The sequence below is a fragment of the Lolium perenne genome, chromosome 4 (assembly GCF_019359855.2).
Source record: "Lolium perenne isolate Kyuss_39 chromosome 4, Kyuss_2.0, whole genome shotgun sequence".
NCBI classification, from domain to species: Eukaryota; Viridiplantae; Streptophyta; class Magnoliopsida; order Poales; family Poaceae; genus Lolium; species Lolium perenne.
The window spans coordinates 231,564,935-231,637,023 of NC_067247.2; the positions used below are offsets into that span (position 1 = coordinate 231,564,935).

The 72,089-nt window shown below is 42.9% G+C and overlaps 4 protein-coding genes and 1 long non-coding RNA gene across 5 annotated transcripts in view; 2 read left to right on the top strand and 3 right to left on the bottom strand.

Annotated features, from left to right (window-relative positions):
• The window catches only part of LOC127326136 (uncharacterized), a 3,175-nt gene extending 2,709 nt beyond the window's left edge, over positions 1 to 466 (bottom strand). Inside the window, exon 1 of the mRNA XM_051353007.2 lies at positions 1 to 466. This exon is cut by the window's left edge and continues 341 nt beyond it. Within this exon, the coding sequence (XP_051208967.1) occupies positions 1 to 390 (390 nt within the window). The 5' untranslated portion in view covers positions 391 to 466.
• Positions 467 to 24,703: 24,237 nt separating this feature from the next.
• Positions 24,704 to 25,736, top strand: LOC127326174 (auxin-repressed 12.5 kDa protein). Its single transcript, XM_051353038.1, has 3 exons — positions 24,704 to 24,914; positions 25,102 to 25,297; positions 25,388 to 25,736. Exons 1-3 carry the CDS (start codon positions 24,809 to 24,811, stop codon positions 25,428 to 25,430), a joined length of 345 nt encoding a protein of 114 aa, XP_051208998.1. The 5' UTR covers positions 24,704 to 24,808; the 3' UTR covers positions 25,431 to 25,736.
• Positions 25,737 to 33,974: 8,238 nt separating this feature from the next.
• On the bottom strand, positions 33,975 to 38,627 carry LOC127326122 (uncharacterized). The gene is made up of 2 exons (XR_007867625.1): positions 37,969 to 38,627; positions 33,975 to 36,832 (listed from the first exon to the last, which is right to left on the bottom strand). It is a non-coding gene; the product is annotated as an uncharacterized lncRNA (long non-coding RNA).
• A 382-nt stretch (positions 38,628 to 39,009) lies between these two features.
• On the top strand, positions 39,010 to 42,857 carry LOC127326104 (probable sodium/metabolite cotransporter BASS1, chloroplastic). Its single transcript, XM_051352961.2, has 8 exons — positions 39,010 to 39,486; positions 39,729 to 39,817; positions 40,172 to 40,265; positions 40,340 to 40,373; positions 40,736 to 40,790; positions 40,858 to 40,941; positions 41,012 to 41,299; positions 42,464 to 42,857. The coding sequence occupies exons 1-8, from the start codon at positions 39,108 to 39,110 to the stop codon at positions 42,614 to 42,616; spliced, it is 1,176 nt and encodes a 391-aa protein (XP_051208921.1). The 5' UTR covers positions 39,010 to 39,107; the 3' UTR covers positions 42,617 to 42,857.
• A 5,530-nt stretch (positions 42,858 to 48,387) lies between these two features.
• Positions 48,388 to 56,674, bottom strand: LOC127326168 (putative E3 ubiquitin-protein ligase RING1b). Its single transcript, XM_051353032.2, has 10 exons — positions 56,367 to 56,674; positions 56,205 to 56,283; positions 54,629 to 54,687; positions 53,973 to 54,054; positions 53,506 to 53,626; positions 53,377 to 53,418; positions 49,428 to 49,952; positions 49,239 to 49,346; positions 48,984 to 49,148; positions 48,388 to 48,884 (listed from the first exon to the last, which is right to left on the bottom strand). Exons 1-10 carry the CDS (start codon positions 56,524 to 56,526, stop codon positions 48,852 to 48,854), a joined length of 1,374 nt encoding a protein of 457 aa, XP_051208992.1. The 5' UTR covers positions 56,527 to 56,674; the 3' UTR covers positions 48,388 to 48,851.
• Positions 56,675 to 72,089: the final 15,415 nt, after the last annotated feature.

Below are 72,089 nucleotides of genomic sequence, written 5' to 3' on the forward strand. Positions count from 1 at the left end.
GGCCGCCGCCACGTCCTCCGGTGATTCAGGCGGAAGCTCGTCGAACGGAGCCGGCTCAATGTAGCCCTCCGGTGGTGCCGCGAACTGGAACCCTGAGGAGGACACCGCCTCCGGCTGCGGCTTCTCGTCGTCCTCGTCCCCCTCCACGTCCTCCCCGGATTCGGCTTCCGCGGAATCCTCCGCGTCCCCTTCTACATCTTCTTGCTCGGAGGCGGAGCCGTCCCAAGATGAGGACTTGGGGACAGGAAGCACAAGACGGCGGGAGGTGGTGGAGAGGAGTGGTTTGGGGCAGAGGCGGATGCGCTGTGGAAGGGTGGAGAACAGTGCGGGGACAACGGGGGCCGAGGGGGAGGTTGTGGCCATGGCCATGGCTGTGGCGGTGGTGGCCATTTTGGGAGGCTCTCGGGGTGATGCTCCGGCGAGGGAGAGAGAGTGCGGGGGTCACCGTGGGAGCTGCTCGGCTTATCCCCTTTTGTTATCCATCCTCGCTGCATCCGGGCTGGGCTGGGCTGGGCTGCAGTCATAGCTCGGCCGCTCTTGCTTTCTCAGGCAACCTGATGCAGGCTCTGGCCCCAACCGGCCTGGCCCAGTTACTAATTTCAGACGCAACCGGTGGTACTTTTTGGCGACCTCGGTCTCAAGCCGGACGACGCATTTGGCAGCGGACACAAAATGGTTATTTTTTTACCGCGCGTCCGTTTACGATCTGGGGTGTCTTCAGTGGGGCGATGTATTTGCGCGCCGACATGAATTGGTATGTTTTAAACAACAAAATTAAAAGGTTTAAAGTAGTCTCAGTTATTACATCCAAATTCTTAAATGTCTATAAAATAGATGATATTGACCTTTACGCATTGTCTTCGTGGCCAGCCAATGCTCAGTGATGCTCAATTAGATCCGTCTGTAGTGACTTCAACATTTAGATGCAGATATTGCTGCCACGATGATGCCCCAGGGATTGGCACAACCAGCTTACCTTGGAAATCTCACTGGTGCTCATTGGGGTCATCAGGACGCTCGTTCTCAACGATCATGTCATGCATGATCACGCAACAGGTCATCACCTCATGCATGGTCTTCAGCGACCATGTTCTTACCGTGTGACGGACAATTGCCCATCGAGCTTGGAGTACACCAAATCCCCGCTCCATATCTTTCCTGCAAGCCTCTTGCATCTTGGCAAACATCTTCATCTTCTCCGTGTTTGGATTACGAACAGTCTTTACCAATGTGGCTCAGTTAGGGTGATGCCATCAGCAAGATAATATGGCTTGTCATATTCATTTTCATTGATCTTGTAGCTCACCCGGAGAGCTTTGCCTTGCATAAGCCCGTTGAAAACCGGTGATCGATGCAATATATTGATGTCATTATTGGAATCGGCTATGCCAAAGAATGAATGTCAAATCCATAAATCTTGAGATATCACTGCTTCAAGAATTACAGTGCATCCCTCTGCATTGCCGATGTACTGGCCCTACCATCCAAATGGACAGTTCTTCCACTGCCAATGCATGCAATCTATTTTGTCGATCATTCCTAGGAACCCTCTATAATCGTTAATAGACAACAACCTCCTTGTATCATCAACTGTTGGCTCCCTACAGTAATGTTCTCTGAACACGGCAATCACAACTTGCCAAAACTGGTACATGGACTCAAGGCAGGTGCTCTCACCCATTCAAAGATACTCGTCGAATATATCAGCAACCATTCCATAGGATAGCATGCGAATAGCTGCGGAACATTTTTGGTATGAGGTGAAACCTAGCGCACCTGTTGCATCGGGCCTGCATTGGAAGTACGAGTCGTAGTCTTTGACGCCCCGTAGAATGACCATGAACATGTCCCTTGACATCTTGTACCGGCGCCGGAACATTTTTTTCCGGGAACACCGGATTTGTGTGGTCGAAGTAGTCCTTGTGGAGACGGAGGTGCCCTTCCACTCTGTTGCGCGACAGGTTTTTTGAGCGGGCCTTCACAGAGCTCTACTGCACCGGCATCTGGCTGGAATTGTGCTCGTGGAGGATGGAGGCTGCAACACTAGCCATGGTCTGCGTCGTGTGATCGGACTCTTCGCCGGAAGAGGAGTCGATGACCTTAGCGCGGAACTTGTCTAGCATCTTCCACATGTACATCTACGTGGGTAGCAACTGCAGATCAATGGTCGCCCACAACAGCGCCCAAAAGATGAGTAAGAAAACCTACCGGCGCAATTGACCGGATAGGTCGTGGGCGGCGAGGCCGGGCGGCGCAACCGGAAGATGTTTGGCCCCCGAACACGCGACAGGTGCGCCCCAGAACCTACCCCGACTAAGATCCTATTCTCCGGCGTGGCGAGGTCCGAGCAGACGGTGTGTACTGCGGCGGTGCGACGGTGGTGAGGTTCGGGTGGTGGTGTCGCACTAGGGCAGCAAAGAAGGGGAAGAGGAAGCAAATACGCGCGGTCGATTTCGTTGTCCCTGACATGCGGGACCGGGTAAGAAAAGGAGGACGCTCGGTGCGACCGCGCAACATCCGCAGAGACGCAAATGTGTCGCATATTTGGGCCGCGTTTGCGTCTCCGCGGACGTCCCGGTCACTCGGCGTCGCCCCGCTGGAACAAGGTGTGGGCGCATTTCTCGACCGCGCGGACACAAACAGACGATGTTTGTGTCGCCCCGTTGGAGATGCTCTTAGGGCGTGTTTGGTAGCCTGGGCCCGATTCATGGTTCACTGGCGTTGTGGTGCGAGAGCACCTGCGCGTTCGGAACGAGCCACGGGCCAGAATTAGCCTGATATTTGGTAGGTCGGGCTGCATGGTTTGGGCCAAAAAAACCTTTTTGCCAACCCCAAATCTCGATGGAGATGATATTACGCCTATTTGGTACCATCCAGGCAAGCCTAAGGTCACCTCTTCTCTACAACGGGTAGCCTTACCATACTATCACCTCCCATCACAAGAAATCACGGTTCACGACAGTTGCAGACTTATGAAGCTAGCAGTTCACGAAATCAGCCCTAACTAGTACAAATGGTAGTTCATAACGATGCTCCCTAGCTACTGCGAATGGCAGTTTATCATCACGTGGTAGTTGAACATACGGGAATCAAAGGGGTTCGAGAAACAGGGGATCAAAGGGGGGTTCTTCTTATTCTTCACTTGTTCTTCTCCTTCTCAAATGGTGGTGTTGCCTCTGCCTTCCCATATTGTGTCTGCCCACTCTTGCCTCTTCTCCTTCTAGGCTTCATTGTCGCCTACCTCCACGCCATGTTGATGCATGTAAAATGCATACATGAACTTTGTCCTTTATCATATTGAATTCCAACATATTTGCAACATATATGATGATAATACCATGCTTTACACTGATTTATGGGGATTTACCAATGATACCCTTTATTTGGTTTATAACCCTGCAAAACAGGAAAACTCTGTTTTGTGTATTTTTCACTTTCAGAGACCTCTCCGGAGTCAAATTGACCTGAGATTTTTAGAGCATCACTTTTTCATCGGGAGAAGCACCCTGGGCCCTGAAACCACGCCTGAAGAGGCCTGAGGCCGAAAGAGTACAGTGGCGCGCCCTACCTTACTAGGTGTGTGATACGTCTCCAACGTACCTATAATTTCTGATGTTCCATGCTTGTTTTATGACAATACTTACATGTTTTGCTTGCACTTTATAATGTTTTTATGCATTTTCCGGAACTAACCTATTAACGAGATGCCGAAGGGCCAGTTGCTGTTTTCTGTTGTTTTTGGTTCCAGAAAGGCTGTTCGGGCAATATTCTCGGAATTCGACGAAATCAACGCCCAGAACCTTATTTTTCCCGGAACCTTCCAGAAAGTCAGAGGGGGACCAGAGGGGAGCCCTGGGGGCCCCACACAACAGGGCCACGCGGGCTCCACCCTGGCCGCGCCGGCCTAGTGTGGGGAGGCCCCGTGGCCCCTCCGACTCCGACTCTTCGCCTATTTAAGCCCTTTCGACCTAAAAACGCGATACCGATTGACGAAACTCCAGAAAGACTCCAGGGGCGCCGCCACCATCGCGAAACTCCAATTCGGGGGACAGAAGTCTTTGTTCCGGCACCCTGCCGGGACGGGGAAGTGCCCCCGGAAGCCATCTCCATCGACGCCACTGTTGGAGATATGCCCAAGAGGCAATAATAAAATGGTTATTATAATATATCTTTGAGTTTATGATAATGTTTACATACCATGCTATAATTGTATTAACCGAAACATTAGTACATGTGTGATATGTAGACAACAAAGAAGTCTCTAGTATGCCTCTTAAAACTAGCTTGTTGATTAATGGATGATTAGTTTCATAATCATGAACATTGGATGTTATTAATAACAAGGTTATATCATTATATGAATGATGTAATGGACACACCCAATTAAGCGTAGCATAAGATCTCGTCATTAAGTTTTTTGCTATAAGCTTTCGATACATAGTTACCTAGTCCTTATAACCATGAGATCATGTAAATCACTTATACTGGAAAGGTACTTTGATTACACCAAACGCCACTGCGTAAATGGGTGGTTATAAAGGTGGGATTAAGTATCCGGAAAGTATGAGTTGAGGCATATGGATCAACAGTGGGATTTGTCCATCCCGATGACGGATAGATATACTCTGGGCCCTCTCGGTGGAATGTCGTCTAATGTCTTGCAAGCATATGAATAAGTTCATAAGAGACCACATACCACGGTACGAGTAAAGAGTACTTGTCAGGAGACGAGGTTGAACAAGGTATAGAGTGATACCGAAGATCAAACCTCGGACAAGTAAAATATCGCGTGACAAAGGGAATTGGTATCGTATGTGAATGGTTCATTCGATCACTAAAGTCATCGTTGAATATGTGGGAGCCATTATGGATCTCCAGATCCCGCTATTGGTTATTGGTCGGAGTGAGTACTCAACCATGTCCGCATAGTTCACGAACCGTAGGGTGACACACTTAAAGTTGGATGTTGAAATGGTAGTACTTGAATATGGAATGGAGTTCGAATATTTGTTCGAGTCCGGATGAGATCCCGGACATCACGAGGAGTTCCGAATGGTCCTAGAATAAGATTCATATATAGGATGTCATTGTCTGTGCCATAAAAGGTCGCGGACGGTTCTAGGGACGGGTCTAGATGGGTCTAGAACTGTCCGGATGCAACCACCCCGGAAGGTGGAGTCCACTTGGGCCTCCCCCGCCCGGGCAGGCCAACCCTAGATGGGGAGGTGTCCCAAGTGGACTCCTCCATAGGGGGGCGGCCACCACCCACCTGGGAGGTGGAAATCCCACCTTTTGGTGGGAGTCCTAGTTGGGCTAGGTTTCCCCTCTTATGGAAGGTTTTGGTTCGGGTCTTATTCGAAGACTTGGACACCAACACTTGGGGATCCACCTATATAATGAGGGGCCAAGGGAGGGGGCCGGCCACCCCAAAAAGACCACAAGCTGGCCGCCCCATTGAAGTGGCCGGCCACCCCCTCCCAAACCCTAGCCGCCCCCCTCTCCTCCATATCTCCCGCGTAGCTTAGCGAAGCTCCGCCGGACTTCTTCACCGCCACCGACACCACGCCGTCGTCTTGTCGGATTCAAGAGGAGCTACTACTTCCGCTGCCTTTGGAACGGGGAGGTGGACGTCGTCTTCATCAACAACCGAACGTGTGACCGAGCACGGAGGTGCTGCCTGCTCGTGGCGCCGGAACCGATCGTGATCAAGATCTTCTACGCGCTTTTGCAAGCGGCAAGTGATCGTCTACCGCAGCAACAAGAGCCTCATCTTGTAGGCTTTGGAATCTCTTCAAGGGTGAGACTCGATACCCCCTCGTTGCTACCGTCTTCTAGATTGCATCTTGGCTTGGATTGCGTGTTCGCGGTAGGAAAATTTTTGTTTTCTATGCAACGTTATCCTACAGTGGTATCAGAGCCGTGTCTATGCATAGATGGTTGCACGAGTAGAACACAATGGTTTGTGGGCGTTGATGCTTATGTTGTCTTTAGTTTGAGTACTTTGCATCTTTGTGGCATAGTGGGATGAAGCGGCTCGGACTAACTTTACATGACCGCGTTCATGAGACTTGTTCCTCGTTCGACATGCAACTTGTATTGCATAAGAGGCTTTGCGGGTGTCTGTCTCTCCTACTATAGTGAAGATTCAATTTACTCTTCTATTGACAACACTAGTATCACCGTTGTGGTTCATGTTCGTAGGTAGATTAGATCTCTCTCGAAAACCCTAAACCACGTAAAATATGCAAACCAAATTAGAGACGTCTAACTTGTTTTTGCAGGGTTTGGTGATGTGATATGGCCATAATGTGATGATGAATATGTATGAGATGATCATTATTGTATTGTGGCAACCGGCAGGAGCCTTATGGTTGTCTTTAAATTTCATGTTGAGTAGTATTTCAAAGTAGTTGTAATAGTTGCTACATGAGGTGAACAACCATGAAGACGGCGCCATGAACCTTGACGCTACGCCGACGATGATGGAGATCATGCCCGTTGATGATGGAGATCATGTCCGTGCTTTGAAGATGAAGATCGAAGGCACAAAGACTAAAGGGCCATATCATATCACATATGAATTGCATGTGATGTTAATCCTTTATGCATCTTATTTTGCTTAGATCGCGACGGTAGCATTATAAGATGATCCCTCACATTAATATCAAGATAATAAAGTGTTCTCCCCTCGTATGCACCGTTGTACAGTTAAATCGTTTGAAGCATCTCGTGATGATCGGATGTGATAGACTCAACGTTCACATACAACGGTGTAAGCAATGTTGCACACGCAGAATACTTGGGTTTGCTTGACGAGCCTAGCATGTACAGACATGGCCTCGGGACAACGGAAACCGAAAGGTTGAACACGAGTCATATGGATGATATGATCAACATGTTGATGTTCACCATTGAAGCTACATCATCTCACGTGATGATCGGTTTTGGTGTAGTGGATTTGGATCGTGTACCACTTAACAACTATGAGGGATGTTGTATTAAGTGGGAGTTCATTAGTAATTAGATTAAAACATGAACTAATTATCATAAACATAGTCTGAGTAGTATTTTGTATTAATTTTGTAGTATTGGCATCCGTTTACTACTATGCGCTAGTCTTGTTATTGAGATAGAAATACTGTTAAATCTGATAAGAAACTTTACGGATTAGTACCGTATTGTTAAAGAATCAAGAATTGATTAAGTCCTATTGCAAACTTTTAGTAAACCTCACATTGTTGATTCAAAGAGCTATGGTTTCAATTAGTACCCAAAGTTATCTTGTCTCCGTGAAACTTGAAGTTCAAATCTGTTTGAAAAGTAAGGAGCTGAAAATTTAGTTTTCAGAAATAATCAAGGTATGAGATATATGTGATATCTAAGACCTTATTGCAAGATGATAGAATATAAATTTGGTGAGACTACATAAACTCATAAGTTTTATGGGAATGTATGAAGGTTGAAGACGCCAGGCGTCACAATCCTCCAACTATTGGGGCACTAATAATATTCGCATATCCATGAAGTTATCATCCTTAGTATGCACCGTTGCTAAGACTCGTCGTTTCGAAGCATCACATGATGATCGGGTGTGATAGATTCTACGTGTGCATACAACGGGTGCAAGCCAGATTTGTACATGCGAATACTAAGGTTGAACTTTATGAGCCTAGCATGTACAGACATGGTCTCAAAAAGTTGTCATGAATTGATGGATAAAATTATGAGTGAAACTGTTCATCATAGTTACTAATAAGTGAAATCTAGAACACTTGTCATATGATGATCAACTTCAAAGTAAGAACCTCAAGGGTATTGGTATTTGACCAACAAACCTAGAAGTTATTGATGTTGAAGTGTTTTTCTGAATAATGAGGAAAGCTAAAAGAGAAACTGCAAAAGATATTCTGGCAGAAAGAAAAGAAAAGACTAGAAAGTCTAGCTCAGGTGTATATCAATGATCGGATGAAGCTCGGTGATCACATGGGTAGGTGAGCATGCGTTTTCTATTCAACACGTGTCTCACGCCGTTTGTTGTGCCGTTTGGCTGTGTACGTCTGCTTCTTCCGCGACCGCCCCGAGAAACAACCAGGTCACCCCCTTCCCATCAGTGCCTGCTCTGTATAGCGGGACCCACCTAGTACTGTAGATCGTCTTCAAGCTCTACATGACATTTACTAGTACTTTCATCCGGGGAAGATAAATCACCCGATGCTCAAATTTGCAAGCAGTTTGTCGATAGGCCGCAGTAGCTTCGAGGCAAAATCTATCTCTAGCAGAAAGCTTGGGAAATGGGAAACAACCACCATAGAGAAAGCCATGTCGAGCTCACCATGGCAGCTAAAAATAAGAAATGGAAGAAGACCCTAATCCATACAAATTTGTTCTGGAAACGAAAGATCCATACAAGTATAAGATAAATTAATGCACGTTTGTACAGTTTCTTCACAAATCCAATCATAATTAATACAGGGTACAAAACAGATCTGGGAAAGAATCTTTGCAGAAAATAAGTAACTTTTTTGAAGGCAACCCACGGTAATCCAAGAAGAAAATCGTGTGAGGTAGAGGCGCAAGAAATGAAAAAAGCAACCGATTTATGAACTTGGAAAGGAACAAGGGGCAAAATGACCATCCAAGATTCGTTGTGGAGCTCGCCTGAGGCTCAGACCGCGCAACGCCTGAGCAGCCAGATTCGACTGCGCCGCTGCAGGACGCCGCGGCCTCGGCTTGCGTGCACGGGTTGCGGGCCGGCGTTATCGCCATGGTGACTGTTGAGGGACGGGGAGAGAAAGGTTGGGCTCTGCGGTCTGGGAAGCCGCCCAAGCTCCATGACGAGACGAGGAGCTCTTCAGGAGCGGCCGAGTTAGGCGATGTGGATCAGGGAGCGGGGTAGGATTCCCGCCTCGAGCTCCAGCATGCAGCATCTCCAGCGCCACCTCGAGCTCCTCCGCAGCTGCTCCACGCCGCCCCTCCGTTGATACGACCATGGTGGAGTCTGCTACCTCGAGGTATTCCGCGCCGCCATCGGCTGCATCGCGCTCCCAATGCCACGCCCCCTACCTCGCTGGCCGAATCAGGTCAACGGAGTTGAGGGGCGGCCATGGCAGACACTATGAGCTCGGAAACGACGGGCTGCTAGTGGGGAAGATGGGGTTGGGGGCTCTTATTTATTCTTTTTGGGTTCTCTTTTTGCCTTGTACTGGCCGACAATAGCTGCCGTCGGGTCCACAAGTGAACAACAGCGAAAAAAGTGATTCAACGCCGTGTGTTGGCCGTGAGCATTGAATACAATCTGAAAGCAGATCCAACGACAGACACTGCGTGCGTACGTACACACGTGGTCACCAAATCCACTCTCTATCAATGATATACATGTTATGGATGCATTCCTCGTTTGGTCACACAATGGAATTCTTGGGTATTTGTACCATATTGGTTGGTATGAAGTGTCATACAAAACAACGCAATACAAGAATACAATGACCTAAGTGACTGACAAGGAATATGATAGGAATGCACGTCTGGAACAAAAAATAAAGTGTTATTATGTTCATCGTTGGCATTCTATCTAGCCCTTAGAATTTATAATAAAGAACTTAATAATTGTTATTTTGCTCTTGTCAAATAAAAACAATGAGTTGTTCAAATTATGACATTACTCCATGAACGATGGATAAGTTATTATAAATTTTAATGGTGAAACACACATACATAACACTGATGCTAAAAATGCCATAAGGCAAATGATTTGAATTCCACTTATTTGTGGAACCGCCATTTAGGTCATGTTAGAAAGGAACGCATGAAGGAACTCTATGCAAATGGATTTTTGGAGTCATTTGATTTTTGAATCATTTGGCGCTTGCAAATCTTTTCTAAAGAGAATGATTAAAATACCGTTCATAGGCCAAAAGTTGAACGGGCAACTAACTTAGTGGAAAAATACATGATGATGTATGTGGTTCACTGGGCATAGTTGTGTGCGGGAGATTCTTCTACTTCATGAAAACTTTCAACAATGAATTGAGTATATATATGTGGATATATTCAATAAGGAAGAAGTTTGAAACATTTGAATGGATTCAAATAAATTTCAGCATGAAGTGGAAATCATCGTAAAAGAAAAGTCAAATATCTATGATTGGATCATAGTGGAAATATTTGAATTACGAGTTTTAGCGAACATCTAAGAGAGTTATGAAATTGTTCTACAACTCACATTTCTTGGAGTATCATAATGATGATATAGTATCCAAGATATGTATCCAAACCTTGTTGGATTAATGATGAGATAAAAATATTATGACGCCATTATATTTTTGTGGATTATGCTTTAGTGACTACCGCTTTTACACTAAATAGAGCATCATCATGATCCGTTGAAATGACACCATACGAGTTATGGCATAGGTAAGAAACCTGATAGTCTTTTCTTAAATTTTGGTATGCATAGCATAAGTAAATAAGTTTACAACCAAAATCGGATGAATGTCTTTGTTGGTTATCCCAGAGATTTGATTGGGAATTCTTCCCACGAGACAAAGACAAAAGTGTTTGTCAATGTTTCTTATTTCCGAGAAATTGTTTCTAGTGAAGTATTTGAGTGGGAGGATAATATAATTTGATAAGGTTTATGAACCTGAGCATAATGATCAGAGTTGCGCAGCATCGGAATTGGTTTCGGAAGCGGCCACAACGATCATGGCTCCCATGACTACAAAGTGTTTTAGTCATGGAGATCGAAGCACATATTGAACCTTGTAGGTATGGTTTACTTTGTGATCAAATAAATGATTTGTGGACAAAGGATTGATTTTGAACAATGATAAACCAACTACAAACAAAGAAGTTATGATGGGCCCTGACTCCGTTAAAATGGCTATACACCATGAAATCCAAGATAGATGAATACTTTTTGAAAGTAAATGGATCTATGAAAAGATATGGACTCGGATGAAATATCCTTGAAGAAGCTCAACTTGTCGAAAAGTTGTTTACGACAAAGTTCAAAGAGTTTACTACGATAAGATTAGATCTTCCGTAGCAATGCTTATAGTCTATGTGGATTATTCTAGTAATCACTACATATTTCTTTTATAAGATATGTTAGTAGGATGGCAAAATACATTACTTATCAGAAGTGTGTATTAAAGGTGTATACAAGATACAACCAAGAATTTTGCTGGTCTGTGGAATACTAGATAGGTATACGACTTCAAATTGGATGAAGTAAGTATCACGGAGTTGGAATCTTCACCAGATGAAATAGTCAAAGAGTTTTTGATTTCATCAGAGACGATGAAGAGGCTTGCATTTGCAAGAAATTAAGTGGGAGCGCTAAGACACATTTATTACACTTTATGTAGGTGACATATAGTTGGTTATAAATAATGTAATTATATACTTGATTAAAAAGGTTTCATTGAGAAATTAACTTCAATGAAAAGATATGGACTGAAACAAATTTAGTGTCAAGATCTATGAAGATAGATTGAAACACAAAATAAGTTTAAGTCAAAGTACATAGAATGGATATTGAAATAGTTCAATATAGAAATACTAAGAAGATGTTCTTGTCATGTGAAGTTTTAACAAGACTTGAGTGTATCAGACACTCAATGAGTAAAAACACATGAGTGATTATAGATCACGAATAATATGTACACAATCAGATATCCTATGCTCTAAGAGTGTTATGAGCATGATTCATGTGATGATCACTGAAAAACAGTAAGAATATTCTTGAGTACTTAAGAAGAACCAAGTATATATATATATAGTTTTATATGGAGAAATGACAAACAAATCGCTGTAAGGTGTTACACCGATATTTGTTTTGTCACATATAAAATATAATTTCAATCCCAAATTAGACTAAATGTTGTTTAAAAAAGTAGCACAATGAGCTAGAAGTTGTCTATGCTAGATTTAGAAGAGTTCTAAATATTGTGACGGATTCTACAAAAGAAGGCAGAGTATGTCATTGTTTTGACAATGACAAAGGATGTTAAGTCAAGAGGTTCTTTAACTTGGTGTAGTTCCGACAGAGTCAGAACTTTGAAGCTATATTGTGTGTGACAAAATTAGTGACATATTTCAGACCGCGGAATTAAGGTTCCACCAGAAGACCAAACATATTTAATGCCGACTCATTTGGAAATGAGTGATGCGTTGAGACGCAAATGAATTGCAAAATACATACGGTTCTGAGCATGTCAGGTCCGTTGACTAAAACCTCTCTCATGAGCAAAACATGATAAAGCACCGGAAGGCCAAGGTGTTATATCTTTACAAATGTAAACTAGATTATTGACTCTAGTGCAAGTGGGAGACTGTTGGAGATATGCCCAAGAGGCAATAATAAAATGGTTATTATAATATATCTTTGAGTTTATGATAATGTTTACATACCATGCTATAATTGTATTAACCGAAACATTAGTACATGTGTGATATGTAGGCAACAAAGAAGTCTCTAGTATGCCTCTTAAAACTAGCTTGTTGATTAATGGATGATTAGTTTCATAATCATGAACATTGGATGTTATTAATAACAAGGTTATATCATTATATGAATGATGTAATGGACACACCCAATTAAGCGTAGCATAAGATCTCGTCATTAAGTTTTTTGCTATAAGCTTTCGATACATAGTTACCTAGTCCTTATAACCATGAGATCATGTAAATCACTTATACTGGAAAGGTACTTTGATTACACCAAACGCCACTGCGTAAATGGGTGGTTATAAAGGTGGGATTAAGTATCCTAAAGTATGAGTTGAGGCATATGGATCAACAAAGGGATTTGTCCATCCCGATGACGGATAGATATACTCGGGCCCTCTCGGTGGAATGTCGTCTAATGTCTTGCAAGCATATGAATAAGTTCATAAGAGACCACATACCACGGTACGAGTAAAGAGTACTTGTCAGGAGACGAGGTTGAACAAGGTATAGAGTGATACCGAAGATCAAACCTCGGACAAGTAAAATATCGCGTGACAAAGGGAATTGGTATCGTATGTGAATGGTTCATTCGATCACTAAAGTCATCGTTGAATATGTGGGAGCCATTATGGATCTCCAGATCCCGCTATTGGTTATTGGTCGGAGTGAGTACTCAACCATGTCCGCATAGTTCACGAACCGTAGGGTGACACACTTAAAGTTGGATGTTGAAATGGTAGTACTTGAATATGGAATGGAGTTCGAATATTTGTTCGGAGTCCCGGATGAGATCCCGGACATCACGAGGAGTTCCGGAATGGTCCGGAGAATAAGATTCATATATAGGATGTCATTTTATGTGAAATAAAATGTCGCGGAAGGTTCTATGGAAGGTTCTAGAAGGTTCTAGAAAAGTCCGGAAGAAACCACCAAGGAAGGTGGAGTCCACATGGGACTCCACCTCCATGGCCGGCCAACCCTAGATGGGGAGGAGTCCCAAGTGGACTCCTCCATAGGGGGCCGGCCACCCCCCACATGGGAGGTGGAAATCCCACCTTTTGGTGGGAGTCCTAGTTGGGCTAGGTTTCCCCTCTTATGGAAGGTTTTGGTTCGGGTCTTATTCGAAGACTTGGACACCAACACTTGGGGATCCACCTATATAATGAGGGGCCAAGGGAGGGGGCCGGCCACCCCAAAAAGACCACAAGCTGGCCGCCCCATTGAAGTGGCCGGCCACCCCCTCCCAAACCCTAGCCGCCCCCCTCTCCTCCATATCTCCCGCGTAGCTTAGCGAAGCTCCGCCGGACTTCTTCACCGCCACCGACACCACGCCGTCGTGCTGTCGGATTCAAGAGGAGCTACTACTTCCGCTGCCCGCTGGAACGGGGAGGTGGACGTCGTCTTCATCAACAACCGAACGTGTGACCGAGTACGGAGGTGCTGCCCGTTCGTGGCGCCGGAACCGATCGTGATCAAGATCTTCTACGCGCTTTTGCAAGCGGCAAGTGATCGTCTACCGCAGCAACAAGAGCCTCATCTTGTAGGCTTTGGAATCTCTTCAAGGGTGAGACTCGATACCCCCTCGTTGCTACCGTCTTCTAGATTGCATCTTGGCTTGGATTGCGTGTTCGCGGTAGGAAAATTTTTGTTTTCTATGCAACGTTATCCTACAGCCACCGCCTCCATCATGCTCCGTGAGTAGTTCCCCCATGGACTACGGGTTCTAGCTGTAGCTAATTGGTATTCTCTCCCCCATGTACTTCAATACAATGATCTCATGAGCTGCCTTACATGATTGAGATTCATCTGATGTAATCGGTGTTGTGTTTGTTGGGATCCGATGGATTGTTACATTATGATTAGTCTATCTATAAAGTTTGTGAAGTTATTGTTGCTGCAATCTTGTTGTGTTTAATGCTTGTCACTAGGGCCCGAGTGGCATGATCTTAGATTTAAGCTCTATACTTATTGCTTAGATTGTATCTACAAGTTGTATGCACATGTCTATGTCCGGAACCAAAGGCCCCAAAGTGACAGAAATTGGGACAACTGGAGGGGAAGGCTTAGATATGAGGATCACATGTTTTCACGGAGTGTTAATGCTTTGCTCCGGTGCTCTATTAAAAGGAGTGCCTTAATTTCCAGTAGATTCCCTAGAGGCGGCCGCCACCTATTGGTAGGACAAAAGATGTTGTACAAGTTTCTCATTGCGAGCACGTATGACTATATATGGGAAACATGCCTACATGATTAATAATCTTGATGTTCTGTCTTAATGCTATTTCAATCCTATCAATTGCCCAACTGTAATTTGTTCACCCAACACTTGTTATTGGAGAGTTACCACTAGTGTAGATAGCTGGGAACCCCGGTCCATCTCTCATCATCATATACTCGTTATACATGACATTGGAAGTAGTATCAACTATTTTCTGGTGTCATTGCCTCTGTGTTACTATTACTGCTGCTGTGTTACTGTTACTACTGCTCTCATATTACTGCTGCTTTCACATCACCCCTGTTACCAGTGCTTTTCCAGTGCGATTGAATTGACAACTCAGTTGTTAAGGCTTATAAGTATTCTTTACCTCCCCTTGTGTCGAAGCAATAAATTTGGGTTTTACTTCCCTCAAAGACTGTTGCGATCCCCTATACTTGTGGGTTATCAAGACTATTTTCTGGCGCCGTTGCCGGGGAGGCATAGCTCTACTCATAAGTTCACCTGGGGAGTACACTCCACCTCTCTCTCTGTTTTATTTTATTTTGTTTTGCCTAGTTTACTTTTGTCTAGTTTATTTGTGCTTAGTTTATTTCTGTCTAGTATTATTTTGCCTAGTTTACTTTTGCTTAGTTTGTTTTTGTTTTGTTTTACTTTTCTCATATATCCAAAAATCCATAAAAATTTGAAAAAACTAAAAATTAAAAACTGTTGTTATGGAAGAATGCATAACTATGTTGGATCTTATTGAATTATATAATAATTATAGAGGATCAAGAACGGGAAAAGTTATGAGTGCTGTGATAGAAAAACTGAATACAATTGCTAAAAATCTTGCTTAAACGCCATGATATAAGCTGTTGCTCTAAACAGGATACTAAACATCTTAAATTTCAATGTGGCTTTAGTGAGGAAGTTTTAATTAAGAACTATAATTGGAATAGCTATCTTCATTTTGGGTTCGAAGAGGTAGAACAATTTGTCATATTTATGGGAGCCTCTGAGATAGAATCCTTCATTGCTAAAAATTATGAAACTTATGTTGTTTGTAAGGACCTTAAAGATTATGTCTCTTCTATCCTTAATTTTTGCATAGAAAGTTACAGCGATAATCCTTATATCATTGATTATAAAGAGAGACTCATTAATGCACAAGAATGCACTCACAATTTGCAGGAACCTGTGGAAGAAGAAATTGATGAACCTGAAAGCTCATTGGATGAAAAAGAGAAGGAAATTGATGAACCTGAAAGCTCATTGGATGAAAAATAAGAGGAGAGTGATAAACAAAAGGAGGAAGAATGGATTAGCTACCCATGCCAACCTTCTAATGACAGTAACTCTTTATCTCTTGCACTATTTGATTGTCCTCCATGCTTACCAAAGGAGGTTGAATGTTATGTTCCTGTGGATTCTCTTGAAATATTTCCTATTAGTAAAACTTGTGAAAATGAATATGCTACTATTATTTATGATAATCCATGCTATTTTGATAAATCTTATGATAATGCTTTGTTTGTGCCTGATGTCGAAATGCATGGTACTAAAGAGTTTTGCTTGGCAAATGTTTATGATAAATCTCTAGATGATGGTCCTATGTTACTTGATACTATTAATTGCACTACTAATGAAAATGGGATTGGAGAGTTCTTAACTTTATCTATGAGTCCCATATCTTTTGAGATTGATCAATCATCTTGTTATATTATTGATAAAAGTGGGTTTGAAAGTTTTAATCCTACTATTTTTGAGCTTGATAAAAATTATGTGTTTGTGAATCATGAAAAGCATGCTGTATGTGATAGTTATGTTGTTGAGTTTGTTCATGAAGCTACTGAAAATTATTATGAGAGAGGAAAATATGGTTGTAGAAATTTGCATGGTACTAAAACACCTCTCTATATGCTTAAAATTTTGAAGTTACTCTTGTTTTATCTTTCTATGCTTGTCATTTGGTTCTTCATGAATTTATTTGTGTACAAGATTCATATGCATAGGAAGTGGGTTAGACTTAAATGTGTTTTGAATTTGCTTCTTGATGCTCTCTTTTGCTTCAACTCTTATTTCTTGCGAGTGCATCATTAAAATTGCTGAGCCCATCTTAATGGCTATAAAGAAAGCACTTCTTGGGAGATAACCCATGTGTTTATTTTGCTACTGTTTTGTTGTGTTTTGGAAGTTGTTACTACTGTAGCAACCTCTACTTATCTTTATTTTATTGCAATGTTGTGCCAAGTGAAGTCTCTAATAGAAGATTGATACTAGATTTGGATTACTGCGCAGAAACAGATTTCTTGCTGTCATGAATCTGGGTATGATTCTCTGTAGGTAACTCAGAAAAATCTGCCAATTTACGTGAGTGATCCTCAGATATGTATGCAACTTTCATTAGTTTTGAGTTTTCTGATTTGAGCAACGGAAGTACCTCTTACAAATTCGTGTTTACTGGCTGTTCTGTTTTGACAGATTCTGTCTCTGTTTTTTGCATTGTCTCTTGTGGACTTTAAGCAAGGCTTTCTAGACGTGGAGAGCTGTAGCTAATGTTTTATTGAGTTCTTGCAATGTGTCACTACAGGACTAAAGTGGATTAAAGTTTTTTTTGAGTACTAACCCCTCTAATGAAGTTTATGAGAAGTTTGGTGTGAAGGAAGTTTTCAAGGGTCAAGAGAGGAGGATGATATATGATCAAGAAGAGTGAAAAGTCAAAGCTTGGGGATGCCCCCGTGGTTCATCCCTGCATATTTCAAGAAGACTCAAGCGTCTAAGTTTGGGGATGCCCAAGGCATCCCCTTCTTCATCAACTTATCAGGTTTCTTCTATTGAAACTATATTTTTATTCGGTCACATCTTATGTGCTTTACTTGGAGCGTCTGTGTGTTTTTATTTTTGTTTATGTTTGAATAAATTCGGATCCTAGCAATCCTTGTGTGGGAGAGATACACGCTCCGCTTTTTCATATGAACACTTGTGTTCTTCGTTTTACTTTTAATGTTCAATGACAAAAGTTGGAAGCTATTGCACTTATTGTTATTTGGTTGGAAACAGAAAATGCCTCATATTGTCTTGGATAATTTGATACTTGGCAATTGTTTTGAGCTCTCAAGTAGATCATGATTAAGCTCTTGCATCATGTAGTTTAAACCTATTAGTGGAGAAATACCGTAGAGCTTGTTGAAACTGGTTTGCATGATTGGTCTCTCTAAGGTCTAGATATTTTCTGGTAAAAGTGTTTGAGCAACAAGGAAGACAGTGTAGAGTTTTATAATGCTTGCAATATGTTCTTATGTAAGTTTTGCTGTACTGGTTCATACTTGTGTTTGCTTCAAACAACCTTGCTAGCCAAAGCCTTGTACTGAGAGGAAATGCTTCTCGTGCATCCAAAACCTTGAGCCAAAACCTATGCCATTTGTGTCCACCATATCTACCTACTATGTGGTATTTCCTACCATTCCAAGTAAATACTTCATGTGCTACCTTTAAACCTTCAAAATGCTTCTCAATTTGTGTTGATGTTTTATAGCTCATGAGGAAGTATGTGGTGTTAATCTTTCAATCTTGTCATTTACTTTGGACAGACTTTCACCAATGGACTAGTGGCTTCATCCGCTTATCCAATAACTTTGCAAAAAGAGCTGGCAAAGGGGTTCCCAGCCCCAATTAATTAACTTTCATTAATAATTCTCTTCACATGCTTTGCCCTGATCTATCAGTAAGCAACTTAATTTTGCAAATAGACACTCCTTCATGGTATGTGAATGTTGGAAGGCACCCGAGGATTCGGTTAGCCATGGCTTGTGTAAGCAAAAGGTTGGGAGGAGTGTCATCCATAAATAATGAAACTAAAATACATGTGTAAACAAAAGAGAAGAGGGATGATCTACCTTGCTGGTAGAGATAACGTCCTTCATGGGAGCCGCTCTTGAGAGTCTGGTTGATGAGGTAGTTAGAGTGCCCACTATCATTCGTTGACAACAACAAACACCTCTCAAAACTTTACTTTTATACTCTCTATATGATTTCAAAACTTAAAAAGCTCTAGCACATGATTTAATCCCTGCTTCCCTCTGCGAAGGGCCATTCTTTTACTTTATGTTGAGTCAGTTTACCTACTCCTTTCCATCTTAGAAGCAAACACTTGTGTCAACTGTGCATTGATTCTTACATACTTGCTTATTTGCATTCATCATATTACTTTGTGTTGACAATTATCCATGAGATATGCATGTTGAAAGTTGAAAGCAACTGCTGAAACTTATATCTTCCTCTGTGTTGCTTCAATGCCTTTACTTTGAATTATTGCTTTATGAGTTAACTCTTATGCAAGACTTTTGATGCTTGTCTTGAAAGTACTATTTATGAAAAGTTTTGCTATATGTTATCTATTTGTTAGCAACTATAGATCATTGCCTTGAGTCACTGCATTCATCTCATATGCTTTATAATAGGATGATCAAGATTATGTAAGTAGCATGTCACTACAGAAATTACTCTTTTTATCGTTTACCTACTCGAGGGCGAGCAGGAACTAAGCTTGGGGATGCTGATACGTCTCCAACGTACCTATAATTTCTGATGTTCCATGCTTGTTTTATGACAATACTTACATGTTTTGCTTGCACTTTATAATGTTTTTATGCATTTTCTAGAACTAACCTATTAACGAGATGCCGAAGGGCCAGTTGCTGTTTTCTGTTGTTTTTGGTTCCAGAAAGGCTGTTCGGGCAATATTCTCGGAATTCGACGAAATCAACGCCCAAAACCTTATTTTTCCCGGAACCTTCCAGAAAGTCAGAGGGGGACCAGAGGGGAGCCCTGGGGGCCCCACACAACAGGGCCACGCGGGCTCCACCCTGGCCGCGCCGGCCTAGTGTGGGGAGGCCTCGTGGCCCCTCCGACTCCGACTCTTCGCCTATTTAAGCCCTTTCGACCTAAAAACGCGATACCGATTGACGAAACTCCAGAAAGACTCCAGGGCGCCGCCACCATCGCGAAACTCCAATTCGGGGGACAGAAGTCTTTGTTCCGGCACTCTGCCGGGACAGGGAAGTGCCCCCGGAAGCCATCTCCATCGACGCCACCGCCTCCATCATGCTCCGTGAGTAGTTCCCCCATGGACTACGGGTTCTAGCTGTAGCTAGTTGGTATTCTCTCCCCCATGTACTTCAATACAATGATCTCATGAGCTGCCTTACATGATTGAGATTCATCTGATGTAATCGGTGTTGTGTTTGTTGGGATCCGATGGATTGTTACATTATGATTAGTCTATCTATAAAGTTTGTGAAGTTATTGTTGCTGCAATCTTGTTGTGTTTAATGCTTGTCACTAGGGCCCGAGTGGCATGATCTTAGATTTAAGCTCTATACTTATTGCTTAGATTGTATCTACAAGTTGTATGCACATGTCTATGTCCGGAACCAAAGGCCCCAAAGTGACAGAAATTGGGACAACTGGAGGGGAAGGCTTAGATATGAGGATCACATGTTTTCACGGAGTGTTAATGCTTTGCTCCGGTGCTCTATTAAAAGGAGTGCCTTAATTTCCAGTAGATTCCCTAGAGGCCCGGCTGCCACCGGCTGGTAGGACAAAAGATGTTGTACAAGTTTCTCATTGCGAGCACGTATGACTATATATGGGAAACATGCCTACATGATTAATAATCTTGATGTTCTGTCTTAATGCTATTTCAATCCTATCAATTGCCCAACTGTAATTTGTTCACCCAACACTTGTTATTGGAGAGTTACCACTAGTGTAGATAGCTGGGAACCCCGGTCCATCTCTCATCATCATATACTCGTTATACATGACATTGGAAGTAGTATCAACTATTTTCTGGTGCCATTGCCTCTGTGTTACTATTACTGCTGCTGTGTTATCACATTATCGCTCTCATATTATCGCTGCTTTCACATCACCCCCTACTGCTTTTCCAGGTGCAGCTGAATTGACAACTCAGTTGTTAAGGCTTATAAGTATTCTTTACCTCCCCTTGTGTCGAATCAGTAAATTTGGGTTTTACTTCCCTCGAAGACTGTTGCGATCCCCTATACTTGTGGGTTATCAGTGTGCCACCCACCCTCTTTCGGTCGTCGATCGTCTGATTGCCCTAATTCTTTCGCCCACTGACGTATTATGACCTAAAATCACTACATATATGGCCCCGAAGAGTTCTCGGGAGGAGAGTGCCGCACAAACATAGAAACACGAAAATGGAGGCTGCTGCAGAGAAGATTGGAGGGGGGAACTCCACCGGGATCACCGCCGAAGAGATCTCCACCTTCTCCAACGTCTTTATCATCACCATGATCCAGGGAGAGTAGTCCACCTCTGGACTGCGGGTTTGTGGCAGTAGATTGATCTATTTATCTCATGTTCTTCATAGTTCTTAGTGCCATATGAGCTGCCTCACATGATTATGGTCATATTTGTAATACATATGTGGTGGATTCTTATTCTATGATATTGTGCTATGAGATCTGATCATATTATGTGTAAGATGTATTGATAGATGCATATTATGTACCCCGTTCTTAAGTATTTGTTCTGATCCAACATCTATGCAAGAGCGTGTGTGGGGTGATGTGTGTATTAGATGGAGTAGCATGGTTTTTGTGATTAGATAGTGACAATATTTTCAAGATGTATTATGGCATTGGCCTTTTATTTTTCTACCTCACTAGGGATAAAGTGAATGCATGTGCTATGTTCATCACGTGATAGTAGTGATGATCTTGTTTGTTCAAGGTAGCATATTTGAAAACTTCATGTCAAAGTACTTATGGCTATGCTCTGTTAATTCTTAATACAAGATTGCATGGAGTTTTCCCTTTCTTGTGGATTATAAGAGAGATCTGTTGCATCATCTCTATGTTAGGACGTGATGCCCATATTAATTCTGATCCCACGCATACTATTATTTGCACATTCATATCTCATTGATGAATTACTATTTGTCCACTACAACTTAAAGAGAGAACAGTCAAGTAAACCCATGAACTCCGGTCCACTTTTTATCATAAGAAACACTTTTATATTGCTTTTATCTTGTTTCCTATTTGTTGCACTATTTTAATCCGAAATACAAAAAATATTTACTTTTCTTATTTGCATCCAAAACACCAAAAAGATCAACCCCTTTACATTTTTACTTAGTTATTTTATCTTGTCTAGGTTTACTTGTTTTATTTTTACTTGTGTTTTACTCCCTCCGTTCCTTTCTATAGTGCCTATAGATTTTTTACATTTGTTTCAAAATATAAGGTTGTAGCTTGGCTTTTTTTCAATTACTCCCTCCCCCGTTCAGCTCCCACACAACATGCGTGAGAAAAAATCCATACAAAATTGGAGATATGGATTTCCCAAATTTTACGTTGATCTCAAATCGTTCAGCTAGGGGGTCTTGTGTAAAAAATACTCTTGCGATAATTTCCGTGCCAAAAAACTATAGGCACTATAGAATGGAACAGAGGGAGTATTACTTACACAAAACCTTGTGCTTGACAACCACACAGTGGAGTTGGGGACACAAGACTTTTATTTTACTTGCAGGATTCCTAGAAGAAGGGAGAAGAGAATACACTTTGTCCAGTTCCCCGAGAGTTTGATATAAACCCTCGAGTTACCCTTGTAGGGAAAATACTCTGTTGACACAACACTCTGCAGTTGGAGTCCCAGCGTCATCAAGACATTCTCTGGCGCTGTTGCCGGGGAACTGAAGAGAGTGCATTACATTGTTTGGCAACTTCCACAACAAGTGCAAGATATTTTCTTGCACCGTAAGAATCTTCTCGTCTCACCAAAGGTTGGGGAGGTAACATCATTGTGAGCTCTCTTATCTCTTTTAGATTCTGCATAGTATTTTATTTGTCTTGTCTTTAGTCTTTCTTTGCTTATTTTTAGCTTTTTGCTTGTTAGTTCTTTTTCTTAAAAAATGAAAAACACATAAAAATTAGTAGTAATTATCGTATGAAATCATGGAAAGAAGGACTCGTTGGCCTTTTAGTGTGAAGAATTTTCCTCAAGATAATGATATACCTATTGAGTCTTTTGAATTTTACCCTAAAGTAGTAAAATCCAATTATGAACATCACTTTTACGGAAGACCTGATGATTGCCCTATGAAGCATTTAAAAAGATTCAATGAAAAGTGCAAAACCCTTGATGTGAGGAACACGAATAATAATATAATCAAAGTTAAACTTTTCCTTACGCTCTTCGTGGTAAAGCTTTAGATTGGATTTTAAAATGGCCACCTGTAAACTTTAGATCTTTGTTTAATTTTAAAGCTGCCTTTGTTGAAAGATCCGGATCTTCTGAAATAGTAAGCCATATAAGAGAAATCATTACTTCCTTTAAGCAAAATAAATTACTAGTAAATGCTTGGGAAAGATTTAGAGGGCTTGCATATGGAACAGAAAGCGGTCTTAAGGATTGGATGCTAATATACTTATTCTATAATGGTTTGGGAAGCACCTGTAAAATGTATCGTGATAATCAAAGTGGTGGTAGCTTCATGAATTTAACATCCCAAAATGCTTTTGTGATGCTAGATGGTTTCCTCATAGAAGTAAAAATTGTAGGAAGTCTTAAAAAAGTCAAAGTTCTTGAAGACGATTTTGATGATAGGCATGAAACTTTTGAGCTATACAATAGGGAAAAGAAAATTGAAGAAGTTAAAATGCTTAGTGAAGCGAGGCAACCACTCTTGGATCTTGATAAATGTAGCTTGCATGAATTGATTACTATACTTGAGATATTTGCTAAAGATCTCACTATTAATGTTAATCAAGCTGGTTTTGGTTCTTATATTGCCAACTATGTCATTAAAGAAGAGATTTAGAGGTACAATAATGAGGCCATGATACCACCTAAGCTTGGGGATGCGTGTATCCCCAAGATTTTAATATCTATTGACAAAGAAATACGTCATGCCATTCTAGATTTATGATCTAGTGTTATTGTCATATCAAAAGAGTTATATGAATTACTGATACCCACAAGTACAGGGGATCACTGAAATCTTCGATGGGAAGTATTACCCAAATTTATAGTTCAACTCAAGGGGAACACAAGAATACCAATAAGACTTTAGAAATTGAGACGTCACTCTCAACCACACCTGTATATCAATAAGCGCACAAAGCAAGTGGTGATTTTATAGCAGTTGATTCAAAGCAGTAAAAGAAAACACCTCATTTTTATGAAAATTTATCTTTAGACCTATAATTTCTCAAACTCTGAAAGTATCAACTTGAGGTTTTTTGTTTTTTCAATGTCATGTTCCATACGGAAGAATTATACCATCACCATACCGAAGAATAGATAGTACACCATCAATCAAATGAGGAATCACACATTTAATTTGGCCATCAGATTTCGCACATTCAATCATGACATCGAGCATATCAGCCACTATGTTAAATAGCATTGACGATAACCATTCAATTATCTTTACGGTGTCTATGTCGATTGATTGATTGTCTCACGCCTTTTTTACATTTAGTTTGCTTCAAACTTTTGTGGTTGTATGCATCTCGTTGTGCATAAGTTAGGTGCTTAAACTTCTTAAATTATAAAGGCCCCTGTTAAAAAAATTACACTACTAGACATGTTATACGAGCATGTACATTGAGCCCTCGGTAGTAAATTAGGACAAAGTGGTACGAGCGTGGAGACTTGCTTTGTCCGCTTTCCATCATGTCAATCAGAAGGAAAATATCAGGCCAGGATATTTTCGCTCTAATCCTAACTATCCGTGGGGCCTGAGCCATTTTTCTTCATCCTTATCCGCCACGACTGTCCAAACTCTGGACTCGTCACCCAGCCTTATCGCCGGGCGTTGGTTCCGAGCACAGGCGGTCAAATTAAGCTATCATAACCGGAGCTAAGATCTGTAGAGGCGACGCCACGTTATTAGTTTTTCAGCGTATTTTAGTATAGGTTGTACAGGTGGCTCTCTGTCTAGGACGGTAACACCACCAGCAGGTAACGGCACCGACGTCCCTGCATGATTTAAGAGAGGCTCCCAGCTGCCAACTCTACTCGGACAGTGTGTGTCTGATCTTCTCGGCGGTAGCAGCTAGCTAGTAACATAAACAGTTCTTGGATCGATCAGATCTAGTACGTGTGCACAAGATGCTGGATAAGCTGTGGGACGACGTGGTGGCCGGGCCTCGGCCGGAGACTGGCCTCGACAAGCTCCGCAGGGCCGCCGCCACCCAGCCTCTGGCCATCAACACAGGTAGTTTACATATGTTAGTTCATGTAAGCAGAGGCTGCAGAAGCAGCGAAATAACCTGAAACTAATAAGAAGAGCGTAAGAACTAGACTTAGCGTAAGAGTAGTGTTTCCAAGAATTCATACGGTGTTATGTTCTGCTCTGTTCTGTTCAACTGACGGCTGATTTTCATGGATCTTTCCTGGAGTAGCACTAGCTACAGGCGAGGGAAGTAAGTCGATTCCGACGACCCCGACCACCCCGGTGACGCCGTCCTCAGCGACGCCGCCGCGCGGTGGCAACGTATGGAGGGGCGTCTTCCACCCCGGGAGCAACCTGGCCACCAAGAGCCTCGGCGCCAACCTCTTCGACAGGCCGAAGCCCAACTCGCCCACCGTCTATGACTGGTAATTAAGCAAAGCCAGCTCCTCATCTTAAGAAGCATCTTGTCACGTGGCATGTTCAGTTTTGACGTTGGCAAGTTTATTACTGTCCAGGCTTTACAGCGACGAGACCAGGACCAGGAGCAACCACCGCTAAATCAGAGCCGTGGACGGAGAAGAAGAGCTCTCTGACGCCATGTTTGCTGCTCCTTTTGGTTATCTAATCCTTCCTAGTTCCTGCTCCTGCGTTGCAGTCCGAGGCTGCGTGTTGTTTGTTTGTCCTAAGCTTCAGTACTACTTCCGCTACTCCTCTGTACTACTTTGATGCGTGTATGTGTGTGCACGTTCCATCTGTAAATACTACCCGTGCCGGTGCGTGCGTGTGTGATCTCTTCAATGTTTAGATAGATAGTTACCTATCGCAAAACAATTAATAACAGGCTGAGAGCAAGTTTCCGCTTTCTTTTCATTGGTAATAATGTATGAAACGAGCAACATAAGGGCGGGCGGTAACAAAACTTGTTGAACAATATCGAGGTATATACAAATTTATGTGCCAATCGTTCATAGATAAGGTATCAACAAGCGGGGTACTTCCAAAGTCTCACATCTACTCATTTTGTGATTTTTAGTTCAAAATTTAGTCAACAAATTTATACTAGAAATCATACTACCTCCGTTTCAAGGAATTAGCCGCCGCGTATTCTAAGACGAACTTTGATCATAAAAATTGAGCAAGAAATTTTTAATTATATTAGTATTGTTGGATTCGTATTGAAAAGCATTTTTTAATGAAATGATGATACTAATTTTATACAGACAATTTTTATCTATTTATAGTAATTTTTAGTCAAATAAAAAGCACGTAAAACAAGAGCGCTTTATTCTTTGAAACAGGGCTAGTAAAATGAACTAGAAGTAAAGATTTCGAAGTGAGATTTCGACGGATCCTGAAATTATAGAAGATTCTAACGGAATCTCGTTTGCATCTCTATGAATATATAAATAGGTGCGGTGTCATAATCAGGCTTCACCGTGTAGGCCTTGGGAATAAGGCGATCGACCGTGACGCGTGACCGCATCCAGGAATTGGGATACGTTTTCAAGGGAGCAGCCAATGGGATTATATGTTAATACTTTGATTGTGAAGTGGGACTTGCGTGTTGCTTTATTTCTTTTTACCCTACTAGTAGAAGATCAAGTCTCCTGACCTTTGCAACCAAACACAAAGCTTACATATGTCTAGATGCACTTGATTGAGCAAATTATAGTTAAAACCCTAAGACTAAACTAAACAAACCAATCGATCACTCAAAATAAGAATGCGACAGCCAGAGAGAAGGGGATGGAAAAGAGGGCGCCCTTGCATCAACAACAAACGTGCTGATAAGTCTTCGACATCGAATAACAACTATGGGGCAAAAACCTACGGGCAAAAACCTGGTAATACTCAAACTTAACTAGAGTAGTTTCAAACATTACAGCTTAACTGACAGAAGTATCAACAGTTACGAGAGCCCAACCACTTTCTCTCTCATGTTATCTCTTGTTAACACAGTTAACATCTTGATGAAGTTGCCAAAGAATGATTTTAATTTTTAAAGGCAATTTGGATTTCCAAATTCCCTTATTATGTGCCCTAGAAATATTTCTTTCCAGCATCTGATAGACCGATAGAGTGGTAAATCTTATGTTTGCAGTAAGAGACCAGTTGATGACACGAGGTTCATGAGAACTCTTTAACTGAGCAATAGCTACTTTAATGTTACTCCATTGATTTAAAACATCCAGATCGAGACATTGGCCTTCTAAATGGGATATTGAAGTTCTCTTGTATGACATGAGCAAAGGTCACTACTTGAGACAAGGAAATATTAACCAAATGACTAATGATTTTCTTCCTTGGGTCTTTGAAACCCAAACCTCCTTTGTTTCTTGATCTACAAACTCTCTTCCATTTAACCATGTAACTTTCCTTTTTCTTTCCTGTCCAAAGGAATCTTCTTCTATGTATATCCAACTTTTCAATAAGATCTTATTCAACATAAACATAGCAATATAATAAGAGGACTCCTAACCGACCCCCAACCCTAACCTGCCCCCGCGCGGCGGCGCCGCGCCGCCGCTGGGGCGCCCACCTCCGCCCGTCCACTCCAGCCCCTCCCCGGCGTTCTCCTCTCCGTCGCCGCTGCCGGGAGCGCCGCCAGGCAAAGCCTGGTCGGTGTGGTGGCGGCGGCGGCCATCCTCCTGGCGCCGAGTTGCGGCGACGACGGCGCTCGTTGTCCTCTCCCGCGGCGTTGGTGCAGCGAAGGGACGGCGGCCACGGCGGATCCCGGGACCGCAAGATGCAGCGACGCCTCCTTTCAATCTGATCCGGTCCCATGGGGATCGGACGGAGGGGATGGGCGGGCTCCTGCAGGCAGCTGCGTGCGGGCTTCGTTTGTGTCCCTTCCGCTTCACGAGGGCGCCTGGAGTTTCTACTCTAGGCATGGCGGTGGTGGTATTCTCTTCCGCCGGAGGAGATCGGCTAGTTGTGTGGCTAGCCGTGGCGGATCTCCCGATCTGTCGCCTAGCTCCCGATGGCGAGGCGCAGCTGCCGGTGAAAGCCGGCCTGGACTTCGGTCATGGCGGATGATGGCGGCGTGCTTCGTCGTTACCTTGTTGAAGGCATTGTCTCTGCAGCCTGCGTTCTTCGCCTGGGCTGCTCCGGGCGAAATCCTAGACCCGGGTCTCCCGGATCGGACGATGGCGGCGTGCAACGCCATTCTCCTTGTTGGGGGCATCGTTTTTGGAGCAGACAACGGATGGCGGTGGTTCTGAGGTGGAGCGGTGTGCTTTCGCTGTGTCGGCGTCGTCGAGTCGCCGCGGCATGGTGCAGTGGTGTCTCGGGACGGATGCAGTGTGATGAACTCGCGCAGGATGGTGGAGTCGTCCGGCGCCGTGGTGGCATCAATGACAGGCCTGGCATGGTCAATGCGATGATCTCTCTTGAAGATAGAGTCGAGGAAGACGGCGGTAGCAACTTCTATGGCATAGGCATTGGCGTATGATGGGAGTCTGCTTGACTGGATGTACTTCTCATCTGTTATTGGGCTGCCTGGGAAGGCATTTGGTTTTTGGTTGATGTGAGTTGGTGAATTATCACCCCCTTCATCCCTCTGTAGGTTTAGCGAGGTGGCTTCGAGTTTGATCTTTTGTATTGCTCTTGTAAGATGTTGTGAATAATCTAATAAAAAAGCCGTGTGCATCCTTTGGATGTAGAAGCTGGGGCGATATTTCCCCCATTTCGAAAAAAAGCAATATAATAAGAAGGGGTGCCAGATAAGCATGAATCCAAAAGGGTTAGCCTAGCACCAGAGGAAGCGGAGTCACAAATCCATGCTTCAAGCTTTTTAATTAGCTTGGCATCAAGGAAATCCCGGTCAATAATTTTAAGATGGGAAAAAGTCACAGGTACATCAAGATATTTCATAGGAAGCTTTCCAACTTGGCAATTGAACATATATGCATAAAAAGGCCATATTGTTACTGTCTCCACCAATAATAACAATTTAACTCTTAAGGTAGTTTACTTTCAAGCCTGACATCATTTAAACCATGTATAGAAGCATTTTCAGATTTACTACTTGCCCAGGATCATGTTGGATATAAAAAATTGTATCATCGGCGTATTGTAGGACAACTACAACTTTATCAATTAGGCCAGGGGCAAAACCTGTAATTATACCATTTTCCTAGGCTTGTAAAACTATTTTCGTTAGACATTCAGCAACCATGCATGTTAAACAAGGCTGGTGAGAATGGATCACCTTGTCTCACCCCCTTAGCACTTTGGAATTAGGATCAACTTCATTATTCAGCTTAACACTAACAATATAGTTATGCAATATTTGATGAGACCAAGAACACCATTGTTCAGAAAAAAACCCTTGCTCTATGATAGTCAAGTAAAAACTCCCAATTTATCTTATGAGAGTGGATTTGCTACACACATAGATATCTACCCACGTGGTAACGATGTTCGATTCGGTCCTAGATTCATACTACTATGTTTGGAAGGAGCGCAACGGCTGCATCTTTCAGCAAGTTTTTAGCACAGCAAGCAAGGTCTTCGAGCTGATTACCGAAGACATACGAGCCTGGAGAGCTGCTGGATGTATTGTAGCTTTTTAGAGGTTGCATGGTGCCTGTGTTAGTGGTTTAGGCTAAAACCCCTGCTTGGGGGCTTTACTTTGTGCATGTGGCTTTAACATTGTCTTTCGGCTATCCCAGTCGTGCCTGAACCAAACTTTGTATTTCCCTTATTCTATCTTAATGAAATTCGGCACATGCCCTTCAATGTCTGGATGTTTAATCATGCCTCGCGCCCTCGGTGGTAACCATACCTAGCCATGGGCAGCCCGGCCCGAAAAACTCGAGCCTGTGCCCAGAAATGTTGGCCCGACACCCGAGTCGGGCCGGACCAGGGTAGCCCAAAAATACCATTTTTCACTACGGCCCGACCCGCGGCCTGACGACCCAACAGGCTTGGTGGGTAATTGGTCGGGCCAGGCTGGGCTTGGGCCTGAATTTCGAGCGTCGGGCTTTCCTCGGCCCGGCCCAGCCCGAGACATGGCCAGGTATAGTGGTAACCCATGTCCCAGGTGGGGGATTATCAGTGGGCAATTTGCTAAATTTTGGCGGGACCTGTTTCGTTTCGTTCGTGGCAGAGCTGTGTGCACTTTTTGTTTCCTCATGTCTCGTGAGTCTTTGCAGTAGCGAAGCGAGGCCACGTATAGTGAGTACCCTCTCTGCATATTTTAAGAGGACTGCGGTTGTGAGCCGATGAATACAAGTATTTTAATTGTGCTCCAGTACATATGTATCTGCATGGTTTCGTGATTCGCGGTCCGTGCTTGATGTGACGACCGTAGCAAAAATATTGCCTGTGCTCCAGATTGATACTTACGTGCATGCATTTTGACCAAATGTAGTCTGCTCTTGTTTCAGATAAGTTCAGGCTGAACAGGGTGGCTGAATTAATAGAGTGGCTCTATAATTGAGCTGAATTGACTGTATGTATCGGTAGCTCCTAGCCCGTCGTGGGTCTCGTCATTTAAATTCAAACGAGACTGCTAATTAAACCCATGTACATAATGTGGTTAGTACGTGTGGGGGAGCGATGATCAAGTTTGACAGTGGAGGCACGTGTTGGCTAGCGAAGGGGTGCTTAGCTACTCCTGTGGGCAGCGGGTTTCTTCCATTTACCTTATCATGAAACTTCTCAAAATCAATTTTGAAAATAATGCCAACACGCTTTTTAACATAAGCATGATGCATTAACTCATGTCAAATACTAAACAATTTATTGGCATAAGGATCAAACCTTAAGGTAAGGTCTTTTTTGTAATAAGCTTGTAAATGCATCTCAGTAAACATATAGGTCTAAACTGCTAAATTTTATTAGCCTTGAAAGATTTTGGTAACAAGGTTATAATACCATAGTCGAGCCTTTGAGCATCAAAATTGGCGTTTTGAAACCAAAAGAATAAGTACATAATATCATTTTTCACCGCATCCCAACAATTTTGGAAACTCAACTGCAATGTTGTTAGGACCAGGAGCTTCGTTAACTCTCATGGAGAATAGGGCATGTTTAACTCATATTCACTGAAATGTCTAGTGAGATCAGCATTATCTTGCATATTTAAGTTTTCTTCGGGTTTCCATAAGTTATGATCCAACTGAAATAAATTTCCAAGTGCAGGTCCAAATAGACATTTATAGTACTCTCTTGCATGTTGGACAAGGTTTTTTTTGTTCATTCAACAATCACCCCATTATCTTCTAATGATTGGACAATGTTTTTTTCATTTTCCTTCCGTTGGCTATTATATGGAAATAGGTTGTATTTTGATTCCCTTCCAACAACCATCTAGCATGAGCCATTTGATACCAATAATTTTCTTCCTCAGCATATATGTTATAAGGTTGCACTTGATTCTTGGATCTATAACTTTGTTCATCATGAGATAGCTCACCATTTTCTTTGAGGATTTCCAGAGTAAGCAACTATTTTTTTAATCTTCAACTTCCATTTTTCAATTATTACCAAATAGGTTAGGGCCCCACCCTTTAAAGTGTTTCTTAAATATCTTGAACTTGGTATTAATTAAAAATATCAATATGATCCACATTGTTCATATCATAGGTTTCTCCCATATTTCCTTAATTATAAGCAGGAATTCTAGGTTTTTTAACCAAGATAGGTTAAATTTGAATTCTCTACTTTTTTTAATCACAGGAACATCACCAAAATTAAGAATTAAAAATGATGATCAGATTGGTCTTTCAGTATATTTTAATAGTGACCATGGGAAACAAATCCTCCCAATCCATTGACATCAACACTCTATCTAATTTCTCCAAGGTTGGATTTCTCTGTTTATTTGAGCAAATATAAATTCATCCTTTCATGTATATCTCCCTCAGAGCCAAATAATGAATTACATTATTAAACACCTCAGAAGAGTGAGGTAAAATTGTGCTTTTATTCTTTTCTAACACGTGCCTCAAGATAGTAAAGTGTCCACTAACAACGTAGGGTACATCCACACAGTTACAGAAGGTATCCAGTTCAGAAAGGAAACCAACTTTCAAGTTATGAACACATGAAAAGTTCATCTGCACTTCATGGTGTCAGTGAGGCAGGTAGACATATCCTTCTTACCCCCCTCCCCCCCCCCCCCCCTACAATTTGAAATGCACCATATCATCTACACTTCTTAGGAACATTCCTTTTTCTAGCATTCCTATCAGGAGTCAGGACAAATATTACAAATGACGTCATAAAACAGTCCTCTATATACATGGCAAGCACACATATGCATATAGGACACAAAGATACCAGTCAAAAGTCCCACCATGGGGTGAGAGAAATTTAACCAACTCCAAAAGGGACGGCTGAGTTAGGTCACTCCCGCTTAGGAGAAGACAATAAGTTGATGTTGCCACAAACCAACAACCTCACACTACCTTGAAGGGTGTCCTCGATGCCGCACCGAGATGACACCACACCTCACCCACCACAGAGTAGACTAGATCCGAAATGTGGTCTCCAGTCAGTGGGTGAAATGGCTTCGGCAGGCCTGAAGGGGCACAAAAGACATCCCATCAATAATGGAGAGGTCCTGATACCTTCGAGAGTCACTCACATCCTAAATGATACGCCATCACACTTCGGCACATCCCTCGTCAATCACATCGTATATCCTAAGCCGTCAGTCGAGGGCCCTCATACGAAAGAATAGAAGAAGCATGCATACTTTACTTGTTGTTCAAATTCAACCATCCCAAAACATAAAAGCGAAAACCTGAAAATGGTACATGCCTTCGCCCAATAAATGTACAAATTGTCCATTAGAACAAAAATATCTCAAAATATTTTAAAAGTACAATACGACAATATGATCTTTCATAGCTTGGAAACCACATGTCCAATGATAGACGCCGTCCTTGTGCCCCCTGCCGCTGTCGGCGCATCGACTTCCTTTTTTCCCTCTTTTGATTGACCCATCTTTGGTGACATCAGAGACATGGGGCGCCACCTAGCTAGGTCTCTACTCTATTTGGGGATATTGGTTCTCATGTTGCTACTCTTTTTTCTCTTTGCAAGCATAGGTTGATCGATACTTTACCTTCTCATCTAGTTGGTTGTTGGCCCACATGTGGTCTTTGTGTACAAATAAGCCTACTTCTAACTTTGGCCATAAGTGAGAATTTAAAATTTGGATAAATTTATAGAAAAGAGTGACAAACTTTATGACATCAAAGTGTGAAACTAAATTTTAAGAAGATCTAAATATATTGCTCCCTCTGTTCCATATTAGTCGTCGCTGATCTGTATGTATCTACATACATTTTATGTAGGTTGCATCCGAATTCGCGACAACTAATATGGAACTTAGGGAGTAATTTAGTGTCATAAATGTTATTATGTTTTGCTATAAAGTTGATTAAATTGAAAAAAAACTGACTTAGGACAAAAGCTAGATAGAGGTACACTTATTTGTGGACATGTGGAGTATTTACTAATTCAATGTTTGATCTTAGTTTGGAAGTGCTAAATAAAATATCAGAAGTGATACCTGGATAATATACATTATATACATGAATGTTTTTGTAGAAAATTTTGTGTGTTCATCTGCACAACAAAGACCCATGGTATCATTTTTGCAAGTACCGTGGGTTTCACACTTATTCCGAATCACAGGGAGTATTGATGATTTGTATTAAACTAGTACGAATGCCCGTGCGTTGCCACGGGAAACAATGCAAATAAATATAAGTCCATGAAGTTTGTATTTAAATCATTTTTTCACACTAAGAATTTGGATTTAAGTTTAACATGGCTCATGAGCATTGCAAACTTAAGTAGTTCTAAATCTTCTCTCTTCTGTAAAAAAGAATCATCTTCTCTCACCGAATGTATAGGTTGCTACCCAAGGCGGTTCAAAACAATAGGCAATAACAGTTATAGCAATTTAGAACTGGAGAATTTTCCATGTTTCGGTCTGCCCATATGCAAAGATACATACATTGAAACCATTCATCACTTACCTCACGACTGGCAAGCTCACAGAAAATACAATCCCTGAAGAAACAATTAGAATATGACACATTATGATCTACATCCTTCGAGAATACAATCATATCTAAAATATATTCAGGAAAGGAACATATATGCCATTAGGTCAATTGGACTACTAATTTGTAGTACATATTTGTTGCCCCAGGAACGGTATTAGCCTCCATTTCATATCACAAAACTATGAACTTGAAACAGAAGTTAGGGGTATATGTCAAACAGAGTACCACCGATGAGAACCCACGAGAGATCTCATTTCCACTTAGAGGCCAGCACTGGCAGAATACCCTGATCTTTCCCCTAATCTTAATGAGCTCATTGTAGAAACGGCGCCACTCTGCACATTTTTTCCACGTACTTCTCCATGCCGCGGCACCCCTACAGATTTAGTCAGGTGTGTCCTGCATCCCTTAGTCGCAAATGAGAGCTTCCAAGGAGCCAGTGCAGCTGGCAAAGTCGGCCCCATCTTCCACTTTTGTAAGCTTTTCTGCAGTCACACTCTCTCTTGGTTTGCGTCTTTCCAACCTAAAGTGGAAGGAGCGAAGTCTGATACTATGATCGTTATCGAGGCAGTAAGGTTGTTAAAGGAAGCATTTGCACATATGACTATCTTAAATCTGGACCCAATCAGTGAGACTGTTAGTCTTACATATGGTTATGATAACAGATTGGCCATCAGCTCTAAGATGTTTTGCAAGAATGATGTCAAGTACAGATCGATGACATATTGAAGTTGTAGAAATAATTTGAAGTTCAATAGTCATGTTGGAGTTAAATAAGTTGAAGTTAAATATAGCCCAATTACCAACATAAGAAAACTCCTCAAATGAATTTGAGAACGCTCAAAAGCTTAAGGCTAGGTCATTTATTTGAATGTTTCACATTGCCAAACACTGATTGGAGAAACCAAAACACTGTCAATTCACTGATTGTTAGATTTTGACACAGTTCGTCCGAAATACCAATGTCCTAGTATCAAATCAGAGGCCCTAAACGATCACAAGGAAAACTCATAGTTAGTCAGCGGAAATCAGGGAGCTCATACCAAACCCTTAATTAATTGATCTCGTGTGCATTTTTTTCACTTACCATCACACACGTTTAGATGATACTATGGAAGCAACAGCTTGTTGCTTTCCATGGAGAGCATAGACTATTCTTTTTGAACTGGTGCATAGAATTGGAACTCATTTGGACAGATGGTGTGTGGAGACTAAACTGTTATATAGGGAGTGGCACTTACTTGACTGGAAAAAAATTATGGTCAATCCTACCTCTGCTTCCCTTTACTGTACCAATTCTTAAAAACTAATAAGCATACATACACCGAATCAGCATATATAGAAGCCTGAATTGCCAAATTAATGCTTTTTAGGAGATATCAATCAAACAGGTGAGAAGAATTCCACGTGTCTATGTAGCGAGTTTAAATATGCACATAATGTATCACATGCTTTTCAAAAAACCAATCTTACACCGTGATGGAAACCAGAGAACATAAGTATAGAACATGAGTTATGAATTTCACAAGAAGGGGACATGAATTCTGCCTTAACTCACAATACGTAATATCCACATTTTACCTCTGTTTTGAACTCAAGGAAACCACATGATGATCTTAGACAGTTCCCTTTGGAAATATGGGGTCACCGATGGCTCCTCCAACAAACATATCAGACTTATGTAGTGGAATATGGAGCAAAATGATTGGACCGGTTCCCAAATTCATGCTGCTTTCTCTCCAACTGCGGGCACCAGAATCTTGTCTTTTTCACTTCCCAAAAATTAATGTTCTGCACTATTTAACTTCTTCCTTTGAAAACGATGGCTTTCCATAACCATAAACATAATATTTACCAAAATATTGAATCTGAAAACCTGAAATAAACAAACTACCTATATATATTTTCTGCTAATCTGCAGTCCCAAAACATGCAAAACTGAAAAATAACACTTGGATGGTTAAAACTTAATTTTGTTTCCACCGTCAAGAATGAATTATCAGCAAACATATCATATGTAGAGTCAAAATTATCCCAGAAAGAAATATGTAAAGTCAAATCTAGTAAAATTAATGTGCAACCAAGACATGGTGGAACGTTTCATGTGTAAGCTAAATGGTGTACATACCCATAAACTGGAGTAGCTTGTGTTGTGTCTGAAAAATGAAACATGAAACCTATTTATAGATAAGTGAATACACTCAAAGACAGATCATTATTCTACATGTTTAGATAACAAAGTCATTGTTAATTTATTTTCCTTGCTCTTGTGAGAGAAAATATTTTAGTTAAATCTTGACTTGTAAAGCCAACCCAGTTAACAAAAGAAGGGGTTATTTATCTATATTTGAACTTGCCAAACAAGAGGCCAGTAGAAGACGGGCCCGAGTCGACCAACGGTTCGATGGCATGGTACTGCTGACTGCGGCGACAGTGTCCTGCTGGCTGCAACGACTGAAGGAGAGATAAGGACGGTGTGACAGTGGCACTACAAGCCACTAATAGTCGAGGTTAGTTCTGGTAAGCACTCTGCTAATTTGGCAGCACAACTTATGTTACTAAGACATCTGCATATACCTGAATTGTTCCTATAAATACGAACTCTACTTCAGTTAGTTATAAGTACAAATGTAAAGTCATAAAAGGGAAAACCATATGCCCTTCATGGTTATATATTCTATCCAATAACGTGCTTGATGTACATCAATTTCCATGAAAATAAAAAAAATAAAAAAATGAATAGGGAGAATACTATTGGTTCGCACATATATATAATAATACAAACTTACTTGATTTACCTGTATTTCATAAATGACAATGTTAATAGTATAGATACCTGATCTCAGGCCATAAAGTCTAGACCATGCGCATGATAAGATATGTCATCCTCATAAAGTTCCAACACTGTATAGTCCGTGCAGAATGCAAGCCCTGGTAGATCAAGAATAACATGTTGAGATATGTAAACCAAAATAAATGTGATGAATATAAGTGTGTTAAGTAGAATTGAGTATTTCATTGGAGTCACCGAAAAGCAAAGGTATCCAAATCTGAAGGTTTACTTGTTCCTCATGACGACGGAAAGAAAAGACAGAACTCTCCTCGGTGGTGAAGGTACATATATTATGGCTCTTGTCTACGATCTAAGTTTTGAGAGATACTCCAGTTTAGGTAGAAGCAAATAAAATGGGAAGTAACAAAGTACCGACGCAATTTATGTTGGACGAAGTTCATTTTCTAAAGTAAATACATTGCCATCTAAAAAGAAATATCAACTTCCAGGTAAGGTCAAGAATCGAGCTGGTAATGCTGAATCTGCACCAATCAACATTTAAAAAGAATGTAATTAGGCATTGAGTTAGAAACAACGATACAACAAAAAACACATTGTATCAATCAATGGTGAAGTTTTCTCCGGAAAACCCGTTTTCGCTCCGCAACAAAGTTTAGCCGCCCTGAACTGGCAGGTTTTTATTAAAAATAATATACTGAAATTTTGAGATCCCAAGTTGCTTCTTTTTTATCACTTGTTATAACTTGCTTGTGACGACTTTTCTTGGACGTCATGTCTATACAAATATTGCAGAGAAGAAAAGAAACACATTTTAGCCAATCTTAATTAACAATAGCCCAAAATTACATAAATCCATCCAATTAAAGCCAATTGGAGATTAGGCCTAATAGCAGGTGGCGCTTTTCCCCAGTGCTTGTAGAACAACAAACTGTTAATACTGCTAACTGTCAATTTCCAGCACGCTCCGACCCACTAACGAAAATCCCAGTACATGTGAGCTTCGCTACCGATTCCCCTTTTCTAATCATCACCGACAGGAACAACTCTCACACCAACACTGACAAATCAGGCGTTGTGGGTCTCAGTTGCCAACACGGAGGTTGGATCTTAGCCTAAGCACTCTGCAAAAATCACTTGCAGCACCGAACTACAACGAAGAAATCCAGAAATAGGGACAGGACCGCACGGCAAAAAGAATGCTACAAAATGCAGTGATTTAGTTCAGAGAGGAAACGGCTGGAAGGATCAGGAAGTTGAGGAAAAGCGCACAAACCTGTGGGGCACGAGGCGGGCGGGGATGCGGGCGTGTCCGAGTAGCGCGTCGGCGACCTCGGCGGCGGCGGAGAGCAGGTCGTCGTGCGTGGTGAGCAGCAGGTTGCGATGGATCATATGGCCCGGCCTCGAAAGGAGGCTATCCACCTGCGGAGCGCGTTGGAGGCGGGCGCGACATCAAGGCGGCTAGGGTTAGCCGCACGGGGACGATGTAGAGCTGCGACAGTACTGGACGGCGGCGATAGCAAGAGAGGGAGGAGACGGGGAGTAGGGGGAGTTCATCAGCGCCGTGGCAGCACCAATCGATGGCGGCGGCGGCCGGTGATGGGTGCGGCGGCCGGTGATGGGTGCGGCGGTGGTGGCGGAAGAAAGGCGACGGAGTCACGGAGGAGGAAATATCCGAGCGTGGTTTCAGCGCCTTTCACGAAAGGAAAAAAAACCTGTAGGTGGAGTGGAGGAGGAAAGAAAACCGGTGGAGTGCAGGCAAGTACGACGCCGGTGCGCCGTCAGCGGCGGCGTCTGCCGAAGGGGGGAGCGTCGCGGATCACGGGAGGGCCAAGGAGGAGGTGCACCGCGGCGGAGGATTCCGCCTCCATCGCGATGGCTGCAGCTGCGCTAGGGTCTGTTGACATGGGATTCCTTGATTTGGTTTCGGCTTGATGGGATTCGTTTTGATTTGGAGACGTGCGGTGGAAGGGTAAAATGGTCATATGAAAAATATGTAGGACGAAACATTTGACGGAGGAAACAGAACAAGTTCCTCCTTTTTAGATAGTAGAGATAGAGACTAGTGTGTAACAAATTACCAAAAGATGCTGAATGTTGCAACAAAAATTAAGTGAAACTGGTGATCCACTGGGAGCAATATTTGATGGAATGTACCATTCCCATCATATTTATGCGTTTTTCGGCCTTGTTATTTTCGTAAACAGGAATGATTATATGATTTTTAGTCTGATTTTTTCCTTGTCAACTAGGTCAACTATATTGAATTGCAATGAACCTAGAGCAAAATTCAGGCCTTTCAGGGTAGACTTCTCTTTACTGCTTCTGCCTTTTTGGCATCGTCCTGGTCAGACGGTCAGAGTACTCGCCGGGAGCCCACTCCGCCTCCACTTCACCTCACTCCGCTACGACGCCATGCCTCTCCTCCGGCGACTGCCCCCCGTTCCGACCACCACCGCAACCCTCTCCCACCACCATGTCCACCTTGTCACTCCCCTCAGAACCCCTCCTTCCTCGCTTCGCCTTGCCCACCTCCGCATCTGCCCCGCCCCCTCGATCCGTCCCCTCCGCGCCATTCCGTCGACCCGGTGCCATGCGGCAGGAGATCCGGCGTCTTCCACGGTACCTAGCGGCGGCAGCGCACGGGCCGCGCTGGTGCGAATTGGAGAGGCGCTGTCGCTCGGGTTCCCGGTTTGGGTCGCGTCAGCCTGCGCGCTCGCGCTGTGGCGGCCGGCGACCTTCCTCTGGGTCAGCCCCACGACCCAGATGATCGGCTTGTCATTCACCATGCTTGGTACGTACTACCCTCCATGGCCCCATCCCCGGTTTTCCATTCCCTCCTGCGTTTTGTCACCATCGAGTGAACTGAAACTCTGTAGACTGTACTAGGTGTAGAGTTCTTAGCTTACATTGTGGAATTGATATGCATGCGGAAGTTAGGCCTGCATAGCTTAGTTACAATGCATCAAAATCACTCAGAGTTAGCACACTAGCTGCATTCTCTAATTGACATATAGGTGTAATCTTTTTGTACAGGAATGGGGATGACATTGACGCTAGATGACCTGAAAGGCGCACTATTGATGCCCAAAGAGTTAGCTGCTGGATTTGTACTTCAGTACACGGTCAGTTCTCTAACTTAGTTAGTGTTTCATTTCATGAGGCAACAGTCCTTGTAGCTCCATATTTTCACTCTTCCATGTTAAAGGTGTTCTTAAATTTTCTGTTACAGTTGGTACAGATTACATAGGAATATCTTTTGATGCAACGGACACACAACCAGGATATTAAATAGGATTTTCATTTTTAACTCAGCTGAAATGCTGCCCATTTAGATTAAACCATAAAAAATTCTTATCTGAAATGTTGGAGCGGATGGTGTATTACCTAACAACAACTCCATTATTGTTACTTTAGCGTTTGTGCTTTAGAATTACGCTATTTTCTCCAAAAATCCAAAGTGAGTGATTTATCTACAGGTGATGCCACTGTCAGGATACTTTATCAGCAAGCTATTGAACCTGCCATCCCATTATGCGGCTGGACTGATATTGGTTTCCTGCTGCCCTGGAGGTGCGCATGCATTTCCTTGTTTTTTTTTTATAGATTTTCTGCTAGTTGAACTGAAAAGAAACTACTCTCTGCAGGCACAGCAAGCAACATTGTTACCTATTTAGCAAGGTAAAAATATATAATTTTTTTCTGAGAATATAGCAATCTGCATATAGTTGAGCATATTGGAACAAAGCTCTAGGCCTCTTATTCAAAAAACTCGTTCTCTCCTTGTTCGTATACTTACGATATATATTTGGATTCTTGTGATATGTCTCAAGAGAGTATTGAATAAGTAGCAGCAAAACAAATAGTTTTCTCATCAACTGATAGTGCTGAATACTCGATTTCTTCTGTGGAATGCATATTGTGAAAGTGGATCTGACATAGATGAATTGCTACCCATATGTATAAAATGAAAGAGAACATAGCTTTATATATCTTTTTTATTAGCATCAAAATGCACAACAATTTGTATCCTTGTGTTGCAGGGCAAATGTAGCCCTTTCGGTGCTGATGACAGCAACAAGCACTTTTGCTGCAGCGGTAATGATCCACATACACCAATTGCTACAATCCAGCAGAGCTGAATAACCTTTTTCCCGTAATGCAGTTCATGACTCCTCTTTTGGCATCCAAACTGGCTGGGCAATATGTCGCAGTAGATCCGATGGGACTATTTGTGTCGACATCTCAGGTGCTGCCAGTTTCTGTAAAACCTTTAAATCCCTTGGTTCTGGCTAAGGTTGATATATATCTGAATGCAGGTTGTCCTAGCGCCTGTTCTTTTGGGTGCTCTACTTAATCAGTACTTCAATCCTTTGGTTGAGTTGGTTTCTCCCTTGATGCCATTCATTGCTGTAGCAACAGTGGCTGTTCTTTGTGGCAATGCGATCGCACAAAATGCTTCATCCATCCTAGCATCTGGTCTACAAGTGGTACTATCTGTTTGTTGCTTGCATGCATCTGGCTTCTTCTTTGGCTTTGTTCTTTCAAGAATGCTTGGCATTGATATCGCTTCGTCACGAACAATATCGATTGAGGTTGGCATGCAGGTAATTTCTGTTGGGTGTTTAAACAGATTTTACTATAGATTGTCTACCTAGAATAGAAGCTAATGTGCTCAAATTATGTGTGCAATGTACAAGATGTTCATACATGAATTTGCAAACAGGAGAATGTTCATATTGTATTTCTCTAAAAAAAAAAACTAACGAATTCTTGTTTTGGCTTTCTCATTACACGAGCTTTCAAATGTGTTGGCCCCCTCACACACACAATCAAAAGTCTACTTTTGGTCTTGACCATTGCCTTAGTTTAATTTCCCGAGTAACTCCAAAACAATCCAATTTGCATCCTCAACAACCTAAACCACTCAAATTAAGTCCCAAGGCTGGTTTCATATATGGTTTTGAGGGACTTAGCTGTAACATCAGTAATTTAGCCACCTCAGCCTAGAGGAAGCGGCAGCAATCAAGCAAGAAGTCAATCTAATTCCTAGTCTTCCTTGCTTGCTGCCCTTGAGGTGTGGCTACATTTATGGTCTGCCTACTGTTTTCCAGGCCTCATACCAGTCTTATGGACATTATCCCACCACGCCACATAACAGTACAATAGGAAAGCAAAAGTGGTGTCTATTATTCGACATATGTGATTATACTAATGCAGAAGTGTTTTTCTAGTGTGAGTATAAACATTTTTGATAATTCTAAACTAAATCTAATTATTTTTACAACAATTAATGCATTAGTAGGGTATCAAAAGAATATAAATTGGCTTTTAAAGACAAGTCGTGGATTCATAATCTAGATAGAAACATGTTTAAATTTTGCATGTTGTCGTTTACACTGGCAGGTCCGAGATCTACATTCTGAATAACCCTGCAACCTGAAAATTTCAAAACAGTTATAGCAATTTTGTCAATCCTCCATTTATCTTATAATCAATCTCTAATACGAAAATTATGTATCATGTACCATATCTAATCTCATATAACGAAAAGCAGCTCCTGCTTGAAAGAAGCGCATAGTAGCATCAAAGTTTTGCATCCTTTGCTGGCGAACCATAAGAATATTTTATGCCCGTCCATTTACCAATGCAAGCAAGCATAATTGATGATATACTCTTTCTCCCGTTGCACACCAAAGTTTCATTATGTGTATTAATTATTTTCGATGATGTTTCATTTTGTATATTGCACTAATTTCTTGTTCATGCAGAATTCGGTACTGGGTGTAGTTCTTGCGGGCAAGCATTTTGGCAATCCTCTGACAGCAGTTCCATGCGCTGTTTCAAGCGTCTGCCACTCGGTTTATGGTAGCATTGTAGCTGGGATCTGGAGGTCCATGCCCCCAAATGACAAGGGAGAATAATGGGTTAGGACATTGACTATGTTTTTGGGTGCATCAGTGGCTATGAAACGCTCGATCTTGGACCAGACAGATACTAGAGCTTTTGTTGCAAACTTATGTTATTCTGAATTCCTAGCTCAAACTTTTTTCTGAGGGAAAATTTGTAGCTCGAACTAGTTGTGCTTAGGACAATGCACATAATTTGGGCACATTAGCTTCTATTCTAGGTAGACAATGCACCGGAATCCTTTTTTAAATTCTTCATCGGCTCAGAGCATCTCCCCGGGTAGGCGGGTTCCCCCGAAAATGTGTATGGCAAGTTTTGGGGGCTAGCAGCTAGCTGCCCTCGGCGGTGCCCTCCCATATTAACTTTGAACGAAAGATGAAGCCAGCCTCCACCGCTGACCACTGCTACGCAATCGTGAGCCTCGTCGTGTCATGCCGTGAGGTTGGTGGGATGGCAATACGGCACCTGTTGCGGCGTGGCTTTTGAGTCATGGATGGGGGCCTAGAATCCCAGCATGTCAGCTAGATCGTCGGGGTCAGGCAGAGGCGACGGTGTTGGGATGCAGAAGGCCAGCCTGCCCCTTGACTCGTAGGGTCATCTCACCTGATGCAGCCCGAGTTTCGGTCTTATCCGCATCATGGTCGTCGTTAAGAACTACGCTCAACTCTGACGTCATGGAAGCATAGAAGAGGAGAAAGAAGAAGGACGCCCGAGGTCACCAAGAAGAGACGGCGCATGAAGCACGATTGCTAGGCCGGATTATCCGCCCCACTAAGGCCGGACAGTCTGCCCCCCTATGCGTCCAAGCCAATTCGGGCCAAGTCTCATGTATCTCTATGTATGTCTAAACTACCCCTCCTTTAGTGGCTTCCTATATATAGGCACTCATCTTTCCCTTCATTAGGTAAAAGATAACTTGAGTTAGAACTTGGCTTATGCCTCCATCATTCCTTTGGGATTAGGGAAACCCCCTCCTCTCTTAGACCATCCACTATGTTGCTCCAAAGTGAACCATAGAGGCTTTTGGTTCGGTTCTACACATAGCAGACCATCGCATCACCCGCTTTGACAGAAAAAGCGGACCAAGAACTTGGTTCGACTCATAGCAATAGAATAGAATTGTTTTTGCACAGCTTATCTTGAGCCTGCCCAGCTTTAACAGAACAGCTCGTTCACACGGGGCATGCAGCAAGTTAAATATACCTTCTTCTATTTCTGTTGGATCCCATTTGCACAGTTTGATGCGGTTCTATACAGAGTAGCAACTTGGCAGCGATTCTTAGTCTGACACACTTTTTTGATGGTTCGGCGCTACATAGTACATGGCCTTAGGCTGGTGTCAATGCATCACCCCACTCTCACCCGCCATGTCAGCTTTTACCTTCACTCTCACTCCACTCTCACCCCACGGTGCCAGTGCACGGGCTATAGTGTCAGCTCTCACTTCTCTCTCCTCCACATCACCATTTCTTTTTTAGATTAAGTTATTTCACTCGATTTTTTTTAGACATTCAAAATAATGCAAGAAAAATATTTTATTCAACTCGAAATGTTACCGATTACATAATAATTAATAAAATTGCATAATAAATTTTAAAAGTTACATAATAAATAAAAAATAAATTCTAATCCTCTTCCTCCTCCTCCTCATCGTCATCATCATCTTCCAGACCAAGCTCTTTTTCCACCATCTGGATGGCCTTCGCATGTTTGCGCTTTTCTGCTTCGTTCATGTCGGCAGTTGATCGGTCTTTCATTTTGTTCCATTGCTTCAGTAGCTTAGCCTTCACTAAACCATTCCACATGTTCTTCATCGCGAAGGATTTACTTGCGACCTCACTGCTTGATGAGGATTCCTTCCCCTTCCTCCTATCCTTACGTGCCGCGGTCTTGGCCCTATCGCGGCCCGTTGGACGCTCCTCCTCCGTCGTCGCGTCGCTAGAGCTATACTCACCAGAAACTCCCAGACGGCTTCTCTTGGCAGTGGAATTGGTTCCACTACCAGGACCATACCATGTTGTCCTTTCCACTTCGCTTCATTGCGAACAGCTTGCCACCAGTGGTGTCGTCTGAACTACCGAGTCACTCTTTTGTCATTCACGTACCTCTCCATTGCCGCCTTCATGACCATTGCATCGTCTGCTCCACTCTGACGTAACGCTTCTTCTTGGATGTGGTATGCATTGAACAGGGACACCTCCTTGTTGTAGGCGTTCCAATGATCCTTCAGTTGCTTGGAGGTCCGATGACGGGCAGGATCCGAGGTAGAGTTGAAGGTTGCAGCTATCTGACCCCAAAAACTAGTGCCGGTCTTGCAATTACCGGTGACAGAGTCCTTGGAGTGAAAAAGCCAAGCATTAACCTACCCCGAAATAGATATTGTTAGTGAAAAATCCAAGCAAGAACCAACCCCGAAATAAATATGTGATGGGTAAGTAAAGTACCAGTTTTTCCTCGTCCGCAGTTGTCCAGTCAAGCCTCTTTGGACGCGTTGGTAGGATTGTTTCCGCGGCATCGGACTCGAAGCTTGGAGCACTGGCTTCAGGAGGTGGTGGGGGGTACGGACCATATGGCGCGTATGGATACGGAGGTGGAGCGTATGAACCGTACGAAGGTGGTGGGTAAGGAGGTACAGTCCCACTCCCGCTACCTGTAGGTGGAGCATGTGGAGGTGGTGGGGGTATGGATACGGAGGCGGAGCGTATGGCCCATATGGCACCGGAGGTGGAGCGTATGGCCCATATGGCCCCGGAGGTGGTGTGCCGGAGGAGTATAAAACTCGGGGAAGCGGCGAAGAACCGACATTGGAGCGACGATGTGTCGGAGAGACATCATCTAGGTGTACTGGTGACCCGTCGGGCTGCAAGAGATCCGTGAACGAGGTCATATCTGGAGTCCAACCAGACATGGTGGAGAAGATTTGAGAGAGTGAAGGAGATGAATGAGATGAAATGGGTGTGGAGTGAGTGAAACCATATGGGGGTATCTATAGGGGGTGGGGATGAAATTTGGGGGTTTTCTGGCTTTTTTTGAATTTTTTGAGCCAGCAACGGCTACCCCAACGGCTAGCTGACGTGGACGAATCAGATCGCGCCACGTCAGCTAGCCGTTACCCCCTCCCTCTCGCCCGCGCTCTCGCCCCGTCCTGCCAACGCTGCTGCCTCGCTCTCGCCCCCCTCTCGCCCCCAGCGCGGGCGGCAGCCGGGCGGTAGCGGGCGCTACCGCCGGGCGGTGGATCCACCGCCCCGCGCTGTCGTCTCGCCCGCCTCTCGCCTCCCTCTCGCCCCGACGCGGGCGGTACCGCCCCTCCTCCAGCCCGCGTTGGCACCAGCCTTAGATACAAATCTATGAGTTGTATCAAGGCACTCCTTATTTTTTCGATAAAGAGAATATATTAATATCGAGAGATACCAATTACACCCACCCTCTGCAACAACGCACCACCCTAATGGCACTACGGATGCACACAGCCAAAAAAACGAAAAGAAAACTAAGAAACAAAAGTCCCGCTATAGTATCATGGACCTAACAACAGCAATACATTCACCACCATGACAACATCTGAATTGCAGACTCTCCAAAAAAACGACGCCTCCAAGAAGGGAACAGTGTTCCAACACCGTCGTCGCCCGATCAAAGATCTTAGGTTTTCACCCTGAAGATAGTCCCCACTCTCAAAACAATGCCTCCACCAAGGTCACTGCCAGGCACAACCAGTTAAGGCCAGACCTTGGATTTTCACCCTGAAAGGTAGGACTCTGCGCTTCACATGTGTTGACGCCCCCACTTTCATACCGCTGCTGTGAAGCCCGGACACCAAGCAAGCCCCTCAACAGCGCGGAGACTTGAACCTCCCTTAGCTAGTCCTCCCCTCCGGCCTTCATGAAATTCTCTTCTTCCGACTTTCATCATGGATCCATAGTCACTTGATGTCAACACAGAAAAAGAGCTTCGCGCCGCTCCCTCCAGAACCAAACGGTCGGAATAAACGCATGGGTGCGCACGACCGAATACCTCTGATCCAGCAAACTCCAGGCAAAGCACTGTTACATTCGCCGGCGGAGCCTTCCGGAACTCAACCCTCCGGCCAGATCACGAGTCCAGGCCTCCGGTAGGTCCTCCTCTTCACGCAAGAGAGGCCCTACGACCGCCGCCTTTATTCAGGCCGGACCCCCACGTCGGCGACCATCCCGGGCTGGCCAACCCAACCCTCCACCGGCGACACCATCGCCGGCTTCCATGCACCTCCATCTCACCGCCGGCTGGCGATGATAGATCAAAAATCCACCACCACCAACCGCAGGCGACCCTCTCCGGCGAAGAAGAGGCCACCTCCTCCGTCAAACCCAAGGCTGCTGCCCCGGGCGCCCTCGTGTCGCGGAAGATGCCCGAGATCACCTCCACGCACCAACGAGAGGCGGGGGTGGATGGCATGGCGCAGACCGAGGGTCTGGCCGCCGCCCACCACCAACCCCTGCCGGAGTGCTGCGGGAAGCTGACGAGAAGAGGGAGACCGCAGCGCCGCCAATCCCACCCGCGCCGACCGGTCCGCCAGGGGACAGCCGACGGGAGGAGGGCCGCCGCCACCGTCGCCCATCCCACGCGCGTCTGCTCCGCCAAGCATCGAGGAGGTGGGGATCCGGCCGCCGATCTGCACGCGGCGACGAGGAAGAGCCCCCGCCGCCGCCACGCCCCGAGGGACTTTGCCCCCGGCGGCGCTACCGGCGGCGGCGGCGGAGGGCGGGGTGCGGGAGGGTTAGGGTTGGGGGCGGAGGGGGTTGGCAGCGGCGGCGGAGGGCGGGGTGCGGGAGGGTTAGGGTTGGCGGCGGAGGGCGGGGTGCGGGGTCCTAGGACGATGAGCTTAGCGGGGTTAGGGTTTCAGCATCGAGGAGGTGGGGATCAAGGCACTCCTTATATGATTAGTCTTTCACACTTGTGATTCTACCACCGGTCTCTCACTCGTGTTATTCTACCGATCGTATACCGATATTCCTCTCGGGGATTCTACCGCGTGTCTTTCTCTTGAGAGATTCTATCGCGATAGTGGTTCGGGCTATCGGGAGTAAACCGCAATTGTATCGGGTTGTGTTACGTGCGTTCGCCGTGTTCTTCGTGTTCATCCCTTACCCCCTCTTATTCTTGTTCAATTCTTGAGATCGGGCAACCCACGTGGCCTTAGGCCCATCACCACCCTGTGGTGGCGAACACTGAGGGCATGGCCACCAGCCCACCACCAGCATGGAGCGTGGTGGTGGCGCGGAGCTCTCCATCCGTGCATTGCCTAGAACCTCTTGCGCTCCTCCGTGTAGAGAGGGTTGGCCCTCTCGTTGCGCGACATAAATTGTTGACGCTGGTGAGGACTGGCGGCACGGGAATGTCCCCATGGCTGATATGCCAGCATTTCGACATCCAGGTGTCCAGCATCTCGATGATGTGGAGGTCGGCCAAGTCGTGGGCATCAGCGACAGGCGTGCCCAACAGTTTTTGGACCTCGTGGATAGATGGAGGTGCTGCTAGGAGCGGCCCGGTACTCCGGTAGAGATGCTCTTACACGTCCCAAATTAGTTCATATATTGCTTTAATTTTAACGTTGTGCAATGGTAACTTTCTTAAAGTGGGACTGGGATCCCATCGTATGATCATTAACTTCCCAAACAACAAGCGAGGATGACCACATATGGTGCTTGTGTTGTGAACTCGTAACTTCTGTTGGAATGGAATGTACATCGAATGATCATTCAAGCAACAAGTGCACTAAGCTTAACTCAAGGATGAACACATATGGTGATCTTCAATAAATATACGTATCAATGTTCATATCTGAGATGTATGTTTTACTACAGTTGTTCCTTGATACATGGGCCAATACAAATATATATCACAGTAGAAGAAAAAAAAAGCATCAGGAATTTCTTTGCACAGCAGTCTGCACAAAGAATATTCAGTTCTTTCTAAAAAAAAGATTATTAACCTCACGGTAAAAAAAAACAGAAAATAAATAAGAATGGGTATCTCTAGTTCATTCGAAATCTACTAACCAGCAATCATCTACACACATTTACCTTATATAAGAACGACAATGCCTCGCCAGTTAGTACAAGACATCGCCGCATGCCCACATCCAACCAGTCTTTTCCTCCACCAGTTTACTACAAATCCCACAAGACACTGCTAGATCATATGACATCCCAGACTCCCGTCGGGGTCAAGGGATATGTACGAATCCACCCTCAATGCTCAGTTCCTTGTTCAGTTTGACATCTTTACGGCATACGCCAGCTCCTGAAAGTGGAACCGCAATGTGCAAAGAGTTAAAGATCAAGCAATACAACTGTGGAGCACTATGCATAAATGCAATTCATTGAACTTCTGCGTTCTCACCAAATCACCATTGGGGGAAGTGAACTGAGAACATATGTCAGAAAGGCGTTCCTCCCCTGCAAGCTTTGCCTTTTCAGAACTGATTTTGTTCCGATCGCTACGTGGAGGCTTCACTGCGTACATCTCAACTTCTTCATCCTTGTGAGATGTCTGGCCAGCGACGAACTAAAACCATGCGCAGAAGTTACTTTAATTATATGATAGTTCTGGCTAGTGTATCAAGGTCACAACATGTCAATAAAAGTAAGGGCTCACCTGACAAAGATGTTTGACCGAGAGAGTTGGGCCGCAGCATAAGTACGACTTCTCCAAATTTGGCATAGTTTGTCCATCCAGCGGAATCAGAAAAAGATGTACTCCACGCTGTCAAATATAATCAGTAACTGATGCAGATAAAAAATTCAGAAGAACGAGCAACGTGGAAATAGTATGTTTTCTGATTACCTCGCCGTCATTGTCATCAGAAGTACGAAGACAGTCAACCAACTTGATCGTGCGACCACCCTTGACCACCCTACCATTTGAATTGCTAAAATTGCCATGGCGAGTCTGACTACGAGTACCATTCTTACCCCATGCTCGCAGAGGAGATGTGCTGAAATTTTCTCTGGTGATTCCTACATCATCATCATCAGCAACCTCATCACTGCATCCTGCTCGAGCAGGTGAGGAACGTGGCGTTGGCCATTTGGGCAACCTTTTCTGTTTTTTCTCTGGGGAGCTCTCCTCAGCAGATGATGACTCTTTGCCATAGTTTTCACCATTTCCTTCTTGCTCATCATTAGAACAGGACAGACCAACATCATGGGAACTGGCCCTGCCTCTGCCACGAAGATACTTACTCTGCCCATTAGCCCGCATGTTACGCCGTGATCTTCTTACAAATGCAGCAGCAGTGGCTTTGGCAGTAAACTTCTGTCCAATCACTTCTGACTGTTTCTGGAAAGCCTCGGCAATGGAAGCTTGAATCTACACACATTTTTTAATGAGAAAACTATGTGAGGTTGTTCTACAAAATGGAAGGTATGTAAAGTTGAAGGAAATAAACTGCACAGCTAAGAAACCATGGTTGTATAAAAGTGTTGTCAATTGTTTCTCTTGGATCATTATGTGTGTCAGATTGTAATAGGTGATGCAGTTGATCTTAGAAGCATTACATAATAAAGATAGGCCTCTTCTTTTCAAAAAATAATTCTTTTGTTTATAAAGTGTTCTTCTATCCTGTTGAGGAATTCCAGTGTGACCAAGAAATAACTTGCTGTCTAACACTCATGCTTCTTCGTCCAATTTTGGGGCCGTTGTTACTAATTTACGAAAACCAAAATGACACACGAGTGCAATAAACATGACAACATTAAAGATGCACCAATTGGGCCAATACACCAGGGCAATGAAGCTAAAACTTAAGGTAACATTTTTCTTAGCTGAGCCTCTGGTTAATTTTTCAACAAGTTTACTCCTATTTCTCGAGAATACAACAAGATTACTCCTAAACGTAGTTATTTTGGTGTGCTCGGGTTTAAAAGTGATTGATAATATCACTCGGGAAGTTGCTATTTATTGCTGCATCATGAGGTCCAGTGCAATGCAAGCCAGGCAGGAGCTCCAAAATTTCAAGGCAGACTCTGAATACTGTCTGGACTAGGATTGCAGCTTCACCATTATGGACACCGGTAAAAGTAACAAAGCATTTTTTTTCAAACCCAAATTCTCTTAGTATTAACATTCCTCTCTAATTTGATTTGCTGTTATCTTAGGCTTCCAACATCACAAGCATAAAGAGCAATAAATAGAGAGGGTTCCCTTAAAAACATCAGAGAAGGACCCATACCAAGTCCATGTGTGTGGAACAGGAAATAGTCAACGAGTAATGCTACAGCTACGGACAGGTTCTACAAAAATTGCTTACGGACTCACTCGCTCGCACAGCAGGGATGAGAACAGAAACGTGGCCCAGATTTCCAGCAAGCCAACCAACAAATCTCAGGTATATCTGTAAAGTGTCCCGTAACCCACCAGATTATTGATAGTCAACCAGTGAAACAAAGGACTAATGGGTATTGACACCACAAGATGAAATTGAAGCTATAACCAATGAGTTGCCCTATAATGGTACTGCACAACCTAATCTATTCCCACATAGATTCACGAGTCCTGGAACTTGTTATGGTTACAGGATCCATAGAAACAAATGGGGTTGGAGATGCAGGAGGTTTTAGTTTCACCAATTATGGGCAAGTGGAGCCACACCCGTCTTGGAGGCTGAGTCAGACAGGGATTTGTCACACATGCACGCCCGTCCCTCCATGAAATCAGGAAGGGGCACACTGGGATTTGGACTCCACCTGCCCTGCATGACATCTTATTTGGCCGAATGTTTAGTCACTGGTTACCCAGATTGGTTTCTCTTTCTGTTGAGTCGGTTTTGGGAATCAAAGTTAAGAGTTGTTATGAACATGATCCAGCTTTCCATTGATATCCAAGTCTTGTGGGTCAGCCAAGCTGGGTCCATATTCTGGCGGCACCCTGTACCAAGACCATGTTTTCAGAAACCAATCCACACTATCAAATTTCTAGTTCTTGAGTTAGCCATGGTGCAAGCATCCGAGAATTGGGCTATCCTGTGCAGCATAACATCCTTAGTTCTCGAGTTTTCCTGTGGAATTTGTATTTAGTGTTGCAAGGGAGAAAACCAGCTCGGATAAGGGGGCTCCAATCCCACAGCGATACCTGAACCAAAATACCGGAAGCAGAAGAAAAATAAAAGAGTAAAAGAAGAAAGTCAAAGGAGGTCAAAGTGAAGGCCATTCGTGGAAGGATAAGAGCCATGGTCCACCATGGACCATGAACCAAGACAACCTCCTACCTTTTAAGGGGTCTATATACCAATCAAGTCTTTGTTGTCCTTGGGTGCGATCAAAATTTCTCAAGACAATCCTATTTGAGACTGGCCGTGTGAGGAATAATTCTTTCAACGACTGGTCGCGGAAAGAAGGGTGTTGGGGGAATACCAAATGGGTAAGCCCAAGGCATGAATATATCCTAGTAGGCCAGGGTGGCCCACGTGGTAGCTGTGCCAGCTGACACACCTGGCACCCAGCCTGGTGGAAGGAAGATTAAGGCCCATACGATTTATGGAAGGTCCAAGACGGAGTCTGCCTGAAGACCTAGTGTTGTGCGCCTTGGAGTACAAGACACAGCATGTCAGCCTGATTATTCTAGGACTCTTTACTTACCGCCTTACATCTTCCGTGTAAACCCTAGGACCGGCTCCCTATATAAAGCCGGCCTACGGGTGCCCTTAGGGCACAGCTCATCTTCCAACATGTACACGTATCCGCATATACTGACTTATAGCAGGAATATGGATCTTGCACCGCAAGGGATCCGAACCTGGGTAAACATGTGCAATCTCGCTCCCGGATCATCCATCGCCTACGCTCTCTCTCTCACTCTCATCTCCGTTAGCCACCCTAGATGGCTCCCGCCGTGACAATACCACGACAAAGGATCGTGAAGGAAGTTTGTGCTGCGTCGAAGAATCAGTCCATCGTCACAACCCCGAGCAACAACCATTTCTAGTCTCGTCCCTTAAGGGGATTACACCCATCTCAAAGAAGTGAGCCTAACTCAGTAAGTGAAGTGGATGTACAAAACCACCACCTGGGCTCAAATCCTCAAGGATGCGAATTTGGGTTCTTATCATCACGAAGAACACCACCACCCGCTCTGCCACTTCCCTTTCAAAAATGAAAAACAGGATTACGCTCGACTGGACAAGTTGTGGCAAAACAAACACGGTCACTAACAAAATCTTGGATCACTCATGTTAGTGCTTGATGCCTGGCAAAACGGTCGTTGAGCGTGTCTTCTTACTTAAGCAGCGTTTTTTCACTACGACAACAAACAGTGGATCTACTTTTTGTGTGGTCAAGTAGCGAGGGACCAAAGCATAATGTTGGGTGGATTCGAATGCGTGAAGGTTATCATGATCAAGTCAGAGTTCGGCCGCATTATCCATCAGGTTGCGCAGATTCCACTTATATCAGGTTATACGTCGGTGAAGATCCACAGTCTCTCTCATTAGACATTTTCTTCAACAAGAAGCAACATTGGGGGCAGAAAGTTGCTCAAATTAACAGTGTTTTGGCTCCACATTTGACTGTTTCATAACCGCATCCTAGACAACAGCATTACGGGAAGTTGCACCTACTAGGTTTATTCCCATGAGAAGAAATAGTAAATATATCTCCATCACAGTATTTGTATGATAATAAAAAAAATAGGTTCATGTGGTTATGTTAAAAACTGGTAGGGAGTATTGTCCATGAAGAACTTGATAAATTTACATAAGACAGAAGTAAAAAAATCAATTTAGCAAAATGAAACAAACCTGCTTATTGCGATCATTCTCCTCGTCGTTGAAGGCAAGTTCCTGGAGCACAGAAAACCGTGTGCACATTGGTATTCCTGAACTATCATATGAACAAAATAAAAATAACAAGAATAGATCCTTGAATACCTCTTCTTCGTACTTGTCAATATCTGGGTATAAAGCTGAAATCAGGGCATCATAATTTGGATCATCTCTCAAAGAACGCCGACTTGCACAGTGTGTGCGACATGATGGGCACTCGTTATTCCTTAACAAAAAAAAATCAGAAGGAAGAAAATTAATACTACCTCCATTCCAAAATAAGTGACTCGGCTTTGTCTAGAACATGTATCTAGACAAAGCTGAGTCACTTATTTAGGAACAGAGAGAATAGTTGATAACAACATTATGAAGCTCAGTACACACACACACTAATAACATTTCAAGCTACAGGTAACATATATATGCAATAACGCGTGATAAAAGGATAACCGCATATGTAACATGTGAAAATCACAAGCCTAGGCTCAGACGGTCAAAACAACAAAATGCTTCAACAGTTCAACAGCAAGCACAAAAGCAAAACCAGCAATAGATAATATATCACATCTTACCCAAGTCGCATTGATTTGTCAATGCATTCCCTGCAGAATCGATGTAGGCACTCCATAACTGTTCTAGTCTTTCGGATGATGCCTAGCAAAGTAGAAGGTCTACCATCAGATTGTTTTTAACTGGAACCATCAGAAAATTTAGCTGAAAGCTCAGTTGCTAACATGGTTAGAGAGTGCATGTAAGCATGATATTGAAGATAAAAAAAACAGTGCATGTGCAAGTAGCATACTTCCCATAAAAATAAATAAGGGAACTAAACATATCTAAGCAGGATCGAGTTTCTTCAAAAGAGAAGGAATGGAGAAAGCTCTTCGCATCGAATTAGTTTGTTTTCTTTTAAGTCGAATGATAGTTTTAGCTGCGCATGAATGGGCTATGGAGAATCTGTTGGTTGTAACTCCTAGTCCAAACATACGGCATGCCCAAGTAGCACATAAGCCCATGAGGTGATTTACAATGCTTAATGTACAACCTTGGGATTTCTAACTAACATATGGTAGATAACAAAGTAGTGAAATATAAACATGATTCCAACCTATATGCTAAACTTTTAGAAAATTGTGACAAGAATAATTCTTCCATAGTGCCATAAGTAAGAGCAGCTTTTTTCTGTACAATTTAAGAAATCAAAGGTTGTATCTGTTTGTTCAGTTACCTAAGCATATGGGACACTGCACTTCTTTGCGTACATCTGACAATTTTACCGGTATAAACCTGCAAGTATGCATGAATGTTCTATCAAATCGTTCAATTTCATTTCATCAATCAATCCTAGAGCATCAATTAAAAATAAGAAATATAGCAAGCAAGTTAAAGACAATACCAACTCTAGGAGAAAGCAAGAAAAAATAGCCATGTTCATGCCAATAGAAAAGAGAATTTCAAGATGCAGCACTAAGTCAAGTAAGAACAATTAATGATACAATACTCAAGCTAGACAGTGAACAAAAGACCTGCACACATATACTAGATGGAAGTGTTCCCAGACACTGTACATAATATGGAATCGAGTGTTTATGTGTAATGGACTAGGTTACATGAGGGTAAATACCGCCGTGAATGCTAAGAAATAAATTTCTAGTTGAGAAGATAACTTTCTAATTAACAATATTGAGGGACTGCATCCCTTAAAGTGGAGCTGACTAGGGCTGGCTGAGTCTAGTGCATGTGTTACTGACCCACATAACATTATGTTTTGCTATTTCAGCTCATGCATGTGAACGCTAACCAAGTACAAACAGATATGTACAAACTCAGAGTTTAGGAACTTGTTTATGATGAAGCTATTGATGCCCAATCGTAGTGTGATAAAACGTTATGATATCAGCAACCATGAAATATAGCTTTTGTTGTTATAGCATGTTTAGCATGCATATATGTTTGATGCTGATTATCTACTGGATTCATCATGTAGTACTTATAACACCCAAGTGCAAAAGCTTCCAACTGATCATTATGCTTATCACACTTGTGATTGCTTTCTCTGATGTGAGATAAGAGAATAGGATTGTAGCATTATTTAATCCCGGCATGTTCTTACTTGCGCATTATTGCCTGGGAGTATCTGGGCACAATATAACCTTGTCAACAAGTCTCCCTTTCTATACATGTTATCGATTGGGCTGAGATCATAGAGGACACAAGGAAGTTCACAGCTCCAAGTACTTTTACCTATCGAAATCAGCGATGGTGAACTACAATACTATGGCAATGATTCCAAGCTAGCAATTGTTGGTTAGGCAGTTAGGCTTTCAAGTTTCCAGCAGTAAAACTTTAGTTAGAAATTGGATGTAGCTTAATCAGCAACCCAATTTCTGCACCCTGAGGTGGAAACATAGAAGTATCCAAAAGCTCAGCCGGGCGTAGTACCAGACTACCAGTTCATACTGAACTGCAGATTTGAAATCTTATCATCACGCACATATGGCGAACCACGAAAGCTCCCCAGTCCTGACACATGCAATTGAGGGCGCCGCACCACGCAGAGCATAAGCCAGGAGAGCAACCCCTCGGAAATTCATCGGCGAAGAAACACGAACCAACACGATTACACAGACGAGCACGCTGCCGACCCAACTGCGCCGCATCACGGGCAGACATGAATGAAGAACGAGAGAAACTAAGACGAGTAATTCTCGAAAAAGAAGAAAAAAAAACTAAGACGAGTGTGGGTGTGGGTGTGGGTGGGGCGGGGGGTGGCTGAGGAATAGTGGCGAGATGGAAGCACATACTCCTTTTCGGTGGCAGCGTCGTCCACCTCCGACTCCGATTCCGACCCCGCCGCAGCAGCCGACTTGGTGTCGATGAAATCTGCGAGCAGAATCAAAACAGCACGGCCATGAGCGCACGAGCGAACATCCAGGAAGGAGGGAAGGGGACAATAGATCGGTCACCGTTGCCGTTGCCGTTGGCCGTGCCGTTCTCCTCCAGCTTGGGCTTCTTCTCAGCGCGCTCGGCCGTCGACGGGGAAGGTGGGCAGTTGTCCCCAACGGCGGAGGACGGTGGGGATGGAGACGGAGAGGATGACGGGGGAGGACGTTTCTGGGCAGGCATTTGGGGGCGGCGGAAGGGGTCGCGGGGAACGCCGGAAGACGGAGGAGGATGTCGTCTGAGATTGAGGGAGGTCTGACGTCTGACGTCTGAGTCTCACCGCCGCTGAACTGCACCACCATTTGCCACGCTTGACTCTAGCAGATCTCGGATAAACGCCCAACGCGCATGACTGGTTTAGGGTTTGAAAAAAATCATCTGCCAATAAAAACCGACATGTTTGAAGTTCCATAAAACGTATTCCCTCCAACCGTCTATAAATAAGTGACTTAACTTTATCCAGATATAATATCATCTAGACGTATTTTTAGTGTATATATACATCCGTATCTAGAAAAAGTTGAGTTACTTATTTTTGGACAAAGGAAGTAGTTCACCTCTCATCTAAAGATTTTTACATGCAGCAAACAAAATCCTAATTAAAAGGGACGCGACAGTAGGGATTTTAATAAAGTTCTGACGGCGGGTTCGCCTGCACCAGAAGAGGCGTCTCACCTCGTGCACCTTAGAGGCATGGAGCCCCAGCTCCAACTGTCCGCCGTAACGGAGCATCGCCTCACTAATGCATGTAAAATGCATATATGAACTTTGTAGTTTATTGATACATATTTTCACAAATTTTATCTTATACTCCCTCCGTTCCTTCATATAAGCCATATAGTTTTTAGAGAAAAGTTTCAAAATACAGAGCTTATTAGGTTTGTTGACAAATTTACCCCTTGCTGGAATTGAGGAGTAGCACTGCCGCATGCAATTTTTTTTTTAAATGGACCGCATGCAATCCCTGGAAATCAGGCTCGTGTGATTGTTTTGCCCCTGTACATACCATTTAATTTCTTTCTCTCTCACGCGGGGTAGCTCTCGGAAGTAGAAATCCTTCTAACGTACATGCAGCCTCACTCTCCGCATGCAATCCTTTTAATAAATGAGAGAAGGATCTGTGGGATTTGTTGACATATTGAATGATGTTTTTGATTGGGGAAGGCAGAGGATCCTAAATTCCCTAATTTTTCTCTCTTTTTATGTCCTTCCATGAAGGGCAATCCTGTCCAAAACCAACGAAAATTGCCTTGAGAGTCCATGCGTTAATTTTCGTGCAAAAACACTATACGGCTTATATCAACGAACGGAGGGAGTATAATGTTATTTTCATGTTTTATATTGTTTTCGGGGATTTTCTAAACAATTTCCTCTCCTCTGGTTATAACTTTGTCTAGCAGAAAACACATTATATTAGTATTTTTTACTTTTCAGGAGGTACAACACACGAAAAATGGCAAAGTCAAGGACACGCTTCGGAAATTTCGAGACAAACAAAATAAGCAAAAGTGGGACACCAGGAGTTAAAAGGGGCTGAAAACTAGGCCCAGTGGTGCGCCCACCCTCTTAGGTCGCGCCACTAGGGATCGTTTCCCCCTCGACCGTTCGATCAGCCTCAATCTTGCGTCACAGACTTCGTTTAACCTAAAAAAAATATGACCCCCAAGGTGTCCTCGAGGAGACGGCGGTGGAGGTCAAAAACACGTAAACAGAGAGTCAGCAGGCCACCGACGGTGGAGAGCGAAGGGGGGAAACGTGCCAAAATCTCCTCTGGTGGACTCCACTCCCCTCCAGCGTGGTCACCATCAGCATCTTCATCAACACCCTCAGCACCATCTTCATCAACCATTTGTAATCTCTTGGAAAACATGATATATATGTGAGGCAACCTATCGTTTTCCTATGAAGTATTGTGCCTCTATGTCTTTGTTTGAGTAGTGACATGTTCTTGGCAATTGTGAAATAATTTTTTGATGGTTGCATATAAGTATTTGTTATGTTCTATGATGATCTCTTGTACTGATATATGAGTGCACAAATACGTTGGGGAATGCATGAGGTTATCACCGTTGCATTATGATAGGAGGACGGATAGCTGGAGCTCGACAGATACCATGTCCCAATTCTTAGATGTTCATATTGTATTAATTTATGGTTAAACAACGGGGTTATAACTATGGGGACTTTTAACTTACAGCGTTGGTTGAACTTTATGTCTTAATAATTACCTTGTTTGCTCTTAACTGGCCTTAAGATCAATCACTAAGGGTGTATTTCCTCATATTTATGGATACACCTATCTATGGCTCCTCTCTAGAAGAAACACCAAAATGACTATACTAAACTTCACTAATTATGATAACCACATAAATGAAATAGCATTTTGCCACAATACTAATGCATGTAAATGCATACATGAATTTCGTAGTTTATTGTACTAAAATCCTTATTATATTACAACTTTATTATATTCATTGGAAGTAACCTATTAATAGTTGCAAAAGTGCTCAAATTCTTATTTTAAACTTTATTGTGTAGGAAATAGGCAAATATGTAAGGAAACCGGTCATTATGGTGAAATCTGGAGTTTCCTAAAATCTATCCCTAGAAAATACTTTTTAAAGATCGCCCAAAATAGACCAGAAGATAGCCTCAAGCGGAAAAAGTGCAAGTGATAGAAGTTGTGGAGAATTTTCAGAAATTTAATTTGACATAAAAAACGCCCCAAACAGAGTTCGTATGCGAAATCGGCGCCTTTTTTACTAAAGGGTACAGAGCTAGTTTTGGAAACCCGAAAATAAGTGACGTGATTGACACAAACTCTTGCCATATTTGATGGATTCGGCCAAGGCACGACTTCATGAACTCATAAAGTACATAGGGGAGTCCTAGAAAGGTTGTAGTGGTGCCCAAGAGCCCTTGGTGTTGGAGATATGCCCAAGAGGCAATAATAAAAGTGGTTATTATATATCTTTATGTTTATGATAAATGTTTATATACCATGCTATAATTGTATTAACCGAAACATTGATACATGTGTGTTATGTAAACAACAATGAGTCCCTAGTAAGCCTCTTAACTAGCTTGTTGATTAATATATGATTAGTTTCATAATCATGAACATTGGATGTTATTAATAACAAGGTTATGTCATTATATGAATGATTTAATGGACACACCCAATTAAGCGTAGCATAAGATCATGTCATTAAGTTATTTGCTATAAGCTTTCGATACATAGTTACCTAGTCCTTTCGACCATGAGATCATGTAAATCACTTATACCGGAAAGGTACTTTGATTACATCAAACGCCACTGCGTAAATGGGTGGTTATAAAGGTGGGATTAAGTATCCAGAAAGTATGAGTTGAGGCATATGGATCAACAGTGGGATTTGTCCATCCCGATGACGGATAGATATACTCTGGGCCCTCTCGGTGGAATGTCGTCTAATTAGCTTGCAAGCATATCAATAAGTTCATAAGAGACTACATATCACGATACGAGTAAAGAGTACTTGTCAGGAGACGAGGTTGAACAAGGTATAGAGAGATACCGATGATCAAACCTCGGACAAGTAAAATATCGTGTGACAAAGGGAATTGGTATCGTATGTGAATGGTTCATTCGATCACTAAGTCATCGTTGAATATGTGGGAGCCATTATGGATCTCCAGATCCCGCTATTGGTTATTGGTCGGAGAGAGTTCTCAACCATGTCTATGTTGGAGATATGCCCAAGAGGCAATAATAAAAGTGGTTATTATATATCTTTGTGTTTATGATAAATTTTTATATACCATGCTATAATTGTATTAACCGAAACATTGATACATGTGTGTTATGTAAACAACAATGAGTCCCTAGTAAGCCTCTTAACTAGCCTGTTGATTAATAGATGATTATAGTTTCATAATCATGAACATCGGATGTTATTAATAACAAGGTTATATCATTATATGAATGATGTAATGGACACACCCAATTAAGCATAGCATAAGATCACGTCATTAAGTTATTTGCTATAAGCTTTCGATACATAGTTACCTAGTCATTTCGACCATGAGATCATATAAATCACTTATACCGGAAAGGTACTTTGATTAGATCAAACGCCACTGCGTAAATGGGTGGTTATAAAGGTGGGATTAAGTATCCGGAAAGTATGAGTTGAGGCATATGGATCAACAGTGGGATTTGTCCATCCCGATGACGGATAGATATACTCTGGGCCCTCTCGGTGAAATGTCGTCTAATGTCTTGCAAGCATATGAATAGTTCATAAGAGACCACATACCACGGTACGAGTAAAGAGTACTTGTCAGGAGACGAGGTTGAACAAGGTATAGAGAGATACCGATGATCAAACCTCGGACAAGTAAAATATCGCGTGACAAAGGGAATCGGTATCGTATGTGAATGGTTCATTCGATCACTAAGTCATCGTTGAATATGTGGGAGCCATTATGGATCTCCAGATCCCGCTATTAATTATTGGTCGGAAAGAGTTCTCAACCATGTCTACATAGTTCGCGAACCGTAGGGTGACACACTTAAGGTTTGATGTCGTATTAGTAGAACTTGAATATGGAATGGAGTTCGAAGTTTTGTTCAGAGTCTCGGATGGGATCCCAGACATCACGAGGAGTTCCAGAATGGTCCGGAGAATAAGATTCATATATAGGAAGTCATTTTATAAGTTTGAAAATGATCCGGTGCATTTATGGAAGGTTCTAGAAGGTTCTAGAAAAGTCCGGAAGAAATCACTTTGGAAGGCGGAGTCCCGAAGGGACTCCACCTCCCATGGCCGGCCAACCCTAGAGGGGTGGAGTCCCAGGTGGACTCCACCAAGGGTGGCCGGCCACCCCCCTCATGGAAGGGTGGGAGTCCCACTTGAGGTGGGAATCCCACCTTGGGTAGGTTTCCCTACACATGGAAGGTTTTGGGTTGGGGTCTTATTCGAAGACTTGTAGTCCAACACTTGGGGGTTCCACCTATATAATGAGGGGCAAGGGGAGGGGGCCGGCCACCACAAGCCCATAGCTTGGCCGCACCCCTAAGTGGCCGGCCACCCCCTCTCCCCAAATCCTAGCCGCCCCACTCCTCCACCTCTCCCGCAACGCTTAGCGAAGCTCCGCCGGAGATCTCCATCGCCACCGCCACCACACCGTCGTGCTGCCGGATTCAAGGAGGAGATACTACTTCCGCTGCCCGCTGGAACGGGGAGAAGGACGTCGTCTTCATCAACACCGAACGTGTGACCGAGTACGGAGGTGCTGCCCGATTGTGGCACCGTCAAGATCTTCTACCGCAGCAACAAGAGCCTCATCTTGTAGGCTTTGGAAATCTTCAAGGGTGAGTCTCGTTCATCCCCTCGTTGCTCCCGTCTTCTAGATTGCTTCTTGGCTTGGATTGCGTTCTCGCGGTAGGAAATTTTTTGTTTTCTATGCAACGAATCCCTACAGTGGTATCAGAGCCGTGTCTATGCATAGATGGTTGCACGAGTAGAACACAATTGTTTTGTGGGCGTTGATGCTTATGTTGTCTTTAGTTTGAGTACTTTGCATCTTTGTGGCATAGTGGGATGAAGCGGCTCGGGCTAACTTTACATGACCGCGTTCATGAGATTTGCTCCACGCTCGACATGCAACTTGTATTGCATAAGTGGCTTTGCGGGTGTCTGTCTCTCCTACTATAGTGAAGATTCAATTTATTCTTCTATTGACAACACTAGTATCACCGTTGTGGTTCATGTTCGTAGGTAGATTAGATCTCACTCGAAAACCCTAAACCACGTAAAATATGCAAACCAAATTAGAGACGCCTAACTTGATTTTTCCAGGGTTTGGTGATGTGGTATGGCCATGATGTGATGATGAATATGTATGAGATGATCATTATTGTATTGTGGCAACCGGCAGGAGCCTTATGGTTGTCTTTAAATTTCATGTTGAGTAGTATTTCAAAGTAGTTGTATTAGTTGCTACATGAGGTGAACAACCATGAAGACGGCGCCATGGACCTTGACGCTAAGCCGACGATGATGGAGATCATGTCCGTGCTTTGGAGATGAAGATCGAAGGCGCAAAGACTAAAGGGCCATATCATATCACATATGAATTGTATGTGATGTTAATCCTTTATGCATCTTATTTTGCTTAGAACACGACGGTAGCATTATAAGATGATCCCTCACATTAATATCAAGATAATAAAGTGTTCTCCCCTCGTATGCATCGTTGATATAGTTCGTCGTTTCGAAGCATCTCGTGATGATCGGATGTGATAGCTAGACTCAACGTTCACATACAACGGGTGTAAGCCATGTTGCACACGCGGAATACTTGGGTTTGCTTGACGATCCTAGCATGTACAGACATGGCCTCGGGACAACGGAAACCGAAAGGTTGAACATGAGTCATATGGATGATATGATCAACATGTTGATGTTCACCATTGAAGCTACATCATCTCACGTGATGATCGGTTTTGATGTAGTGGATTTGGATCGTGTACCACTTGACAACTATGAGGGATGTTGTATTAAGTGGGAGTTCATTAGTAATTAGATTAAAACATGAATTAATTATCATAAATATAGTCTGAGTAGTATTTTGAATTAATTTTGCAGTATTGGCATCCGTTTTCTACCATGCGCTAGTCTTGTAATTGAGATAGAAATACTGTTAAGTCTGACAAGAAACTTTACAGACTGGTACCGTATTGTTAAAGAATCAAGAAATGATTAAGTCCTATTGCAAACTTTTAGTAAACCTCACATTGTTGATTCAAAGAGCTATGGTTTCAATTAGTACCTAAAGTCATCTTGTCTCTGTGAAACTTGAAGTTTAAATCTTTTTGAAAAGTAAGGAGCTGAAAATTTTAGTTTTCATAAATAATCAAAGGTATGAGATATATGTGATATCTAAGACCTTATTGCAAGATGATAGAATATAATTTGGTGAGACTACATAAACTCATAAGTTTTATGGGAATGTACGAAGGTTGAAGACGCAAGGCGTCCCAATCCTCCAACTATTGGGGCACTAACGATATTCGCATATCCATGAAGTGATCGTCCTTAGTATGCACCGTTGCTAAAGACTCGTCGTTTCGAATACTAAGGTATATATTCTACGTGTGCATACAACGGGCGCAAACCAGATTTGCACATGCAAATACTGAGGTTAAACTTTACGAGCCTAGCATGTACAGACATGGTCTCGGAAAAGTCGTCATGATATGATGGATAAAATTATGAGTGAAATTGTTCATTGATACGCGTAAAGCACACGTCCGTTGGGAACCCCAAGTGGAAGGTATGATGCGTATAGAAGCAAGTTTCCCTCAGTAAGAAACCAAGGTTTATCGAACCAGTAGGAGCCAAGAAGCACGTTGAAGGTTGATGGTGGCGGAGTGTAGTGCGGCGCAACACCAGGGATTCCGGCGCCAACGTGAAACCTGCACAACACAATCAAAGTACTTTGCCCCAACGTAACAGTGAGGTTGTCAATCTCACCGGCTTGCTGTAACAAAGGATTAAACGTATTGTGTGGAAGATGATGGTTGTTTGCGAAGAACAGTAAAGAACAATTGCAGCAGATTGTATTTCAGATGTAAAGAATAGGACCGGGGTCCACAGTTCACTAGTGGTGTCTCTCCCATAAGATAAATAGCATGTTGGGTGAACAAATTACAGTTGGGCAATTGACAAATAAAGAAGGCATAACAATGCACATACATATATCATGATGAGTACATAGACCGCTATCTAGCATGCATCTATGCCTAAAAAGTCCACTTTCAGGTTATCATCCGAACCCCTTCCGGTATTAAGTTGCAAGCAACAGACAATTGCATTAAGTATGGTGCGTAATGTAATCAACACAAATATCCTTAGACAAAGCATCGATGTTTTATCCCTAGTGGCAACAGCACATCCACAACCTTAGAACTTTCTGTCATTGTCCCAGATTTAATGGAGGCATGAACCCACTATCGAGCATAAATACTCCCTCTTGGAGTCACAAGTATCAACTTGGCCAGAGCCTCTACTAGCAACGGAGAGCATGCAAGAACATAAACAACATATATGATAGATTGATAATCAACTTGACATAGTATTCAATATTCAGCGGATCCCAACAAACACAACATGTAGCATTACAAATAGATGATCTTGATCATGATAGGCAGCTCACAAGATCTAACATGATAGCACAATGAGGAGAAGACAACCATCTAGCTACTGCTATGGACCCATAGTCCAGGGGTGAACTACTCACACATCGATCCGGAGGCGATCATGGCGATGAAGAGACCTCCGGGAGATGATTCCCCTCTCCGGCAGGGTGCCGGAGGCGATCTCCTGAATCCCCCGAGATGGGATTGGCGGCGGCGGCGTCTCTGGAAGGTTTTCCGTATCGTGGCTCTCGGTACTGGGGGTTTCGCGACGAAGACTATATGTAGGCGGAAGGGCAGGTCAGGGGGCGTCACGAGGGGCCCACACAACAGGCCGGCGCGGCCAGGGCTTGGGTTGCGCCGCCCTAGCGTGTGGCCACCTCGTGGCCCCACTTCGTTTCCTCTTCGGACTTCTGGAAGCTTCGTGGAAAAATAGGCCCCTGGGCGTTGATTTCGTCCAATTCCGAGAATATTTCCTTACTAGGATTTCTGAAACCAAAACAGCAGAAACAAAGAATCGGCTCTTCGGCATCTCGTCAATAGGTTAGTGCCGGAAAATGCATAATAATGACATATAATGTGTATAAAACATGTGAGTATCATCATAAAAGTAGCATGGAACATAAGAAATTATAGATACGTTTGGGACGTATTAAGCATCCCCAAGCTTAGTTCCTACTCGCCCTCGAGTAGGTAAACGATAACAAAGATAATTTCTGAAGTGACATGTGATACGTCTCAAACGTATCTATAATTTCTTATGTTCCATGCTAGTTTTATGATATTACCTACATGTTTTGTTCACACTTTATATCGTTTTGATGCGTTTTCCGGAACTAACCTATTGACGAGATGCCGAAGTGCCGATTCTGTTCTGCTGTTTTTGGTTTCAGAAATCCTAGTAAGGAAATATTCTCGGAATTGGACGAAATCAACGCCCAGCATCCTATTTTTCCACGAAGCTTCCAGAACACCCGAGAGCCACCAGAGGAGGGCCCTGGGGGGCCCACACGCCAGGCCGGCGCGGCCCAGGCCCTGGCCGCGCCGCCCTATTGTGTGGTGGCCCCGTCAGCCCTCCGACTCCGCCTCTTCGCCTATTTAAAGGTCCCTGACCTAAAACCTCGAGAGAAAAAAAAGCCACGGTACGAGAAACCTTCCAGAGCCGCCGCCATCGCGAAGCCAAGATCTGGGGGACAGGAGTCTCTGTTCCGGCACGCCGCCGGGACGGGGAAGTGCCCCCGGAAGGCTCCTCCATCGACACCACCGCCATCTTCATCAACGCTGCTGTCTCCCATGAGGAGGGAGTAGTTCTCCATCGAGGCTAAGGGCTGTACCGGTAGCTATGTGGTTAATCTCTCTCCTATGTACTTCAATACAATGATCTCATGAGCTGTCTTACATGATTGAGATCCATATGATGAGCATTGTATCACTATTAGTCTATGTGCTACTCTTGTGATGTTATTAAAGTAGTCTATTCCTCCTTCACGGTGTAATGGTGACAGTGTGTGCATCGTGTTGTTCTTGGCGTAGGTTATGATCATAATCTCTTGTAGGTTATGGAGTTAATTATTACTATGATAGTTGATGTGATTTATTCCCCCTTCATAGTGTAAAGGTGACAGTGTGTATGCTATGTTAGTACTCGGTTTAAGTTGCAAAGATCTATTATGCTCTAAAGGTTACTTAAACATGAATATCGAATGTTGTGGAGCTTGTTAACTCCGGCATTGAGGTGCTCTTGTAGCCCTACACAACGAATGGTGTTCATTATCAAAGAAGAGTATATGTAGCACAAAGGAAGAGAACTTATTTATTTATGTGATCAATGTTGAGAGTGTCCACTAGTGAAAGTATGATCCCTAGGCCTTGTTTCCAAATACTGCAATCATCGCTTGTTTACTGTTCTGCTGCATGTTTACTTCCTGCAATATTACTACCATCAACTGCACGCCAGCAAGCACTTTTCTGGCGCCGTTACTACTGCTCATATTCATTCATACTACTTGTATTTCACTATCTCTTCGCCGAACTAGTGCACCTATACATCTGACAAGTGTATTAGGTGTGTTGGGGACACAAGAGACTTCTTGTATCGTGATTGCAGGGTTGCTTGAGAGGGATATCTTTGACCTCTTCCTCCCTGAGTTCGATAAACCTTGGGTGATCCACTTAAGGGAAACTTGCTGCTGTTCTACAAACCTCTGCTCTTGGAGGCCCAACACTGTCTACAAGAATAGAAGCACCCGTAGACATCAAGCACTTTTCTGGCGCCGTTGCCGGGGAGGAAAGGTAAAAGGCACTCATACTCCGGTCCCAGGTAACTAAGTACTTTTCTGTTGCCATTGTGTGAGTGTTCGAAGCTATTTCCTTTAGACCCTGCAATTGCATCTTTTTGTCTCTTGTTTTACACTAGTAAGGCTTAATGGAAGACAACAACAAAATGAGAGATCTTTATGAACTTTATCTTGAATTAGGACATGATGTGTTTGAAGAGAAAATTAAAAAACCCATGGAACTTATGCATGCTAATGGGAATGTTATTAGTATGAATGCTTTGAACACCATTGTTGCTAATGCTATGGAAGAATTTAAGCTTGGGGAGGTCGGTTTTGATGAAAATGATCTCTTTAGTCCTCCGGGTATTGAGGAGAAAGTTTATGTTGATTATGATATGCCTCCCATATATGATGATTATAATGATAGTGGTCTTTTGGTGCCGCCTACTATGGAGGATAAGTTTAATTATGATTACGATATACCTCCTATATTTGATGATGAGAATAATAATGATAGCTACTTTGTTGAATTTGCTCCCACTACAACTAATAAAATTGATTATGCTTATGTGGAGAGTAATGATACTTTTATGCATGTGAATAAGAATGCTTTATGTGATACTTATATTGTTGAGTTTGTTCATGATGCCTCTGAAAGTTATTATGAGAGAGGTAAACATGGTTATATGCATCTTAATAATATTAAGTTTCCCCTCTTTATGTTGAGAATCTTGAAGTTACTCGTGTTTTATCCTCTTATGCTTGTCACTTTGTTCTTCATGAATTCATTTGTGTACAAGATTCCTTTTCATAGGAAGCATGTTAGGCTTAAATTTGTTTTGAATTTGCCTCTTGATGCTCTCTTTTGCTTCAAATACTATTTCTTGCGAGTGCATCATTAAAACTGCTGAGCCCATCTTAATGGCTATAAAGAAAGAACTTCTTGGGAGATAACCCATGTGTTTATTTTGCTACAGTAGCTTTGTTTTATATTTGTGTCTTGGAAGTTGTTACTACTGTAGCAACCTCTCTTATCTTAGTTTTGTTGCATTGTTGTGCCAAGTAAAGTCTTTGATAGAAAGGTTGATACTAGATTTGGATTACTGCGCAGAAAAAGATTTCTGTCTGTCACGAATTTGGGCAGAATTCTCTGTAGGTAACTCAGAAAAATCTGCCAATTTTTGTGTGTGATCCTCAGATATGTACGCAACTTTCATTCAATTTGAGCATTTTCATTTGAGCAAGTCTGGTGCCACTTTAAAATTCGTCTTTACGGACTGTTCTGTTCTGACAGATTCTGCCTTTTATTTCGCATTGCCTGTTTTGCTATGTTTGATGGATTTCTTTGTTCCATTGACTTCCAGTAGCTTTGTGCAATGTCCAGAAGTGTTAAGAATGATTGTGTCACCTCCGAACATGTGAAATTTTTGATTATGCACTAACCCTCTAATGAGTTTGTTTCGAGTTTGGTGTGGAGGAAGTTTTCAAGGGTCAAGAGAGGAGGATGATATACTACGATCAAGAAGAGTGAAAAGTCTAAGCTTGGGGATGCCCCCGTGGTTCATCCCTGCATATTTCAAGAAGACTCAAGCGTCTAAGCTTGGGGATGCCCAAGGCATCCCCTTCTTCATCAACAACATTATCAGGTTTCTTCTCTTGAAACTATATTTTTATTCGGTCACATCTTATGTACTTTACTTGGAGCGTCTGTTTGTTTTTGTTTATGTTTGAATAAGTTCATCCTTGTGTGGGAGAGAGACACGCTCCACTGGTTCATATGAATACATGTGTTCTTAGCTTTTAATGTTCATGGCGAAGGTTGAAACTGCTTCGTTCATTGCTATTTGGTTGGAAACAGAAAATGCTGCATGTGGTAGATGCTATAATGTCTTGAATAATTTGATACTTGGCAATTGTTGTGCTCATTTAGATCATGTTTAAGCTCTTGCATCATGTACTTTGCACCTATTAATGAAGAACTACATAGAGCTTGTTAAAATTTGGTTTGCATGATTGTTCTCTAGAGTCTAGATATTTTCTGGTTGATGTGTTTGAACAACAAGGAAGATGATGTAAAGTCTTATAATGCTTACAATATGTTCATATGTGAGTCTTGCTGCACCGTTTTATACTTGAGTTTGCTTCAAACAACCTTGCTAGCCTAGCCTTGTATTGAGAGGAATTCTTCTCGTGCATCCAAATCCTTGAGCCAAAAACTATGCCATTTGTGTCCACCATACCTACCTACCACATGGTATTTCTCTGCCATTCCAAGCAAATACTTCATGTGCTACCTTTAAACAATTCAAAAGCTATTATCTCTTATTTGTGTCAATGTTTTATAGCTCATGAGGAAGTATGTGGTGTTTATCTTTCAACCTTGTCATTTACTTCTGACAGACTTTCACCAATGGACTAGTGGCTTCATCCGCTTATCCAATAATTTTGCAAAAAGAGCTGGCAATGGGGTTCCCAGCCCCAATTAATTATAACTTGCATTAATAATTCTCTTCACATGTTTTGCTCTGATTTATCAGTACGTAACTTAATTTTGAAAATAGACACTCCTCCATGGTATGTGAAATGTTGGAAGGCACCCGAGGATTCGGTTAGCCATGGCTTGAGAAAGCAAAGGTTGGGAGGAGTGTCATCTAAAAAAATAAAAATAAAAACTAAACTAAAGTACATGTGTAAACAAAAGAGAAAAGGGATGATCTACCTTGCTGGTAGAGATAACGTCCTTCATGGGAGCCGCTCTTGAAAGTCTGGTTGATGAGGTAGTTAGAGTACCTGCTACCATTCGTTGACAACAACAAACACCTCTCAAAACTTTACTTTTATACTCTCTATATGATTTCAAAACTTAAAAAGCTCTAGCACATGATTTAATCCCTGCTTCCCTCTGCGAAGGGACTTTCTTTTACTTTATGTTGAGTCAGTTTACCCACTTCTTTCTATCTTAGAAGCAAACACTTGTGTCAACTGTGTGCATTGATTCTTACATATCTACCTATTGCACTTGTTATATTGCTTTATGTTGACAACTATCCATGAGATATACATGTTACAAGTTGAAAGCAATGCTGAAACTTAATCATCCTTTGTGTTGCTTCAATGCCTTTTACTTTGAATTTATTGCTTATGAGTTAACTGTTATGCAAGTCTTATTGATGCTTGTCTTGAAAGTACTATTCATGAAAAGTCTTTGCTATATGATTCAGTTGTTTACTCATTGTCTTCATCATTGCTTCGAATCGCTGCATTCATCTCATATGCTTTACAATAATGTTGATCAAGATTATGTTGGTAGCATGTCACTTAAGAAATTATCATTGTTATCGTTTACCTACTCGAGGGCGAGTAGGAACTAAGCTTGGGGATGCTTGATACGTCTCAAACGTATCTATAATTTCTTATGTTCCATGCTAGTTTTATGACAATACCTACATGTTTTGTTCACACTTTATATCGTTTTGATGCGTTTTCCGGAACTAACCTATTGACGAGATGCCGAAGTGCCAGTTCCTGTTTTCTGCTGTTTTTGGTTTCAGAAATCCTAGTAAGGAAATATTCTCGGAATTGGACGAAATCAACGCCCAGCATCCTATTTTTCCACGAAGCTTCCAGAACACCCGAGAGCCACCAGAGGAGGGCCCTGGGGGGCCCACACGCCAGGCCGGCGCGGCCCAGGCCCTGGCCGCGCCGCCCTATTGTGTGGTGGCCCCGTCAGCCCTCCGACTCCGCCTCTTCGCCTATTTAAAGGTCCCTGACCTAAAACCTCGAGAGAAAAAAAGCCACGGTACGAGAAACCTTCCAGAGCCGCCGCCATCGCGAAGCCAAGATCTGGGGACAGGAGTCTCTGTTCCGGCACGCCGCCGGGACGGGGAAGTGCCCCCGGAAGGCTCCTCCATCGACACCACCGCCATCTTCATCAACGCTGCTGTCTCCCATGAGGAGGGAGTAGTTCTCCATCGAGGCTAAGGGCTGTACCGGTAGCTATGTGGTTAATCTCTCTCCTATGTACTTCAATACAATGATCTCATGAGCTGCCTTACATGATTGAGATCCATATGATGAGCATTGTATCACTATTAGTCTATGTGCTACTCTTGTGATGTTATTAAAGTAGTCTATTCCTCCTTCACGGTGTAATGGTGACAGTGTGTGCATCGTGTTGTTCTTGGCGTAGGTTATGATCATAATCTCTTGTAGGTTATGGAGTTAATTATTACTATGATAGTTGATGTGATTTATTCCCCCTTCATAGTGTAAAGGTGACAGTGTGTATGCTATGTTAGTACTCGGTTTAAGTTGCAAAGATCTATTATGCTCTAAAGGTTACTTAAACATGAATATCGAATGTTGTGGAGCTTGTTAACTCCGGCATTGAGGTTCTCTTGTAGCCCTACACAACAAATGGTGTTCATTATCAAAGAAGAGTATATGTAGCACAAAGGAAGAGAACTTATTTATTTATGTGATCAATGTTGAGAGTGTCCACTAGTGAAAGTATGATCCCTAGGCCTTGTTTCCAAATACTGCAATCATCGCTTGTTTACTGTTCTGCTGCATGTTTACTTCCTGCAATATTACTACCATCAACTGCACGCCAGCAAGCACTTTTCTGGCGCCGTTACTACTGCTCATATTCATTCATACTACTTGTATTTCACTATCTCTTCGCCGAACTAGTGCACCTATACATCTGACAAGTGTATTAGGTGTGTTGGGGACACAAGAGACTTCTTGTATCGTGATTGCAGGGTTGCTTGAGAGGGATATCTTTGACCTCTTCCTCCCTGAGTTCGATAAACCTTGGGTGATCCACTTAAGGGAAACTTGCTGCTGTTCTACAAACCTCTGCTCTTGGAGGCCCAACACTGTCTACAAGAATAGAAGCACCCGTAGACATCAACATGCTATCATAATCTTGATCATACTATTGTAAGCATATGAGATGAATGCAGCGATTCGAAGCAATGATGAAGATAATGAGTAAACAAATGAATCATATAGCAAAGACTTTTCATGAATAGTACTTTCAAGACAAGCATCAATAAGACTTGCATAAGAGTTACTCATAAAGCAATAAATTCAAAGTAAAGGCATTGAAGCAACACAAAGGAAGATATAAGTTTCAGCGGTTGCTTTCAACTTCAACATATTTATCTCATGGATAATTGTCAACACAAAGTAATATAACAAGTGCAATAGGTAAACATGTAAGAATCAATGCACAGAGTTGATACAAGTGTTTGCTTCTGGGATAGAAAGAATAGGTAAAC

Coding starts and splice junctions, on each gene's coding strand:
- LOC127326174 (XM_051353038.1), top strand. CDS start 24,809: ATGCTGGATAAGCTGTGGGACGACGTGGTGGCCGGGCCTCGGCCGGAG. Junction 24,915..25,101: donor GCCTCTGGCCATCAACACAG/GTAGTTTACATA, acceptor TTCCTGGAGTAG/CACTAGCTACAGGCGAGGGA. Junction 25,298..25,387: donor TCGCCCACCGTCTATGACTG/GTAATTAAGCAA, acceptor ATTACTGTCCAG/GCTTTACAGCGACGAGACCA.
- LOC127326104 (XM_051352961.2), top strand. CDS start 39,108: ATGCCTCTCCTCCGGCGACTGCCCCCCGTTCCGACCACCACCGCAACC. Junction 39,487..39,728: donor CTTGTCATTCACCATGCTTG/GTACGTACTACC, acceptor CTTTTTGTACAG/GAATGGGGATGACATTGACG. Junction 40,374..40,735: donor ATTGTTACCTATTTAGCAAG/GTAAAAATATAT, acceptor CTTGTGTTGCAG/GGCAAATGTAGCCCTTTCGG.
- LOC127326168 (XM_051353032.2), bottom strand. CDS start 56,526: ATGCCTGCCCAGAAACGTCCTCCCCCGTCATCCTCTCCGTCTCCATCC. Junction 54,055..54,628: donor GCAGTGTCCCATATGCTTAG/GTAACTGAACAA, acceptor CTACTTTGCTAG/GCATCATCCGAAAGACTAGA. Junction 49,347..49,427: donor CTGATGACAATGACGGCGAG/GTAATCAGAAAA, acceptor TATATTTGACAG/CGTGGAGTACATCTTTTTCT.